We start from the raw sequence: 69,782 nt of genomic DNA, 5'->3' as shown, positions 1-69,782 counted from the left end.
ACTTGATTAATGATATTAATTAAGTTTTATGCTGTCTTTCATAGACTGTTTTCAATTGAGTATTAATGAATAAAAATGACGAGTTTTATTAAGATGAGTAAGTTTTACGGCTATAAATGACGCCCCTTTTCTTCCCCTTCTTCTTTAACCCCATCCCTAGTTGTAGATCACTCGGCTTAACTATCCTTAGTTAGGGCGGGCTGTGACAGAGTGGTATCAGAGCGAGGTTAAGCTCTGAATTAGAAGTCTTGAGTTTAGTCTAGAATGAGTCACTAGACTAATAGTTATTAACAACCGTGAGCTCAGCGCACCATCACACCAGGCTCAACGAGGTATGTAAAATTTCAAAGTTTATTTGACGTTAAATTTTGAAGAGCATGATGTTGAGGTTATATGATGAGTTATGATGTTACACTTTGAAGGTGCATAGTTTGAGTTTGAGGATGACAACATGATTAATAATGAGTTATTATGTTGTAAGAGCATATGTTGACGTTACATGATGAATCATGAGAGCGTTTATATCATATGATGTTATATGATTGAGGATGCATAATTATAAGTTATGATGTGATGTATTTGAGATGTTTTGTGATGAGAATTGTTTGAACAGTTGTGATAAGTCACAATGATTTAGATGAAGGAATCTAATGTCATTGTTAAGAGAGATTTTCTACTAAGTAGAAGGATGAAATGAGAACTTAGAGCTAAAGCTTGAGAGAATTAGCAATTGCTTTAAGTACTTGTTGGTTTGAGTTATGAGTTTGAGTTATGAGCTTGAGTATAATAGCATGATTAATGATGAGTTATTAGCATGCTGCAATGAGATATTGTACAATATGTTGAGTTGTTTTGTGACGCGAGTTTTGCTCACGCAACCTTAATGGTACTTGAGGAGGTATCATGAGCCATAGTCTTTGGAGATGGCTTTGAGAGAGAATTGTTGAGTTGTCTTACTGAGTCACGATGATTTAGATTAAGGGATCTAATATTATTGTTTAGAGAGATTCCCTACTAAGTAAAGATGGGACGAGATGAGAATTTAGATGTTTTGAGCTTGAGTTTTAAGATAACAATACTACTTAGTAGGAGTTTTGCTAAGTTATGTTTTGTTTATTTCTGTTGCTGGAGCCAAGTAGAGTTAGTTCCTATAGTCACCTTTAAGTTCTCCTTATAGGTTGGCCAGGACTGTTGGCACTGTACGAAAGTGGACTGTTGTGAGATCGAACTCAGGGAAGATCGGATACGAGGACGAGGCGTACAGTATGTGGTACAGAGATACCCTAGCAGATTTTCAAACACATGTTCATAGACTATGAAAGGATGAGAAAGAGCCAAGGAAGGCTAGGGTTGAAAGGATGAGAAGTAGCCGAGGAGGGCTAGAGTTGATGAGGATGAGAAGAGAAGCCGATATAGGCTAGAGCTAAGGATGATCTTGAGAGTATGAGCGGTACACCCTTGTTTTTGATTAGTTTCAATTACATTGCGATGTATATAACTTACTTAGGAGATACTGATACTTGAGCTTTTGACATGCTGATAGATAAGCATGCGAATATAGTACCCTACTGATGTTAAATAGATGGATGTTCCTAATGTGCTAAAGTAGCAACTAGATGAGTTAACTGGTAGCAATTACCGTAGGAGGTCCAGACCGAGACATAGTACTATTAATGGTGTCGGTTTAGAAGGGACATTACGATAGATACTATGGTTTTTGTAGGGTTTATATAACCCCTTTATGTAAGTCCTCTAAAAAGAGGCATTCTACTGATGGATATATTAGGTTGATCAGAGTGGTCTTTTTGTTAGCATTTCGTGAGTGCTTATTGCCTTACAGATGAATGTTAAGGTGACCGTGAGGGTTTCCTTAAAGTTGAGTTAGTAAATTGAACTTGAGTTTCGAGGATGCTTAGAGCGTTGGTCGAGTTGAGTTTTCCTTTTGTGATTTCAAAAATGCCTCAAAGATATCATCAAGAGTGTGATGTAAAGGATAGGCGGGATAATAATCCGCCACCACCACCGCAACATGAGAGGAGAGTCGAAAAATATTGAACTTTCGAAACAAGAGTCTAGAACATAGGACCCTGAGTTTAAGCTTTTAGCTTGCTGGTGTGAACTTAAGTTTTGTTATGTATAGTATGTTGAGGATTTAGAAGACACAGAATTTCCAAGTTCGGGATAGTATATCCCGTGTGACTGGGGAGTGATTATGTTGGACCTGGCCAGTCCGCATGATCCAAATCTCAGTAGACGTGTTTTGGGTTTATAAACCCATGTGTTTCAACTTTCGGTTGAAAAGCCAGATGGGTTCTTACTCTAGGTCATTTTTGTTCGACCTGGTAGTTACTTCATTCTACCCTCTGGTCATTCATTTGAGTCTCTTGAACAATTTGTTTTGATGTCCTTCTAGGGTTGAACTCTTACAACTTTTGAGTTATCCTAGTAGATTCTTTTGATGTATAAGACTAGTGAGAGGCACGTCAGAGGACTTTAACACCCGAGCAACTGGTAAACTACACCTGAGAACAATTCAAGGCTACTCTTGAGAAATATGTACCGAGGAGTACAATAAGCAGCGAGAGACTTATTATCGAAGTTTGATTCAAGGAAAGAAATCGATTGTAGAGTATAATTGAGAACTCTGTGAGCTATCACGTTCGCTCATCAGAAGATGGATACTGATGAAGAGATGTTTGAGTTTTAAGTGCTGGTTTAAGGCAGGACTTTAAGGTAGTATGGGCAAGATATTGGATGCACCAGTTAGAATCCTGTTTAATACAGGAGCCTTGCATTCTTTAAGTGTTTGAAGCATGTTACCTTCAAACTCGAACCAAAACGAGCTAGTCCCAAGTTGAGAGTAATCACTCCTGTATGAAGAGCTACTACAGTTTCTCACATGATTTCTAAATTAGAGTTTGAGTTAAGACCACTAAAGATGAAAACAAGAACCTTGCACTTAATGCCTATGTGGAACGTAGACATTATTCTAAGGATGGACTGGTTAGCAGAGAACTTTGCCCCGACTGATTGCAAGAAGAGACGGATAACTTTCCAACCACCTGGGAAGGAACAAACATGTTTTCACGACATTGATAGAAAGAAGAGAATTCCAATCATTTCGGCACTTCAGGCGTCGAAATTGGTAAAGAAGAAAGGAGCACAAGCTTACCTAGTTTACTTGAATGATGAAGGAGAATCAAGTAAAAACTTTGAGGATGTAGTAGTGGTAAGGGAATATAGAGATGTATTTCCCGAGGTCTTACCAGGATTGCCACCAACAAGACAGTTGGAGTTCACTATCGACCTAGAACCTGGATCAGCACTAGTGTCGAAGGCACCCTATGGAATGGCGCCTAAGGAGCTACAAGAGCTGAAGATTCAGCTACAAGAATTGCTCGAGTTAGGTTTTATTAGACCTAGTGTATCCCCGTGGGGAGCACCAGTCCTTTTTGTCAAAAAGAAGGATGGCACGTTGAGAATGTGCATAGATTATCGAGAGCTGAATAAATTGACACTCAAGAACAAATATCCTTTACCAAGGATAGATGACTTGTTTGATCAATTACGAGGAGCGAGTTTTTCTTGAAAGTTGACTTGGGATCATATTACCACCAGTTCAAATTTTGACAGAAGGATACACCTAAGACAACTTTTCAAATGAGGTATGAGCACTATGAGTTCATAGTTATGCCATTCGGTTTGACGAAGGCACCAGTAGTTTTCATGGATCACATGAATCGAGTGTTCCATCAATAACTGGATAAATTTATCCTAGTTTTCATAGATGATATTCTCATCTATTCAAAGAATGAGCAGGAGCGCCAAAACATTTGAGAACGATGTTGGAAACGCTAAGAGTTGAGAAGCTTTTTGACAAATTCACCAAGTGCGAGTTTTGGTTGAACGAAGTAACTTTTCTAGGACATATTGTATCATCCGAAGGAATTAAAGTTAACCCCGTCAAGGTACAAGTTGTACATGAGTGGAGATCACCAACTACGCCTAACGAGATTCGCAACTTTTTAGGCTTAGCAGGATACTAGAAGAGGTTTATTGAAGGATTTTCGACGATAGCAAGACCGAGAAAAGAAGCTAAGTACAATTGGAAAGAGGAGTGTAAAGAGAGTTTTTAAGAGCTTAAAGGAAATTGACTACAGCACCAGTGCTGCCAGTCCCGAAAATGGATAAAGAGTATACCATCTACACAGATGCGTCAAAGAATGGGCTAGGATGTGTTTTGATGCAAGAAGGAAGAGTTATAGTCTATGCATCATGACAACTTAGACCCCACGAGATAAATTATCCAACGCATGATTTAGAGCTTGCAGCCGTTGTGCATGCCCTGAAAATTTGGAGACATCACTCTACGGAGTTAGATGTGAGATTTTCACGGATCACAAAACTTTGAAATACTTTTTTCAAGCATAAGGATATTAACATGAGGCAAAGGAGATGGCTCGAATTAGTAAAGGATGTTAAATGCGACATTAACTATCACCCTGGTAAGGCCAATGTAGTAGCCGATGCATTGAGCCGAAAGGTTTCGTCAAAGTTAGGATGTCTTCTCACGAGAGAGGATGAGCTTATAAAGGACTTTGACAAGATGAGGATAGAGATGATAAAACCACCAGGGACGATAGCGAGTATTGTTGCGACGATGTCTAGTTTGAGGAAAATGGTGATTGAAGCACAAGGAAAGATGAGACAATGAACAAGTTACGAGAAAGGATAAAAGCATGAGATCTCAAGAGTTACCAAAAAAGCATCAGACAATGCTATCTTATTTTAGGAGAGAATATGCATTCCCCGCGATGATGAACTTAAGAATACGATCATGAGTGAGACTCATGACACGCCTTACACCGCCCACCCAGGAGGCACAAAGATGTATCAGGTTGTGAAAAATAGATTTTTGTGGGACGGGATGAAATGAGACATAGCTTCGTTTGTAGAGCGATGCTTAGCTTGTCAGCAAGTGAAAACATTACACCAACGACCCTATGGGAAGTTAAAACCGTTGGAAATTCCCGAGTGGAAATGGGATCACATAGCGATGGATTTTGTGATAGCTTTACCGAAAAGTCAAAGAAGAAATACAGCAATTTGGGTGATTGTAGATCGACTAACAAAATCTGCACATTTCATACCGATCCTAATCGCGTATAGACCAGATAAGTTAGCACAATTGTATGTTCGTGACATTATAAGATTGCATTGAGTACCGGTGTAGATCACCTCAAAATATATATATATATATATATATATATATATATATATATATATATATATATATATTACATCACGTTTTTGGATGAGTTACAGAAAGAGTTGGGTACAAGGATGAATTTTAGCATAGCAGACGATAGAAGATATGATAGAAACTACTATCCTTGATAGAGGAGTAAATCGGGAGAATGTGTTGCCACTAATTGAGTTTGCCTATAAGATGTGAGACAAAGTTTCGAGATAGGAGACAAAGTTTTCTTGAAGGTTTCACCCTCAAAAGGGGATGAATAGATTTGGAGTTAAAGGACAGCTTAGACCCAGAGTTATAAGTCCTTACGAGATATTGCAAAAGATAGGTCCAATAGCGTATAGGTTGGCTTTGTCACCTAGCTTTGGAAATGTGCATAACGTGTTTCACGTGTCACAATTGAGAGGATATATATTTTCGACCCAAACCATGTGGTTTACTAAGAAGAAATGATCTTAGAAACAGACTTGAGTTATGAAGAGAGACCTCAGATGATGCTAGATCATAAAATTCGGCAATTGAGTAATAAGTCGATTGCATTGGATAAGGTCCAATGGAGATATGATAGTTAGAAAGAAGTGGAAAGAGAGCTTGAAAACAAGATGAAAGAAAAATACCCCGAGTTGTTTTAGCAGAGATATGCAAATTTCGGGACGAAATTTTTGTTAAGAGGGGTAGTATGTAGTGACCCGCTCTTTTATATATATTAAATCCAGTATTTTGTGTTTATTATTTTTCATCAGTGAATGGAACCGATTATTATCCGGATATGAATTCAGCTTATGATCCTGAATTTATATTATTGAAGCAGTCAGTGATGTTTTTCAAAAGTTATAACTGGCTTAGCGAAGTCATGTTATTTATTGAGCGAGATGAGACTATCGATTATATTATTTATAATTACTTAAGTTGTGGATTATTTCCGACTCATGAGTTAATTAAATCTGCGGATTTAATTTAGACATCAGAACAGCGAATGAATTAAATCTACGGATTTAATTTAGATTCATTTTACAACCTGTCAATTCTAGCAAGGCGGGAAATCATAGGTCGAAACACAGGATTTATTTAAAAAGTTAGACAGTATCAAAGCAGATACGAGCACGTGATTCATATTACAATTACAAAAGCACCGAGATATACGAATATATCTCATTTATTCACCACAATCAACCTCCATTTCTATCTTCTAAATTACACCAACACTAAGTACCAAAAGGAAATAACAGAATAAGAAAATGGGAAAAGGAAAAGTGGGCTGCAAAGGCAGTCACCACTGCACTCTTTCCTCCTGCTCCACCGCCTATTTTGCACCTTTTGACTAAGCACACTCAAGCGTGCATACCACATCCAACCACCTCAGCCGCAACCTATGACTATACCTCCTCTAAAGGCAGATACATTTTGACTTCCTTGTAGTATCAGCCAACAACTCCATCTTTTAAATCATCAGCCAAGCAATTTCCATCCACTTCTTCACACGCCAACAACAAGAGAATGAGAAAGAGAGTTGATTTGCTGCTGCTTGCACTTCTTCAAGAGGTAAGCCTTGTCTTAATTCCTCCACTACCATTCTTGTTCACCTGCACTTATTAAGGGAACAACACATGATTCGTTTCAGTAAATATCCACTGGATTAAATCCAACAACAACAACGAGCAACGCTAAACCCTCACAAGGTATATACTATCTCAGTTTATCCAGTCCACATTCATACCAACAAGCATGCTCAGTTTTATGGAATGCAGAGTGCATAAATGAGTAATATACGTACATATGGTCATAAGCAAACCACGAGTTGCTGTAATAAGATTAATCCATAGTATATTTTTTTACACAAATTGAATCCCAATCTATGATGCTTCCCCTTGCTCTAGTAACATGAAAGACATAGATTATAGAATGAGAAATTCCTTTCGATTTAGTGAAACTGAATCTAGTATTTTAGGGAAAGATAAAAGTAGTATTTTGTTGTACCTAATTTCATTAAATCGGGGACGAGTACAAGATGACGTCGACGCTGACCGATGAAGAGGAGACGGAGGTCGTCCAGCTGAGCAGGGGCGACTTCGCCTGAACCGAGAGAGAGAGAGAGGCTAGAGCTCGATTCTTGAGCAGAGAACAGATTTCAGCGGCGCGGCGATTTCCGGCCAAGGAGGGACGCGGCCCTGTTCGATGACGAACTGTCGAGACCTTCGCTACGACGAACGGTGACTCCGGAAGTCGGCTTTGGGCGAGGCAGCGGCAGCCGACGGCGGCGGCGGCACCAAACGGCGACTGGAGTCAGCGGCAGCAGCCCCGGCGAGCTGGCCTCTGTCGGCAGCAGCTGTTCTGCCGTCTCTCGCCAACTCCAGAGCAGCAGCAACGGCAGCAATTCCAGGAGAGGCAGCGGCTGCCGAGGCTCCAGCTGGCGACGGTGGCGGCAACTCCAGACGGCGGCGACTTCAGTGGACGATTACAGGCGCAACAGCGGCGACGGATGTTGGACTTCGCCGGAGTCAGAGATGGGGGGGAGAAAACCGAGCCGTGAGAGAGCGAGAGGCGGGTCTGGGTGGTGACTGATGAGAGAAGGGAGGAGGACGAACGGCTACTCGCCGGATTTGCAGAACGCGGCGGCAACTGAATGGCCGGAGAAGAAGGCCGATCGGCGCCGGATGCCGACTGTTTCGAGAGTATAGAGAGAGAGATTGATTTTTGAAGAATGAATTGAATGATTGCTGAGAAAGAAAGAGATGCAGTCTCGATAATTGACAGAGAGAGAGAGTGTTCTGCTTTAATGAAAAAAAAAGGGAGAGAACCGATAATTATTGAGAGAGAAAGGCATTCTGTGGTGAAAGAAAATAGAGAGAGAACCGAGATTGAGGGAGAGGGACCGAGATGTTTGAGTTTTGTCGGGCCAATTCTTTGGGCTTTATTTATTTTAGTATTTGGGCTGTGATTTGGGCCTTTTATTAATTCATTTGGGTCTTGTATTTTCTTTGGGCCAATTCTTTAAATTATGTGGGCTGCAGATTTAATTAATTAAGCCCAGTTAGTAATTCAGCCACTTGGGCTGAAATATTTTCTTTGGGCCGATTTCATTCACTGACTGGGCCTTGCATATTATTTCAATTGGGCTGCTATTATATTATTTGGGCCCAGATTTATTAATTATTCAAGCCCACTTATACTTAATTAATTATTAGGCGGCCTTATGTCGAGCCTTTTAATTACTTAAACTTACAACAGTACTTTCTCCCATTTATTAAGCCCGATTGAGTTTTACGAGGATAAAAGCGAGTAAGTCGAAGTATTTATTTATTCTTTCCTATCGACTACGAGGAGCGGGGTTTATTTAATCGGCGGATTAGAACACCCTGTAGAAAACAGATTAATTTTAGATAATTATCCAGCTTCATGAGATGAGACTTAGCTTTTGTTTAAATCCGATAGCCTGGATTAATAGTAAAATTTCCCGACTATTATTTCAGAATAATAATTCATGCATATTTGAGGATTTTGCTCGAGCAGTATCTTATTTATATTCTCGTAATAAAGGTCAAGCACGAGATTAATAATCAGTCAAGGAGCTACTGTACCACAGAAAGTTTCTATCAGGTGGGCATTACTTTTACTATACGTATATAGAGATCCCCTGCGTGTCGTAGGCCTCTTATACGAATGAATGCATGAGATGAATTAACTGTTAATTTCAGTTTCATATATCTATCAAACGAGTTTAATGCTACCTTTGAACAAGGTATTTCGTGACAAATCTTTGAACTGGAAAATATTACAACTGTTGTCTTGCCATAAAATGTTTAAATTTTAGTATGATATCTATTTGCTTTGGCTTTGCCAATGATGCAATCGAATTCGGGTCCTGAGCAGTTGATAGCTATCCTGCCAGGACTAGTGTACACCAATGACCGTGAGTCATCTAGCGGGTTGGCCGGTCAAGTGACCGTGAGAGGTGGCCACCTCTCCGGCACACAGTTTCAGATATGATAGATTACAAGAGAACTTAGACTGCAGTCGAACTTTAAGAATCACAAATGAACTTAGTAAGCTTGGGCCTTTTAGCGAAAAACTCCCTTGCTGTACTGTTTATGATGGCATGACAATTTACAGTTTTGAAGCATGTATTTTTATACCTAGGCATACGTGCCCACTGAGTGCTTTTGTACTCAGCCCTGCATATGTTTTCTAAATGTGCAGGTTGAGCTGATGTGATGATGGTGCTGCAATGAGCGGAGTCACCAGGGTTGTTAATAAATAGTTAACCTGTCTAGAATATGTCTTCATACATATGTCTAGCTACTTTCCGCTGCAAAATGTTGTTGATGTTATAGTATGTTATGTCATACTTTGAGTCTTAAGAGAATGGTTTCATATGATGTATAACTTGATTAATGATATTAATTAAGTTTTATGCTGTCTTTCATAGACTGTTTTCAATTGAGTATTAATGAATAAAAATGACGAGTTTTATTAAGATGAGTAAGTTTTACGGCTATAAATGACGCCCCTTTTCTTCCCCTTCTTCTTTAACCCCATCCCTAGTCATAGATCACTCGGCTTAACTATCCTTAGTTAGGGCGGGCTGTGACAGGTGTTCAACCAAGTATAACATGCATCACCCAACAACCTCTTCAATCATCCTTAACTCACAATGCACATATTATCCCCCTACATCATGCTCGCTCCTCAAGTGAAACATATTCTCAAGTGTTCCATCAATGCCAACAATAATTCATCCAATAATCATCAACTAAGCACAATAAAAGTATATAGCAAAGGTAGACACCAATTGAGAACTAGCAATTCTAATCCTAGCATGCATTCGGGTTTACTCAAATCCAACACCTCAAGAGTAATTATAGCCATAAATCCAAACATAAACACCAAGCATAACAAGGTAGTTTCTTTCAACAAAGTAAGCACAAAATCATCTCACTAGTATAAACCCTAGCTATTCTACTTCATCAAAATCAACCACAATATGCAAAATAAGTAGCAATAACATAAGAATATAAAAAGAATGAGAGTTAGAAGCTACATACCTCAAGAATTTAGGCAAGAATACGAAAATCTCACAAAATCCTCCAAAAATCCCAAAATGTGGGTCTCCCAAATATGTGGACGAAAACCTGAAATAATCACACGGAATGGAAGCTAATATGATGGGTATGAAGTGTGTGGAAGGGATTTGGGAGATTCAAAGTGGTTTGGAAGGAATTAGAAGAAGAAATCTGAAGGTTTTCGTGTGTTTTTCGCCTAGTGTGTGTAATTGGGGAAGTGTGTGTGAAATATGAGTGAAAACGTGCTTAAAGAAACTGACGTGGGCCGATCGGCGACCACTTCGGTGATGACCGTTGTGGTCGCCGATTTTGTACAAACAAAATCGACGATCGTCGATTTGAATATTTTATTGTGTTAAGTAAATAACAACACGTGGTAAGTAAATAACAACACAACAAGTATTTCATTGTATTTTATTATGTTTTTTATACTTAAATTCAGAATAAATTCATAGTGTTTGCTGTGAATTCAAAGTTTTACTCTTGATTCACAACTATAATTATTACTCCCTCCGTCCGCTAAAAGTGGGGCACTTTAGGTGGGCACGAGATTTAATAAAATTGGTGATGATTTTGATGTAGTGGAGAAATGATCCCACCACTTTATGAGATATGTGGTGAGATTGAATTTAGAGTGAGTTTTTTTTGTAAATAAAGAATGCTTGTAAGGTTAAAAGATTAAAGTGGATGGTGAGATCATTTCCTTAAAAGGAAAGTGGTACACTCTTTGCGGGCGCCTGATATAGTAATTGTGCCCCACTTTTGACGGACGGAGGGAGTAAGAGCATTGAATTAAAGTATAAAAACTAGAGTTCAGATCAAACACTATCAGTTGGTTGTGAATTAGTGTTTCTTTTAATATTGTATTCTATTTCATAGTTAAATTAATGAAAATATCTTATTTTTACAGGCCACTGTCTTCCGGATGTGGGTAAAATACAACAAGGAAAAAAGAGACCCCCGAGTCAAACACACAAAACGAGCTTCAGATTGCAACAAAGGACTTATTCGAACTGTCACACTTCGTAATTGGGAAGCAACCATCCTAGGGCCATATTAAACCATGACAAGATTACGACAAGGTAAAAATTTCATAAAGAAATTAGGTTTTTTTTTTTCCCCCAGAAGAACTTAGAAATTAAATTTCAGAGCCAACATTTCTGAGCTTGAATTCACAACCAACATTTTCCAACATAAATGTTGGTTGTGAACTTAAATTTCAGAGCCAACATTTCTGCTCGAATTCACAACCAACAATAGACAAACAGTGTTTTTTGTAAATAAAGAATCTAATTGAGCAACGAACATTTCTATTGGTTGTGAATTCAATATTTAAAGCTTGAATTCATATAACTTTATTGGTTGTGAATTTGAGCTTAAAAGTTCGAAGCTCGAATTCACAACCAACAATAGACAACAGTGTTTTTTGTAAATAAAGAATCTAAGTGAGCAACAAACATTTCTGTTGGTTGTGAATTCAATATTTAAAGCTTGAATTCACAACCAACATAAATGTTGGTATTGAAATTTAACTTTACAGTTGATATTAAAAATTAGTAATATTATTGGTTGTGAATTCGAGCTTACATAAATGTTGGTTGTGAATATAACTTTATAGTTGATATTAAAATTAGTAATATTAACAATAGACAAACAATGTTTTTTCTAAATAAAGAATATAATTGAACAACTGTTTCATTTCAAGTTATTGCAATGGTGCACATTGTGCCACATTGGATCACAATATGCATAAACCGAAAGAAAGCCTGCATCACCATCAATGATTCACAGCAGCACACATGGGCAGAGAATGACTATGCAGTAAGCATACAAAATATGGTGCCCCTGGCTCGTTTGCTTCCCATGTCCTGAAATATGCAGGTTTCTACGACGTAAGACCAGATATTGAAGAATCGATAAGATAGTGGAAGATAGAACATCCAAAAGACGTCACCCTGTATGAGCAAAGTGACGATGTCAACTGTGGACCATTCGCACTCAAGTTCGTTGAGGCGATACTGAAGGGCCGGTGGGAAAATGGATTCAATGCGAAAAGCTTGAAGAAGTACATGAATGACATAGCGATGACAATCTATGGATTCAGCACTGCATTTGACGAGTGAAGAAAAAAACTTGAATTTTTATCTGATACTTTTGAATTTGATGGATGAACGTTTTTAAATACTTTGAATATTTTGGCTTTTTCTGGTTTGTAGGGCAGCTTAGAACTAAAAACTACGAATTGTTGGCTATGATTTGGTTGGATTATGTCTATGTTAGATAAGTATATTTTGGCTAAGTTTGTTTAGGAATTTGAATGGTTAGGTATCTGAAGGATTATGTATTTGAATGGTTAAGTAGGTAGGATATGTTGCATGCTATTATGATGTTACTGTTACTAATTAAATATTTTTAAATAAATTCACAACTAACAACTTCAGTTGGTTGTGCATTATGGCTTTGAAGCTCGAATTCACAACCATCAGTAGCCGTTGGTTGTGAATTCCACTCATAAAGTTTGAATTCACAACCCAAGGCTAGTGTTGGTTGTGAATTCGAGCTTGAAAGCCACAATGCACAACCAACTGAAGTTGTTAGTTGTGAATTTATTTAAACAAGTTATCGTTCTCCTCCTTATCACCAAGCCCCACAGCTAATGGAAAAATCTGTTCATTTCCATCCTTAGTCACAACAATAAATATCACACCCTTATACTTTCCTTTTAAATGGGTAGCATCACTAACAATAACAGGATGTCCAGATGATAAAAAAAAAACCACGAATAGATGCATCAAGAGCCATAAAATAATACTTAAAAACATCATCTCCATCAGTCTCCAGAACAATCATCGAGTCCGTGTTGCAATGCTGCACCATATGAAGATAAGAGGGGATCATCTGAGAAGACTTATCTGGATCGCCATAAATAAGCTTGATGGCGTGATTCGTCCCTGCATATGCAGTTGAATAGTCTACATGAAAACCATACTCTCCCTGCAATTGAGCTGCCATTCCCTTAGGCTTCAAAATTGCACCATTGTGCATCAACATTGGCGCAAAAAAAAGCACCAATAATATTCGAAGAAAGAGTACATAGACCGTGGTGGCCAAAATCCATCTGAAAAGTATGGGGTGCAATCCACTTAATCACTCTCCACACTGTACCTGAAGCCCTGGCACGCATCATAAACTGGCATTGATGATGATATTTTCAACTAGCCCCAAATCTAGCAGTAAATGACCGATCAACAACATATTCAACTCAATTCTTCAAGTGATACAAACCCACAACAGTAAGCAAACTATCTTTTTCCATATAATCCAACAGACAAAGAATCCCTACAATATAACTCAACATCAACAGCTCCATCAACAGCCAATGAAGCTTGATATAATACACCTGGGATAATCCACTGGCGTCGAGTGGTAGTATCAACACTCAAATTCTAATCATCCACACTATCATTAGCAGAAGAAAAAGACGGCAAATGCGGAAATATATGTCGACTTCTAACTCTAGAGGGAACATCATCCTCTAATTCTTCATCAAGACTATCCTGATCATCAGAAACCCCATCACCATCATCAAAGTAAAAATAAATATCGTCAACATTTTCATTCAGATTCTAATCAACAAATCCATCTCCAACAATAGGTCCAGACAACAAATAAGGTGAAACAGTCACAAACACTTTGGGACCCTCAGAAGTGTCAATAACATACTTCAAATCCAAATCATTCATAACATTCATTTCAATTTTTTCTCCATCAGGTGCTACAACAATAGAACTCAATAGATAACACAGAACTCGTATCAGCTGCAACTATCAAATATATGACTAATCAAGCTCGAATACTTCAATCCATCAGGAGGAATTAAATTGAATCTTCTTTGTCCTCCAACATAGTTGTCATTAACCCATTCACCACCATAATGTATAATAATCCCAGGTCGACTCATCTGTATAATAAAATATAATTAATAAAAAAATTGTAAATTAAAACATAAAATTTAGAAATGAGGAACTAAAACAGGGAATTCACAACCAAAGAAACTAATTCACAACAGAATACCTCAAAATGGTTGTGAATTTCAGTTTTCAAGACTGAATTCACAACCACCATTAGTATGATTGTGAATTAAACATGTAAACCTATAATTCACAACTGAGACATGCAATTCACTAGTGAATAAAGATCTGGTTATAAACTTGAGTTTTTTCAGTTTGAATTCACAACCAAAATTATAATGGTTGTGAATTGAAGATCTAAACCTATAATTCACAACTAGCCCTAATTGCGAATTCATGTAAACAAAGATAAAAGAGAAAAACATTGTAGTTTAAAAAAAGAGAAAGCAGTTGTAAATATATATAACTAGTCATGAATTTAACGAATTACTTGTGAATTGAAGAACATTGACAAAAAATATAGAAAAAAGGACTAACCTGTGCCCTAGAAAATCGGCGGCGATTGTCGACGGCAAAGAAGCTTACTACGAAAGTTTTAACAGTCGGCGAACAGAAATAATCTATAAATTAAAACGAAAAACCAACAAAATCAAAGATTGAAGATTGTGGAAAAAGAAAATTCGAAACTAAAAATCGAAGAAGACAACTTGCACAAGCTCATCGTCAACGAATTGAAGCAGCACGCAACATCTAAAACGACGACTGACCGGACGACGATGAAGATGCCGACTTGAAGATTTGAAGACAACGGATGAAGATTTGAAGTTTACGGATGTAGATTTGAAGATGAACGAAAAATCTTACAAAAGCTTCTAAGACCAAAAATTACCAAATTTGCAGCATGGGCATAATAGACCTTTCACGAAAAATTTGGATATATTTTTAACTTTTTATTTGAGTTGGTAAATTTTGAAGTTTAGTAAAAGAAAGTGGCTACTTTCATATATTAACACTTGATTTTTTTATAAGATTTCACCAAAATAAAACCTATACAAGAAGAAGCTCTATCTCTCCAAATTAAAAACCTACATTTAATTGGTGGAATGATTGAGATTAATACAATTTGAATAGCTTTGTCAATTCAATTTTACTAAATTTATTTAATTAAATACATAATTTAATTAATTTACTTTTAAAAAATAAATTAGTGTGATTAAGTAAATTATTTATCAATTTAATTTGGTTATAAAAAAATATATTTTGTATATATAGTTTTTTTTTTTTAAAGTTGGATTCAACAATGACTTTTGTTTTTATGAAAATTTATCAATTAAATTACTAAATAAATTAATACAATTTGAATCTCGCATAAACTTTCTTAAACTTCACACGAGATGATTTTCAAAACTTAATTATGGTCTTTCAAACTTCAAATGAGATAATGTTCACGAGCCAATTTTGTTCTTTCAAATATCAAACAGGATGATGCTCGAAACCCAATTATGATATTTCAAGCTCCACATGAAATAATGCACAAAAATTTGTCAAGATTTTTCGAGCTGCATACAAAATGATGTTTATAATTTAGTTATGATTTTACAAGCTCAAGATGATAATGATCTTTAAAGCTACATACAAGATAATTCTTGTAACTTAGTTGTGGTTATTAAAAGTTCAAATGAGATGATACTAAAAGTTAAATTTATTCTTTCAAACTCCAAACGAGATGATTCTCGGAGCCCAATTATAATATTTGAAGCTAATAATGCATAAAAGTTTGTCAAGATTTTTTCAAGTTTCATACAAAATGATGTTTACAAGTTAGTTATGATGTTAGAAGCTCCAAATCATACAATGCTCAAAAGTCTGGTGTTCAAACGTTAGATGTCGTCTTTTGGGCTTTAGATGGTGATATGATCCTATAGGGTTCAGATGATGCTAAGATGAAATAAAATCTTCAATCTTATATTGACTTTTTTCAAAATATTATTATTAAATAAAAATTTATATAAAAATAATATTTATTATTCTAACATTTAATTGAGAAATATGGTTTAGATTAATAAAATTTTAACTATATTACTTCAAATTAATAAATTTTAAAAATAATTTATATATAAATAATTGTTTACATAAAAATAATATTTTAATTTAAATAAGAATTTAAAATAATTTTCTGTCAAATTTCGACGGGTTATACACTAGTACTATTATTTAATACAAAAACCACATCTTTCAATTTTTTTTATTAAAATCCATGCCCTCCACTCCACTACACACTCTTTGTGGATGGAGGGAGTAATAGTTTAAGTAAATATATTTCAGGTTGAAGTGAATCATTGATAAAATATAAAAAATATTAAATGATAGATTGTATACGTGGAAGAGAGAGAAATGAATTTTTTATTAAAAAATTAGATTGATATAAGTTATTGATAAAGATATAGTCTAGTGTCTACCTGTTATCTACAATTTACACATATTTTTGAAATCAATCTATTTAACAACAATAATAATTTAAATCAAACTAAAGTCTAATGATAACACACATCCAAGTCAATCCTAATAAGTTTTCAAACATTCAAATGCAATCTAATAAGTTTTCACATACTACAATCCTAATAAGTTTTCACACACATCCAAGTCTAACATACTACATATCCAAAATAGTAATACACATCAAAGTCAAAGAGGCGGAGGTGGTGGTGGTGGTGGTGGGGGGGGGGGGGCAATCCTGACTGTGCACAAAAGCGTGTCAAGTACTCGTGCTGTGCTAGTAGGTGTGCCCTGAAGCTCTCACTCTCTTGTCGGCGCTCATCTCGCTCCTTCTGCAACTCATTCTGGAGACCAACTATTGTATCGTCATAAGCTGAGGACCGAGCGTGAGATGATCCACTCGAACCATCACTCCTGAGGGTAGATGCCAGACTACCAACACCAAACAACCTCTTCTTCTTATCCAATCCACCTACAGCCTCAAGGTATATTTTGGCCATGTCCACCTCCTGTGGCTCAGTAGATCCATCCACCGGCTGACTTTGTTGTTCCCTTAGCTCTTCAATTTTTCTCTACAATTAACAAACAAATTTGCAATTTCATAAGTAACATAAAATGTACTAAACAATCATAAAAGTTATATCACATACCCCAACTGTCTCAGATCTAGGGTCAGTATATGATCCATCTTTGTTCACGTGGAGGACCTCATAAGCGTCATATAAGCACTGACTGGGATCAACGCCCTTCTTTTTGGCCTTTATATTAAAAATGATTGAAATTTATATTAAGTATAAATATGTGCAAACTATTACAAACATTCAAATGAAAAATTAAAAAGTTACTTACAATCTCATCGGCAATCTGGAGAGTAGATTTGGAGCCTCATTTATGCTTCACTTGTCCTGTTCCTGGACCTTCAGGCTCAGACATTCTGCACTTTTTGGCCGTTTCTGATTTCTTAACCACAGCCTCACTCCTCCAGTAACTCAACCAATCAGGCCACTCACGCTCATGAATAAATGGTGGCCTTCCCTTCTTCGGATCATCCTTTGCCATCTTGATTTCATATACAAAATCTTTATACCTACGAGCCACAATCTTCATAAAATCCAACTTCACTGCCTGTTCGATACTATCATCCCACATGAAGTGCTTCTGCATTATTTGAAATAAAAAATGAGTAATATAAACATACTCCACTAATTAACTAGTATCAATCTAAAGAATTCAGCAAATTCAAAGCTAAATTAGACTTCACTAAATAAGAAGGGACGTGAATAATATACCTTGAATTCCATAAAATATAAATTCTTCACATCATCATGTGTCGCCTTCCAGTTAAAGCCATTAGGGTTCCTAACTTGCCTGAAAATACGAGTACATGCTTTGGGCATGTACTCGTATGGGTAGATCTTACTGTTATTAAATAAATAAAATGGTCAGTGCAAAAGAAAGAAATAAAGAATATTATCAAATAACACAAACTTACCCCTGAGGTGTAATGGTCAACATAATCCGACCCGTGCTCGAGTGGCTGCTGGGCACGGTATCTTCTGATGATGTCGGAGCGGATCCACTACCTCCAGCCAATTGTATCTGGGCAACTGAATCACGAATGCCCCCATCAGACGCCTGTGATGATGCCCCTGAGGAGGATGATCGCCCTCTACCATCACCGCGCCCTCGTCTACCATTGTGCCCGTCACTGCTTCCTCTAGCCATCGGTATAAAATTAATAATGAAAGGATTAACAAAAAAAAAAGATATTTAAAAAGATATAATGAAATCACATATAAGACTTGATTAAAACAAAACTTCTACATAAAACCTGACACTAAAAACTATCATCCAAGTTTCTATCTTCTTCATCAGTCAAATATGTGTCTTCTTCGTCTTCCTCATCGGCATCATCAATATCTATCAAACCACCACGATGATGCACTATTGTGGTGTCATCATCTATGTCAGGGTTTGTTGGAGTCATTAAGTCATCTTCTTGAAAAGGTTAGTTCACTACAGTCTCTTCCACTGCATTTGGAACTTCAACTTTCGACCTAGCTTTAATCTTACAAACTTCCCACCAATCCTTCCTATCACTTCTCAAACTTGGGTATGTACAATAATATACTTGAATAGCTTGGTCAGCTAGCACAAATGGTTCATAACCACCATATCTACGTGTATGATTTATTGAAACCAATTTGAATTGAGGATGCACTGATGTCCCACGTGGTGATGGATCAAACCATTCACACTTAAAGAGTGTGGTCGTCTTCAGTGGTAGACCCATATACTCAAGCTCGCATACCTCCAGCAAACGCCCATAATAGTCGAGTTCACCATTCTCATCTGAACCATAACATTCACCTTTTATCCACACACCACTGTTCATACTAGCCCGATTAGTCCCATGCATCATCGTGTGAAATTTATATCCATTTACATAAAATTCTGGGTAAGTCTTCACCATGACTAGGGGGCCCTTTGCGAGAGCAATTAGAAACTCATTAACCACGTGATTTGCAGGATTTGACACCTATATTATGAGATAAATTAGAATCTAATTATATGATTATGTGTAAATACTAGATGAATAATTTAAATCTCATATTCCATATGATCGGAACCAATCTGAAAATTGGATTTCCACCTGATGGTTAATATCAGCTTCTGAGATGTGTAATGCACGCAATTCAGCCACGAATAACCTAAATTAAACACACCATAAGTTACATAATATTTTATGATTATGAAATGAAAGACAATTTTATTAACTTAACTTACTCGAGATATGTTTGTGTCACTTCTTTGCAATTTAGTAGAACATAAGTATGAGCAGCGTGATACTCTTTTTCATCTAAGTATCTCGTCGTCATTTTTCCAAAGTATTGCCCAGGTTGCTTGAAAACTGAAATTCGATCTGGATGTCCATCAAATCTCACATCATCTCTTGTATTCAAATTACGAGGCACATTCCTATACCTCGTCCTCACATGCTCCTCGAAGTAATATGAGCAAAAAGTAGAAGTTTTTTCCACTATGTAAGCATTGCAAATTGATCCCTCCATTCTAGCTTTATTTCTTACATTGTTTTTCAACTTGCGCAAATATCTTTCAAATGGATACATCCATCGATATTGAACTGGCCCTGCAAGTTGAGCTTCAAAAGCTAAATGAACTGGAAGATGCTCCATAGAATCAAAGAAGCTGGGTGGAAAGATACGCTCAAGCTTGCATAAAGTGATAACAATGTTGTCACTAAGGCGGCACACGTCTTCACATCTCAAGTTTCTAGAACTCAAATCCTTGAAGAACAAACTTAGTTCAGTGATTGCCTTCCACACATGTGACGGAAGCAATTCACGAAAGGCAATTGGCAAAATACGTTGCATAAACACATGGAAATCGTGGCTCTTCATCCCAAACATCTTAAGTTTGCTCATGTCGACACATCTTCCCATATTTGACACATAACCATCGGGGAATCGTAAAGTTTTGACCCATTCAAACAATACTTTCTTCTCTTTAGTGTCAAGCATGTAACAAGCTTTTGGATACTTGTTTGTCTCAACATTCTTTTCAAGTGCTGGTCTTGAGCAATATGTGTTTAGTTCTTCTCTAGATTTGCTTGTATCATTTGTCCTTCCCGGTACATTCAAAACTGTATTGAACACATTATCAAAGACATTCTTCTCCACGTGCATGACATCAAGGTTATGACGAATCAATAGGAATTTCCAATAAGGCAAATCCCAAAATATACTGCGCTTCTTCCATCCTGTGCCAACACCACGAGCAGCTGCTTTATTGATTGTTTCACTATTCACCTCTGTTACTTTGACGAATCCCATCATATCTATATCAAACAATATTTCTTCCCCCGATCTCACTTGAGGTGCTACTGCAGTAATAATTTTATTTTTCAAAAAGTTTTTTCGATCTCTTCGAAAGGAATGGTTCATAGGCAAAAACTATCGATGATTGTCGAACCATGATTGTTTAGCACTATGAGATAAGGTGAAGGAGTCAGTTTCTGTCATACAATGTGGACAAGCAAGTCTGCCAGCAGTACTCCATCCTGACAACATGGAGTAGGTCGAAAAATCACTAACTGTCCATAAAAAGCTGCTCGCATCTGAAAGTTCTGCTTCATTGACACGTCGTATGTAGGGCGCCCACATTCCACAACTGTATCAACTCAGATATAAGAGGCTGCAAAAAAACATCTAATTTTTCCTTAGGATTGCGCGGCCCGGGAACTAACACTGTGAGGAACATATATTGTTCCTTCATACACATCCATGGAGGCTAGTTGTATGGTGTAACAATCACGGGCCATGAAGAATATTGTTGCCCTAATTGACCAAAAGGTTGGAAACCATCAGTCGATAATCCTAATCTGACATTTCGACTCTCTTCGGCAAAAGATGGAAACTTTTGACTCAAATGCTTCCAAGTAGGCGAGTCTGCAGGATGACGCATTATTCCATCATCCACTGAAGATGCGTGCCAACGCATATCTGCAGCTGTAGCTTTGGATGCATACAATCTCTGCAATCGAGGAGTTAAAGGAAAATAGAACATTTTCTTTACTGCTACCAGAGTCCTTGAACTACACGCAGAAGATGTATCACTTTGTTGGTAACGTGGCTCGTTGCAATGCTTACACTCAATATCCTCGCTATCCTCTCCCCAGAAAAGCATGCAATTATTACGGCAACAGTCAATCTTCTCAACTGGCAACCCCATTTCACTTAATAACTTCTTTGTGCTATAGAAGTTATTGGGAGCTAAATTGTGTTCGGGAAGGATTTCTTTTATCAACTCAAGCCATTGGTCAAAACATCTCTCGGACATGTTTCCCTCTGCCTTCAAACACATTAGACGAGCCACAAGAGATAATTGTGAATGAGTTTTGCAACCAGGCCATAACTCCCTATCTGCATCACTCAACATATCATATAATTGTTGTGCTTCAGGATTAGGCGGCTGTTCAATATTGAATTGTGAAGCAGCAACGTCTATCGCCATATTGTGGTATGTGCTTTGATCATCTTCATTGTCATCATCAGCATCAAATTGATTATATTCGGTTGCCATCATTTCTAATTCACCATGAAACCTCCAAATGTGATAATTCAACACAAACCCATTCTTTGAAATATGGTATTGGACATTCCTCGATGTATGAAATTTTATATTATCACACCTTCTGCACGGACATCTAATTTTATGTCCATCCATTAAATCTTCTCTACTGTTAGCAAAATCAATGAATTCTTGAAGACCTCTAACGAATGCGGGGTTGAAAGCTCCGTCGGGTAAAAACCGTCTATACATCCACTCACGATTTTCACTCATTTCAACAAATACCTAAAGAATATAAAGTCATAATTTATATAATCTACTAGGGGTCGATAAAAAAAACATTCCCTATTTTTTATTTTCTACCAAGTTATCGAACAAATGCCTAAAGGACACAAATTCAAACAAATAACATATACGCGGCTCCAAGCCATCACCACAGCAACAAAATGAGATGGAACACAGCCATCTCCCAACCAAATCTCCATTTACTACCTAGATACATGCTTATCTAATCATGCTCTTCGCCTCTCCCCCACCGGCGATAATACAAACACATAATCATGCTTATACAAATTCAATCAACATATATAATCCTAAATAAAATTGCGAAAGACTAACCTTTCAGCAAAATCAAGTGATTATGGCAACAAAGTCTGACGGCTGCACAACTATAAGTTGATCTGTAATGAAAATACAAGTATCATTTATTTGAACATGTTCTAAAAAAAATATTTATATTATTCCATTTATTATGAATTTGACTGAACCAAGCATTAAAGTTAACACAATTGACATAGTCACTTAAGCAAATAATGTCACCAAAAACTTGTTCTTGCAACACACGCAAGTGAAAATCTAAATGTGATTACCACAGTCACTGCAGCAGGAAATTAACCACAGTAATAGTATAGCATAATTCACATTAAGTGCATCAGCTAGCAGCTTTTCGACTAAGCACCTAATGCAGTAAACATCTTTTCCTACATAATCGTTACTGTCACATGCTTAGACATTCGGCATTTATCACAGCACAATGGTGAACTCCTTGATAATTTATTAATAGCTTCTTGTTATCTACATTGCATTACTGGAGAATAACATTTATCTACAAAATACATCCAATTCCATTTTTTAATTTCTACTTTCAAAAACCTTGAACTTTTGCAAGTATGATCAGACTATAAAAGCAATTACATAGCAATAACTTGGTCCATAATAAGATTGCAGAGAAATTATACAGGTGAAAGATGCTTTGTTATGTTAGGAAGGGACTTCTAAAAGAGATATTTACTTCACAAGCAATGTATAAACGCTTGGAACTCAGAAGTCATACAAGTTTTCTTGTTTCACCAAAACAAATAAAAAAGGCATTTTCTACGTACTTTAACTAGATTAGTACATACACGCTAAATCTGCTCAACTGCCATGCTATTTCTGATTATCGAACATAAGAAGAAAGTAAATGCATGGGATTACAATAAAGTGTCATACTGAATCATATCAAAAGGCAATTCCAAATGTCATCACAGGATAGCATTGGTACCATAAGGGAAATATGTAAGTGAAACAAACCAAGCCTTATTGGGAAGACACTGCCAAATGTCATATCTCAGTTTTTAATCACTGATTAAAGACTTAATAATTAGGGTTCGGCATCCATTAATAATAAAACTGATTTGATTTATCTGATGTGATTTAATTGTTATATATGTGTTTTGATGTGCTAAATTCTTATTATTATTTGAATCCGTTTGAGATTTAAAGGATTATTGAGTAGTCAATAATTATTATTTCGGATTATAACTGACTTAGCAAAGTCATGTTATTTAATTTATATACGATAGAAATAGTATTTCTATTATTTACTTGAAGTCGTAATTAATTTTCGACTTATAAAACGAGTTATAAAATATGTAATTTATAGAGAGTTATAACGAAGCTTCGTTATATGGGAACCCGAAATTAGTATTACAAATACAGAATAAGGATTTTATTCATCACATTCATCTAGCACCTACACATACTTTTCATTTCCACATCCATCTTACTCTTACTCTTAAATTAATTGATGGTGTTGGAAACACTCATCATATGCCAACCATTCCACTAAATAAAGAGATTCTTTACCAGATCAGCCCATTCCTTTTGCCAGCCATCTTCTACACCTTTAACATCTCAACATACAACTTAATTTTATTTAACCAAAATCAGCAGCCAACATTCCTCCCATTCCTCCTTAGTTCTTCAATAGCCAAAGAAGAGATTGACTTCATTCAAAGCTCTTACACTAAACCTCAAGAGGTAAAACTTGCTTTAATACTCCATTAATTTTCAGTTTCTAACATTCTGATCCAAACTATACGTTCTTATGCTTGAATTAAAATTCACAGATTCCAGCTAGACACCAAATACCAGCTACATCGAGGTTACTCCAAATTTCTCTTTATATTTTTTTTTTCTAGTTAATATCGAATCAAGCATAAAAGAAGAACAGAATAATACACACGCACACATTTTACTATATTCTCTAATCTATTACAAGTACAGATCAGTGTTTGTAAGTAGAAATGATGAAAGAACAGATTTTTAAAACCCTAACTTTGCTACTTGTAAATTCTGGACTGAAATTTGGAGAGTTTCTTGTACTTTGTTTTGTGTGTGTGCTGTCGGAGTCGTGAGAGGGGAAGGAGAGAGCAGCAGGCGGCTGCTCAGCGCCGGCAACGGCGGCAGGGCCGCCCAGTCCCTGTTCTGCGAAAACAAGAGAGGAGATGAGAGAGTTAGAGTTTCAGTTTTAAAAAAAAAAATAGAGAGAAAGAGATAGGGGAAAAAAGAGAAAGAGAAGAAGGGAGGGAGGACTTATCTTCTCCGGTGACGACGACGCGGCGGCATCGGCAGCGGCGACACGGCGGCGGAAGCACCGAGCTGTTCCTGGTCGGCCGGAAAAGAGGAAAAGAGGGGGAGCTCAGATCTGGAGCCTACCTTCCCGGCGAGGCAAGGCTCGGCCTCCACCGCGATTCCAGCCAGACGAACGACGGAGGAGGCGACGGACGGCGGCCGAGCTCCTTCACGGCGAGGCGCATGCATCGATTCCGGCTGAGGGGGGAGAGAACAGAGAGAGAGGGAGGCGGACGGAGGAGGTCAGAGAGATGAGAGGGGGAAGGGAGGTGCTCGGCGAGGTGGCGCGCCGGAGGCGGCGCCGCACTCGACCGAGCAGAGAGAGAGTCGGGAGAGGAGAGAGGCGTGAGAATGAGAGAGAGCGGCTGATGTGCTGTGTGTGTGCGTGTGTTATGTGTTTGTGTGTGTGATATATGTGTGTTATGTTAGGGTTAGTGTTTAGGATGGGCTCAAGGTTTTGGGCTTGTATGTGGGCCGAAAATTTTTATAAAAAAAAAAAAGAGAGTGGGCCGATTTTTATTTCTATGTGGGCCGATTTTATTTTAATTCTGCTGGGCCCTTTTTGTTCTTAATTGATGGGTTTTTATTTTAGTTGGGTGGACTAATTTTATTTAAATGCTTGGGCTATTGTTTTAAATATAGGCCTACGAATCTTGGCCTTATTTTTTTAAAAAAAAATGTTTGAATTTACACTAAATTATTTAGTGAATTTAAATCTCTTGATTTAAATTTTAATATTTAAAGTTGGGATTATTTATTCTAAATGAAGTCCATTCTATTATTTAAATTATTAATGGACTTTAAAGCAAATATTTTGGGATTAAGCCCCATTTATTATATGATAAAATTATTTTCAAAGCTTACGAGTATGGATTTTTTTTTTGGTTAAAATGTTTTATTTCATCTCAATGGATTTTAAAATGTTTTATTATTTATAAATGAATAATGGAATTTCTTATTTATTTACATAAAAAAAAATGTATAGAATATTATAAATATGGTTTCTTTTAAAAGAAAAAGGATTAAATTATTTTATGAGTAATTCCATTAAAATGGAATTAAAATGTCCTATTAGAATGGCTTCATGTTTTAAAAAAAATATATTGAGACTATTTATGTGGAATTGTGTTATAGAATGATTAAGTATATGATTTACTTTATCAAATGAGCTTGGGATTTAATTGAGATATTAAATTGCTAAGCATATGTTTATAAATGATTTATTTATTTAAGTGATGAAAATGTGCGAAGTATGAGAAAGCATGATTTATAATGATTAAATTTTTAGGGTAATAATATATAGCTTGTTCTTAATTGATGGAATACTTGACTAAATGACGGGTGTAGAAGGAAGTTATGGATTATGTACATGTTGATGTTCGAACAATTGGGTTCGAACCTATATGATAGTTACATAATAAGTGATTACATTTTATTGATTGAATGAAACGAGATTAATATGGATGCTGCTAGAACCCTAAAACTTTAAAAGATACCCTAGGCACGTAGAAATAGACTTTGTCTTATGACAATTTCTTCACGAACTTATCGACTCTTCATCAATGAAGGTCCGGGCGATAGAAAGTGAAGCAGAAGAAGAAACGACTCCACGCCAGCTTTAAGAACAATTGAGGTGGGCATTATTTTATTATTACGTATATAGAGATCCCCTGCGTGACGTAGGCCTCATATGCGAATATATATGCATGATATGTTTTGACTATTTATTCAGTTCTTATGAAATGTTTATATGTTTAATGCCCTTTATGAAAATGAAAATGTTATGAAAATGAAATGTTTATGAAATGATTGACTGCCAAAATGTTTATGTTTTTATATGTATCCTATCTGTGTTGGTTCGCCAACTTTAAAGGAAATCCAATTGGGATCCTATGCTAGACAAAGGTCGCTAGCTAGGGTTAACGTGTACACTCATGGAGATCGCGAGTCGCTTGCGACCGGTCTTGGCGTCCGTGGTAAGGAGGCCTCCTTCCCGGCGCGTGATAGAAAGGGCAGATATGGATCATATAGACTGAAAATGGGATGCATCCACCTTTATGAAAATGAATGAAATGTTTTAGTAAGCGCAGGTCATTCAAGAAAACCCATGTGTGTTACTGTTGGCAGTTCAATTTATATATGTATGCATGTTGCATTTCGGCTTATGTCACTGAGTATTTTTATACTCAGCCCTGCATGTATTTCTAAATGTGCAGGTTGAGCAGGCGATGGAATGGATCGGTGTTGAGCGTATTTCCCTTTTGATGTTTATGTAATGAAACCTTGAGTATGCATCTCCATATGCATAACTCACACGTTTTTCCGCTGCAAACACTCTGAATTTGTTATCGTATTGTGGAACTTATTACTCCTTCATTTTGTTTAACTTTCATTTGGGGTTTAGTCGTTATGGCTGGCTCATTTGTTAATTACCTAAGTGGTTATATATATATATACCACTAGTTTGTTGTTATTAATGTTGGTTATTTGGTAAATCCCTTTTAAATTTTCATTTCTTATTGTTCACCCAAGTCATAACCCCGGTTAACCCGTCATTGGGATAGTGGGCTGTGACAGAGTGGTATCAGAGCAGTTCGTTTGCTCTGGCCCTAGAAACCATTTTCTAAAAAGTCATGTCTAGTTTGATTCACTAGACATACGTGGGTTCATACGACACCGCTCAACACTCCATTGCATCGTGCTCAATCAAGGAAAAAGGTAACTGCAGTTACAATGTTTTAAAGATGTTATTATTCTAAACTGTTTCATGAAAATGTTTATGTAAAGAGCATGCTATGATGAAATGTTGAATGTTTTGCCTTTCATTGAAATGTTGAATGTTTTGCCTTTCATGGCATATCATTGCAGTTATGATGTTATGATAAGAGAAGAATGATAGAGAATTGACACATGCTTTCCCCAGAAAACATAGATTGCTATAAGTTGCATGATCACTATTCTAAAAGAACATAGACTGCTGGATTAGTAGGATATCTCTACAATCTAGATTCTTAAAGTGATGATGTAGAAGAATGAAAGAGAACTTAGAGCATTTCAACTCCCACAAGAAAACAATGGTTCTTTTGAACTACAAAGAGGAATGAAAAGACATGTACGCATTGAAGGAAAAATACGGGATGATGATACAAGACGAATTCAAGGCAAACGCTGCATCAAGGGTTTGAGCATAGTCTCTACGTTCAAATGTTCACACGCGATGGAACACCGAATCGACTTTTAGTACACGATAGATTTTAAGAACAGTATGCTTTGCCTATATATATATGTATATATTTGTGTACATGTTATACGTGGGGGTTTGGGTTCAATAGGACATAGAACTTTAAGTTAAGCTTTTGGTTGTCAGTACGAACTTGAGTTTTATTATGAATAGTTATCCACGGCTTTTTAAGTTTGGGATGATGTTTTCCGTGTGATTGGGAGGTGATGATGATTGGACCTAGCCAGTCCACATGATCCAAATATCAGTCGACGTCTTTTGGGTTGAAAACCCATGTGTTTCAACTTTCGGTTGAAAAGCCAGATGAGTTTTTACTCTAGATCATTTTGTTCGACCTATTAGTTACTCCTTTCTACCATCTGGTTATTCGTTTGAGTTTCTCAACAAATTTTTCTGCACCACTTTGTTTTGATATCGTTCAAGAATTGAGCCTTACAATTGTTTAGTTGTCCTAGCACCCTCTTGTGATCAATAAGGATTTAGATGTTTTGTTATGATGCTTTCATGATTAAATCAAGAGGAATATGTTATGAATTGAGGTAAGGAATATACTGAGGATCTTTTATTTTTGAAGCACAGAATGCCTCCCAGAAGAGCCCCAAGAAACAATGTGGGAACCGCAAACGAACCCCCACGAAGGGTTGAGGAACTTTTTCTTAAACAGAGCCCGCCAACATTCAACGGGACCGGCAACCCGACTGATGCCGAAATCTGGATTAGAGCAATGGAAAGGATTTTCGACTTTCTTTACTGTTCTGACCAAGTGAGACTCTCTTGTGTTGCATTCCAACTAACTGGGTCGGCAGATTTTTGGTGGGAAACCAAGAAGAGGGCAATGACCCTCGAACAATTGGAAAACCTGACTTGGGAAGACTTCAAGACGGAGATCTACGATAAATACATTCCCAAGAGCTACAGAAAGAAGAAAGAGACGGAGTTTTTCAATCTGAAACAAAACAAGATGTCCGTGACGGAATACGATCGCGCTTTCTGCGACATGTCTCGCTATGCCCCTCATCTGATCGACACTGATGAAAAGATGGCCGAGAAGTTTCGTTCAGGCCTTAGGCATGAGATCAAGATGGCGCTTGCTGGTCATGGTAATCTCACCCACTCTGAGGCACTTAGCAGAGCCCTGGATGTTGAAGCAGCCATGCCTGAAGACCGCCCAACCCAGACTCAAGCTTCGGGAAACAACGATCGTGGGAAGAGAAAATGGGATGGCAACAACAACAATAATAGGGGTTACTACAACAACCAAGATAACAAGAGGCCATGGCAAGGAAACATGATGCCACAAGGGCAATGGCAAGGACGACCAGTCAATCCAGGATCAGCTGGAAACAATCAGGGCCAGCTCAGGGCACCTTTGTGTCCCAAATGCTCCAAGTCACATCACGGCATATGCTTGGCTGGCAGCAATACCTGCTTTAAGTGTGGCCAGAAGGGCCATTTTGCCAGAGACTGCCAAGGAAAACCTCAAGGAGGAATGAGAGGGCCGAATCAGCCGGGCCAAGTACAACCACTCAGGGCTATCCAAGGCCAACAGTTACTCTACCCACCACCACAGCAGCAGTATCGACCTGCGGCACGTCCACCGCAAATTCCACAGGCAAGAGCCTATGCCTTGCACAAGAATAAGCAAGGAAACAACCAAGGGAATTTGGCAGGTATGGGCACATTACTCGACACACCTGTTATACTTCTGTTTGACACGGGTGCCTCGCATTCTTTTATTGCAAGTGCATGCATAAAAACTTTAAAGCTCCAACCTGAAAAGACTAATCAGGACTTGAGAATTTCTTCACCAATAGGAGGGACGACAGTAGTAACACATGCTTGCTTGAACCTAGAACTGACCATAGGATCGTTTAAGGTCATAGCGAACAACTTGCATGTCATATCGATGGAGGACGTTGATATAATCCTGGGGATGGACTGGCTAGCGGAGAACTATGCCACGATATTGTGCCAAGAACGGAGAATCGCTTTCAACTTTCCAGGAAGGGACGCTTTGAGTTTCCACGGAATATGCAGGAGGAACAGAGTGCCGACTATTTCAGCTTTACAGGCAAGGAAGATGATGAACAAGAAAGACTGCCAAGCCTTCCTCGTATACCTGAACGGGGGAATTGAGACCGAAAAGACAATGGAAGATGTAGAGATCGTGCGGGATTTTCAAGATGTTTTCCCAGAAAATTTGCCAGGATTACCACCTGACAGACAAGTAGAATTCACCATCGATCTAGAGCCAGGAGCGGCGCCGGTATCAAAAGCACCGTACAGAATGGGCCCGAAGGAATTGGAAGAGTTGAAAATCCAGTTACAAGAGTTACTGGACCTAGGCTTCATCAGGCCTAGTGTGTCCCCATGGGGAGCGCCGGTGCTGTTTGTCAAGAAGAAAGATGGAACCTTGAGATTGTGCATCGATTATCGAGAGCTGAACAAGCTAACGCTTAAGAACAAGTATCCATTGCCCAGAATTGATGATTTATTCGACCAACTCAAAGGCGCGAGTGTTTTCTCCAAAATCGATTTGAAGTCTGGGTATCATCAGTTAAAGGTTAGACATGAAGATATACCCAAAACGGCTTTCCGAACAAGATATGGTCACTACGAGTTCGTAGTTGTACCGTTCGGACTAACAAATGCACCAGCTGTGTTCATGGACCTCATGAACAGAGTATTTCATCCTTATTTGGATAAATTCGTCTTGGTGTTTATTGATGATATCCTCATTTACTCCAAGAATGAAGAAGAACACAGGGAACATCTGAGAACTGTTTTGCAAACTCTTAGGGATGAACGCCTTTATGCCAAATTCAACAAATGTGAGTTTTGGCTCAAAGAAGTTACATTTCTGGGACATATTGTATCTTCAGAAGGTATTAAGGTGGACCCCGCCAAAAGTGGAAGCAGTACAAGGATGGAAGTCGCCAACTACCCCAAACGAGATCAGAAGTTTCTTGGGATTGGCTGGCTACTATCGAAGATTCATTGAGGGATTTTCCAAGATAGCAAGGCCGATGACGCAATTGCTCCGAAAGGGAATTAAATACACATGGACTAACGAGTGTGAAGAAAGTTTTCAGCTGCTCAAGGAAAAGCTAACTACAGCGCCAGTGCTAACAATTCCGGAACCAGACAAGGAGTATGTGGTCTACACGGATGCATCAAAGAACGGACTAGGATGCGTTTTGATGCAGGAAGGCAAAGTGATTGCATATGCATCGCGGCAACTTAGGCCACACGAATTGAATTATCCGACCCATGATCTTGAACTAGCGGCGGTAGTGCACGCACTAAAAATTTGGAGACATCATCTATATGGTGTCAGGTGTGAGATTTACACCGATCACAAAAGTCTGAAGTACTTCTTCGAGCAAAAAGATCTCAACATGAGACAGCGAAGGTGGCTCGAATTAGTAAAAGATTATGACTGCGGTATAAATTATCACCCAGGGAAGGCCAATGTAGTAGCCGACGCATTGAGCCGCAAGGTCCCATTGAAACTGGGATACATCCTTACAAAGGAAGAAGAGCTCATACGAGATTTTGATAGGATGAAATTAGAGGTGATAAACCCACCTGCTACAATAGCGGGGGTGGTCGCGATTATACCGAATTTGAGGAAATTGGTGGTAGAAGCTCAAAGGAAGGATGATAAATTGGAGAAATTACGAGCTAAGATAAGAGAAGGAAATCTTAAGAACTACCACGAAGAAGCCGATAATGCTATTTTCTTTGAGAGGAGAATATGCATCCCTCATGACGAGGAACTCAAGAACAAGATCATGAGCGAAGCCCATGACACTCCTTATGTCGCCCACCCGGGAAGCACTAAGATGTATCAAGATCTAAAAGAGAATTTCTGGTGGGAAAGAATGAAACGAGACGTGGCTTTATTCGTCGAAAAGTGTCTAGTTTGCCAGCAAGTAAAGGCTTTACACCAACGACCTTACGGCGAGCTACAACCTTTGGAAATTCCAGAATGGAAATGGGACGATATTGCAATGGACTTTGTTACAGGATTGCCAAAAACAAGACGAGGTAACACGGTAATATGGGTCATTGTAGACAGACTCACAAAGAGTGCACACTTTCTGCCTATTCCTATCACGTATAGATCAGATAAGTTAGCCCAACTCTACATCAAGGAGATCGTGCGTTTACATGGGGTGCCGAAGACAATCACGTCCGACAGAGACTCTAAGTTTACCTCCAGATTCTGGATAAGCTTGCAGAAGGAATTGGGAACAAAGTTGAATTTCAGCACAGCTTTCCACCCGCAGACCGACGGTCAGTCCGAAAGGACAATTCAAACGCTAGAAGATATGTTAAGGACTGTTGTGCTAGATAGAGGAGAAGATTGGGAGCGTGTGTTGCCACTAATCGAATTTGCTTACAACAACAGCTATCAAGCAACTATCGCCATGGCACCTTATGAGGCGTTATACGGGAATAAATGTAGATCGCCGCTTTACTGGGATGAAGTCGGCGAAAGAAGAATCTTGGGGCCAGATACAGTAGGCGAGATGATTGAGATCGTCCGTCAGATTCGACAGCGTATTAAAGAGGCCCAAGATAGACAGAAGTCTTATGCCGACAAACGTCGAACCGACTTGCAGTTTGAGTGTGGGGATAAAGTCTTTTTGAAGATTTCTCCCTCTAAAGGGATTACAAGATTTGGCGTAAAGGGTAAGCTTAAACCCCGTTTTATAGGACCCTATGAGATCCTAGAAAGGGTGGGCCCGGTAGCTTACAGGCTGGCGTTGCCACCAAGCCTTGGGAATGTGCATAATGTGTTCCATGTGTCGCAGTTGAGAAAATATGTTTATGATCCAAAACACGTGATCCAAAGGGACGACGTTATCCTAAGCCCAGATATGAGCTATGAAGAGAGACCCGAATCTATTCTAGATCGGAAGGTTCAAGTACTAAGGAATAAGTCGATACCCTTAGTAAAAGTCCTTTGGAAGCACCATGATCAAGAAGAGGCGACATGGGAACTCGAGTCTAGCATGAAGGAGAAATACCCAGAATTATTTCCTGAGATACAAATTTCGGGACGAAATTTCTTTTAAGGGGGATAGTATGTCATATCTCAGTTTTTAATCACTGATTAAAGACTTAATAATTAGGGTTCGGCATCCATTAATAATAAAACTGATTTGATTTATCTGATGTGATTTAATTGTTATATATGTGTTTTGATGTGCTAAATTCTTATTATTATTTGAATCCGTTTGAGATTTAAAGGATTATTGAGTAGTCAATAATTATTATTTCGGATTATAACTGACTTAGCAAAGTCATGTTATTTAATTTATATACGATAGAAATAGTATTTCTATTATTTACTTGAAGTCGTAATTAATTTTCGACTTATAAAACGAGTTATAAAATATGTAATTTATAGAGAGTTATAACGAAGCTTCGTTATATGGGAACCCGAAATTAGTATTACAAATACAGAATAAGGATTTTATTCATCACATTCATCTAGCACCTACACATACTTTTCATTTCCACATCCATCTTACTCTTACTCTTAAATTAATTGATGGTGTTGGAAACACTCATCATATGCCAACCATTCCACTAAATAAAGAGATTCTTTACCAGATCAGCCCATTCCTTTTGCCAGCCATCTTCTACACCTTTAACATCTCAACATACAACTTAATTTTATTTAACCAAAATCAGCAGCCAACATTCCTCCCATTCCTCCTTAGTTCTTCAATAGCCAAAGAAGAGATTGACTTCATTCAAAGCTCTTACACTAAACCTCAAGAGGTAAAACTTGCGTTAATACTCCATTAATTTTCAGTTTCTAACATTCTGATCCAAACTATACGTTCTTATGCTTGAATTAAAATTCACAGATTCCAGCTAGACACCAAATACCAGCTACATCGAGGTTACTCCAAATTTCTCTTTATATTTTTTTTTTCTAGTTAATATCGAATCAAGCATAAAAGAAGAACAGAATAATACACACGCACACATTTTACTATATTCTCTAATCTATTACAAGTACAGATCAGTGTTTGTAAGTAGAAATGATGAAAGAACAGATTTTTAAAACCCTAACTTTGCTACTTGTAAATTCTGGACTGAAATTTGGAGAGTTTCTTGTACTTTGTTTTGTGTGTGTGCTGTCGGAGTCGTGAGAGGGGAAGGAGAGAGCAGCAGGCGGCTGCTCGGCGCCGGCAACGGCGGCAGGGCCGCCCAGTCCCTGTTCTGCGAAAACAAGAGAGGAGATGAGAGAGTTAGAGTTTCAGTTTTAAAAAAAAAATAGAGAGAAAGAGATAGGGGAAAAAAGAGAAAGAGAAGAAGGGAGGGAGGACTTATCTTCTCCGGTGACGACGACGCGGCGGCATCGGCAGCGGCGACACGGCGGCGGAAGCACCGAGCTGTTCCTGGTCGGCCGGAAAAGAGGAAAAGAGGGGGAGCTCAGATCTGGAGCCTACCTTCCCGGCGAGGCAAGGCTCGGCCTCCACCGCGATTCCAGCCAGACGAACGACGGAGGAGGTGACGGACGGCGGCCGAGCTCCTTCACGGCGAGGCGCATGCATCGATTCCGGCGAGGGGGGAGAGAACAGAGAGTGAGGGAGGCGGACGGAGGAGGTCAGAGAGATGAGAGGGGAAAGGGAGGTGCTCGGCGAGGTGGCGCGCCGGAGGCGGCGCCGCACTCGACCGAGCAGAGAGAGAGTCGGGAGAGGAGAGAGGCGTGAGAATGAGAGAGAGCGGCTGATGTGCTGTGTGTGTGCGTGTGTTATGTGTTTGTGTGTGTGATATATGTGTGTTATGTTAGGGTTAGTGTTTAGGATGGGCTCAAGGTTTTGGGCTTGTATGTGGGCCGAAAATTTTTATAAAAAAAAAAAGAGAGTGGGCCGATTTTTATTTCTATGTGGGCCGATTTTATTTTAATTCTGCTGGGCCCTTTTTGTTCTTAATTGATGGGTTTTTATTTTAGTTGGGTGGACTAATTTTATTTAAATGCTTGGGCTATTGTTTTAAATATAGGCCTACGAATCTTGGCCTTATTTTTAAAAAAAAAATGTTTGAATTTACACTAAATTATTTAGTGAATTTAAATCTCTTGATTTAAATTTTAATATTTAAAGTTGGGATTATTTATTCTAAATGAAGTCCATTCTATTATTTAAATTATTAATGGACTTTAAAGCAAATATTTTGGGATTAAGCCCCATTTATTATATGATAAAATTATTTTCAAAGCTTACGAGTATGGATTTTTTTTTTTGGTTAAAATGTTTTATTTCATCTCAATGGATTTTAAAATGTTTTATTATTTATAAATGAATAATGGAATTTCTTATTTATTTACATAAAAAAAAATGTATAGAATATTATAAATATGGTTTCTTTTAAAAGAAAAAGGATTAAATTATTTTATGAGTAATTCCATTAAAATGGAATTAAAATGTCCTATTAGAATGGCTTCATGTTTTAAAAAAAATATATTGAGACTATTTATGTGGAATTGTGTTATAGAATGATTAAGTATATGATTTACTTTATCAAATGAGCTTGGGATTTAATTGAGATATTAAATTGCTAAGCATATGTTTATAAATGATTTATTTATTTAAGTGATGAAAATGTGCGAAGTATGAGAAAGCATGATTTATAATGATTAAATTTTTAGGGTAATAATATATAGCTTGTTCTTAATTGATGGAATACTTGACTAAATGACGGGTGTAGAAGGAAGTTATGGATTATGTACATGTTGATGTTCGAACAATTGGGTTCGAACCTATATGATAGTTACATGATAAGTGATTACATTTTATTGATTGAATGAAACGAGATTAATATGGATGCTGCTAGAACCCTAAAACTTTAAAAGATACCCTAGGCACGTAGAAATAGACTTTGTCTTATGACAATTTCTTCACGAACTTATCGACTCTTCATCAATGAAGGTCCGGGCGACAGAAAGTGAAGCAGAAGAAGAAACGACTCCACGCCATCTTTAAGAACAATTGAGGTGGGCATTATTTTATTATTACGTATATAGAGATCCCCTGCGTGACGTAGGCCTCATATGCGAATATATATGCATGATATGTTTTGACTATTTATTCAGTTCTTATGAAATGTTTATATGTTTAATGCCCTTTATGAAAATGAAAATGTTATGAAAATGAAATGTTTATGAAATGATTGACTGCCAAAATGTTTATGTTTTTATATGTATCCTATCTGTGTTGGTTCGCCAACTTTAAAGGAAATCCAATTGGGATCCTATGCTAGACAAAGGTCGCTAGCTAGGGTTAACGTGTACACTCATGGAGATCGCGAGTCGCTTGCGACCGGTCTTGGCGTCCGTGGTAAGGAGGCCTCCTTCCCGGCGCGTGATAGAAAGGGCAGATATGGATCATATAGACTGAAAATGGGATGCATCCACCTTTATGAAAATGAATGAAATGTTTTAGTAAGCGCAGGTCATTCAAGAAAACCCCTGTGTGTTACTGTTGGCAGTTCAATTTATATATGTATGCATGTTGTATTTCGGCTTATGTCACTGAGTATTTTTATACTCAGCCCTGCATGTATTTCTAAATGTGCAGGTTGAGCAGGCGATGGAATGGATCGGTGTTGAGCGGATTTCCCTTTTGATGTTTATGTAATGAAACCTTGAGTATGCATCTCCATATGCATAACTCACACGTTTTTCCGCTGCAAACACTCTGAATTTGTTATCGTATTGTGGAACTTATTACTCCTTCATTTTGTTTAACTTTCATTTGGGGTTTAGTCGTTATGGCTGGCTCATTTGTTAATTACCTAAGTGGTTATATATATATATACCACTAGTTTGTTGTTATTAATGTTGGTTATTTGGTAAATCCCTTTTAAATTTTCATTTCTTATTGTTCACCCAAGTCATAACCCCGGTTAACCCAAGTAATATTATAGCATAATTCACATTAAGTGCATCAGCTAGCAGCTTTTCGACTAAGCACCTAATGCAGTAAACATCTTTTCCTACATAATCGTTACTGTCACATGCTTAGACATTCGGCATTTATCACAGCACAATGGTGAACTCCTTGATAATTTATTAATAGCTTCTTGTTATCTACAATGCATTACTGGAGAATAACATTTATCTACAAAATACATCCAATTCCATTTTTTAATTTCTACTTTCAAAAACCTTGAACTTTTGCAAGTATGATCAGACTATAAAAGCAATTACATAGCAATAACTTGGTCCATAATAAGATTGCAGAGAAATTATACAGGTGAAAGATGCTTTGTTATGTTAGGAAGGGACTTCTAAAAGAGATATTTACTTCACAAGCAATGTATAAACGCTTGGAACTCAGAAGTCATACAAGTTTTCTTGTTTCACCAAAACAAATAAAAAAGGCATTTTCTACGTACTTTAACTAGATTAGTACATACACGCTAAATCTGCTCAACTGCCATGCTATTTCTGATTATCGAACATAAGAAGAAAGTAAATGCATGGGATTACAATAAAGTGTCATACTGAATCATATCAAAAGGCAATTCCAAATGTCATCACAGGATAGCATTGGTACCATAAGGGAAATATGTAAGTGAAACAAACCAAGCCTTATTGGGAAGACACTGCCAAATCCATCAATGCTATCTCAGTTTGAGTTTTTCTTATTTTATTTCATGGAAGCATGACATTAAGTTTGTTCCAAGAAGCATGACAATTTTGCTATCTCAAAAAAAGAAAAAGAAAATTGAAGATTAGGCAGCGGAAACACCTGAATAAGGATAACAAGATCGAAGCAGGCAGCAGGGAGCGAGAAATCAACGAGAAGAAATGGCGTCCTGCTTTTCAGTGGGTTCAAGACTTGTGTTACATTTAACTCTTCTATGAAAATCCCTACAGATCTAAAATTGCCTTACATTTATATCTCGAATTACGAGATTTAAATAAGGAAAAGAGTAACTTGTGAAACGGACCTGATTTCTACGACGGAGGAAGCAACCGGAGCCGGCGTAGGTGCAACTGGTGGGAGCGGGGAAAGCACAGGCGGAGGCGGAGAAGATGGACGAAGTTCGGCCGGCGGAGGGGTTGCCGGTTGCAGGCGGCGGCGGAGAAGCTGGAGGAGGTTCGGCCGGCAGAGGGGTTGCAGGCGTCGGCGGAGAAGCTGCAGGAGGAACGGCCGGCCGAGGGGTTGCAGGTGGCGGCGTGCTCACTGGCGGAGGAGCGGTGACGGGCAACGGTGTTCAAACCGGAGGCGGCGTTGCTGCAGGAGGCGATTTGGGGATTTTGGAGGAATTTGCGAATTAGGGCTGAGATGAGAACTAAAGCAAAGGAGGCGACGCGAATGGGGTTATTTAAAACAAATACCGACGGATAGTATCCGTCGGTATTTCGTCGTGTAAATTAAAATTAAATAATAATCTAAAAAATAAAACAATACCGATGGAAACTGTCCGTCGGCAATCCATCGGTATATCCGTCGGAAAAGGGTACCGAAAAATACGCCGCCATTCCGTCGGTGGTCCGTCGGTGGTCCGTCGGTGACTACCGATGGAATAGTAGTCTGTCGGCTTATCCGTCGGTGTTCGGCAGTTTTTTTTTGTAGTGTTAGGGGGGGTGTTTACTTTGGTGGATAAGCCTTGATTGATAAAAATAGTAAGGCTTACCTTTGTTTACTTTGATAGATTGCAATTTTGAGATATTTCAAAACTCTTGATTATTTTTATCGTCCAAACTAGTTTTGCTTAATTCTTATCCCATTAAAAGGATGGGATTCGAGTAATCTTACTCTTAAAAATAAAAATACTCAACCATCCGTTTTATCAATCATGCAAAATAAACACCCCATTACAGGAGTATTATGTTATGGTTTAATAAAGGGTAATTGGTGTATAAATACATGAACTTTACTCACTTTTTAGTTTTTAACATGAACTTCAAAATCTAGGTGTAAATACATGAACTTTGGATTGTAGCAATTGTTAACATACCAATTCTTGAATAATTGTAAATCAACCCCTCAATAAACACAAGTGTTCACAAATACCCAAAATAAAAATTTTAAGCCAGAAATGCCCTGTTGAATTTCTTATTATTATAAATAATCAGATAATGGCCCAACATGCTTATGTAACAATTCAAAATTATTCTAAAACATAAACCAACATTATACCTTTAGTCGAATGGTCTTCTTCAGGAGTCAGTTCTTATTGCATTTTACGGGTCGTCTGCCCCTAAGGCTCCGTCCAACCACGCGCTCGCAAGTGATGGTTGCAACCTTCCTCCTTCACTAAGTTTCTGATGAGGAGTGATATATGCAGAGTAGGGAAATGATGCAAATCAGAGGAATCGGCCCCACCAGCGGAACAAGTATGGCAGGAGAAACATACCCGTCAGAGGAATCATCCTCACCAGAGGATTCATACTTGCCAGAGGAATCTCATTCACCAGAGACATCTCATCCACCAGAAGAATGGCTCTTGCCAGAAGAATCATGTTCGCCAGAGGAATCACCCTCGTCAGAGAAGTCATCTCCACCAGAGGAACTACATCCGTCAGAGAAGCTGTTCTCACCAGAGGAATGCTCTTCAACAGCGGAGTCACTAAAAACGCGGGGAAGTCTCCCGCGTGAAGGCAAAGTTACCATTCTACCCTCAAACACACAAGGCGCATGCACCACAGACGAATTTACCGTTTTACCCTCCATTTTGTAATCTATAAATAGGACATGCGTGCTTCCCTGTACTCTACGTTATCTTTCACTTTCGAATACAGCAGCAAATTCTCTCTTGTGTTCTAGCTTTCCGATTGTTTTTCTTCGTCTTCTTCAGCTAATCAAACTAGGTATAATTTATGATTGTCGTTTCAGCTTAGGTGTTGGTCCTTGATTCACCAATTGGCGCCGTCTGTGGGAAGGCTACTGAGTTAGGATGTGAGTTTATGGACGCCGGCGCATGCAGATCTGAAATTCCAATCGGGTTTGCGTGCGTCGGTACCGTTTGAGCCGATAATTCGGACACCCAGATGATTTCGAGCTGCTAATTACGTTTTTCGGGCTGATGTGTTTTTAATCCTTTACGATCTGTGTTTAATTGCGTTTTTGGTGCATGAGAAAAGGTGGTGAAAGTCGTAAATCATGAATTGGGGGGATATGTGTTTATTTACCGATTGATCGGTTTAATTATGGGTGAATACAAGGTTTCTTCGTAGAATCAGGATTTTACTTATAGATCTGATGTTTATACCGGTGAATTGGGGAGTATCGATCTGTTTCTGCTTGAATTGGGTTTTGGTTGACGATTTACGAGGTTTCGCTTCGGTAGAATGATGGTTAACACTCCATTTTTGCTGTGATTGAGCTTGTGTTGTTGATTTATGGATGTTTTTCGTTTAAGGGTAATAATTATCGATGTTTTTCGTGTTTTGGTGGCTAATCTTCGTTTTCTATCGGTAGATCATGGGGTAATGCTCTGTTTCTGTTATGATTGGGTTTGCACTGTTAGTTTGCGGTTGTGTTTCGTCTGAGGATGATAATTATCGGTATGCTCCATGCTTTCTTCGACTAATCCTCGTTCTATGCCCTGTTTAGCGCGTTATACTACTAATCCGGCTGATTGCCATGATAACTCTGTTGTTTTTGGGTTTTTGCGGTTAAAATAGCACACGATCGTGCTAATTTCGGGTTATGATGTTCGTTTTCTTGCAAATTCCTTATTATATATCATGCTTAACGTTTCGTGCTAACAAGCTTCTTGGTGGTTGTTTTGTTTATGTCTATCTCCGGATCTTATACTTTGGTTCTCTGGACACTCTGTTTCTTTTGCCGGATCTTGATAAGAGTCCATAGGGGAAATTTCTGTTGTTCGGGTTCTGTTATTTTAATTTATGCACTGGGTTTATTTCCCAGTGTATAGAGTTACCTTGAGGGAATTTTTTAACGGCCTCTGCGCCGGTGCTTGGAATTTCTCATATCGGGTTTTCAATCAGTAAGGGAGGATCTATTCATTGGTCGTATGGATTCTTTCTCACTTTGTCTATGTGCAGGTACTATGGGATCCTCTGATGCTCACCGCAACTTGGAGAAGGAGTTCGATTCCGCTGCTATCGCTACCGAGGTGCCTACCTCACTGTTCAATGGCCTTCAGGGTAACCCCACTTTCACTGTGCCACCGGGTTTTCAGGCTATCTCAGCCACTCCGACAACAGGGTTGAACGTCAACACCCAGAGGTTTGCTCTGGTAACACCGGGCTCTGATCTGCCAAACTTGGCCCCCACGTCTGGAGGGGGGTCGCTTAACTTCGGGCTGGCGGAGCAAATGATGGCTTTACTCAACTATGCTAATATGCGTCAGGCACTGGGAACTCCGATGCTGTCTGTCATCCCCACTGTAGCTCCCTCGGTTGGAGCGGCCAACCCGCAGGGCACTGAGGCCCCACCTCCCGCTGCTCAGGAGGCAAACATTTTGGCAATCAACAAACAGGCTGTGATGCCTGGGGAAATGCAAGGGAACCCTGCTGACAGAGAACTAGCCAGACCAGAAGGGAGTCGTGTTAGGCTTAACAGTGTTGTCAGGAAGGAGAGGGTTGACGAGTCTGATAGTCAATCCGTCTCCCTTGTGTTTGAGGAAGAGAGACCGAAGGAGAAGGCACGGTTGAAAAACCAAGTGTCGCAGCTGAAACATCAACTCGAAAATCTGGAAGAATCGTTGAGGGAGAAATCCCGGAGGGACGACAGGGGACAGAGGTCAGAGCGGTCGTACAGAGCAGAGAAGTCCCATCGTCCAGAGAAATCACGGTACACCGAAAGATCAGAAGAAAGGGAGCTGGAGTATTCCTCTGGCAGGCCAGAGCACAGGGCTCACAAACGTCACGGCCATGACGCGCCAAGGGACAGAAGGGAGCAGGGAAGATACAAGGAGGACAAAAGGGCCAAGACTTCAAGGTTTCATCCTATCAGCAAACGTAGTCCTTTCTCTGATGATATTTTGGCAGACACTTTACCCAGGAGCTATAAACCCATTTCTCTGGATTATGATGGCACCACTGATCCAGAGGTCCACCTAAACCGGTTCGAGGGGTTGGTCACACTACATATGTATACTGAGGGCATCAAGTGCCGCATCTTCTCCACTACTCTCACTGGACCAGCCCAACTATGGTTCGGAACGCTTGCCCCCAATTCTATTCACTCCTTTGAGGATTTACAGACCTGCTTCTTACGTCAGTTCGCAAGCTCGCGAAGGGTGGGAAAGTAAGCTCTGTCGCTGATAGACATCAAACAAGACCAAAATGAAACATTGAGAGAATACACTGCCAGATTTAACTTAGCCGCTCTGGAGGTGCCAGAGGCAGAATCTCAGATTAAGAATTGTGCCTACGTCAGAGGGCTCAAGCCGGGGCTCTTCTTTGACGAGCTACAGATCCGACCAGCAAGGGATTTCGACGATATTATGGCAAGGTTGCCAGGCTATCTACAGTTGGAAGACGCCAAGATGGTGAGAAAAGCGGAAAATGATAAACATAAAGCTAAAAGGGCTGAGGAAGCACCAGAGAGACAGAGACACCAGGATAGAGCACCATTCAGAGGGTTACCGCCGAGGGTACTGCCACCCCAAGGAGAAATGCCGCCCCGGCAGCAACGTACCGTGAATGAAGTCACGCGGTTTACTGAATACACGCCTTTAAATAAACCACAGGAGGAAATCTTTCATTTGGTAAAGGATCAACCATTCTTTCGGGCACCAGGGAACCTACCGGGATGGGCCGCCACAGGAGGGGCCTAATAATAAGCTGTGTGAGTATCACAATTCTTTTGGACACTACACAAAATATTGCGGACATCTCAAGCATCAGTTAGAGCTACTGGTTCGCCAGGGAAACCTCGACCAGTTCATTGACAGAGGAACCGAAGGCCAGAGGCGGAATGATCAGAGGGATCATAGGGACCAGCGAGATCATAGAGATCAGAGGGATCAGAGAAATAACCGGGATCAGCGACAAGAACAAGGGAATAATAGGGATCAAAGAAATGATAATCGGGATAATCGTAGGGAAGGGCCAGAAAGACAAGCACCTCCTCCCCCGTATCGGAGGGAAGTTCATATGATTTGTGGAGAGAATGGAACGCCCACATCAAATAGGGCTAAGAAACAAGTGGTCAGAGCAGTAAAGTCAGGATACTACCACAAGCAGGTTATGGAGATTACAAGTGCGGCAGAAGAGCCGACGAACACCTTTGGGGCAGAGGATCTACGTACACTAATGTACCCGCACGATGATGCACTGGTTATTATGGCAGACATTACCAGCTGTATCGTTCACCGTGTCTTCGTAGACTCGGGCAGCGCGGTGAATATCTTATATTGGGAGTGCCTTCAAAACATGGGAATCGACGTTCATATTGAGCCAACGAATGCCCCTTTGTTTGGGTTCGGAGGAGAAATGGTCATGCCTCTGGGTTATGTGGAGTTACCGTTAACTCTCGGCACTACAGCTGCTAATAGCAAAACTAGGATGGTGCGGTTCTTGGTGGTTGACATGCCAAAGCCCTCCTATAATGTGATACTTGGCCGGCCTGCATTGATGGCATTTAGGGCGGTGATCTCTATGTTTCACTTGAAAATGAAATTCCCCATCGAGGGGGGAAGAGTGGGAGAAGTTTGTGGTGATCAAACAGCATCGAAAGCTTGCCATGTACAAATGCTTACACATTCAGCGGGGCAAAAAAGGGAAAGAGTGACAGAGGGATTGGATACACGGAAGAAGGGGAAGGTGGGCGAAGTGAATGCCTCGGCAGAGGAGCGCCAGGAATTGGCAGACGTATTGAAAGACAGGGACAGTACAGAAAAAACCGCGCTGGTGTCTACTAGTGATGTTTGCAACATGATCGAATTGTTCCCAGGGAAAGAGGGTTTTCAGACCAAAATTGGGTCTTCCATGAGTGATCAAGTCAGAGACGAGCTCATTATTTGCTTGCGCAGAAATGCGGATGTGTTCGCATTCAGCACCGCTGATCTAAAGGGAATTGACAGAGGGTTGGCAGAGCACTGCCTTAATGTGGATCCTAAAATAAAGCCAGTAAAGCAACGAACAAGAAATTTTAGGGCCGAGAAGGACGCTGCAATAAGGGAGCAGGTCTATGGGTTGTTGGAAGTAGGGCACATTGTGGAAGTGCAATATCCAGAGTGGATTTCAAACGCGGTGATGGTACCAAAGAAAACAAATACTTGGAGGATGTGTGTCGATTTCAGAGATCTGAACGCCGCTTGCCCAAAGGACCACTATCCTCTGCCGAGGATTGACCAGCTGGTGGATGCCACTTCGGGATGCGCTTTACTATCTATGATGGACGCGTATCAGGGATACCATCAGGTTAAAATGAACAGAGGAGACATTGCCAAAACGGCCTTTGCCGTCTGTTGCGGGGTTTATGGCTGGAGGAGTATGCCGTTTGGCTTGAAAAATGCGGGAGCCACGTATCAGCGGATGATGGAAAAAGTCTTCAAGGAACAGCTTTCCAAAAATATCTCAGTGTATGTGGATGACATGCTCGTGCGGAGTATCAGGGCAGAGGACCATGTCTCTGATCTCGAGGAGATCTTCACGGTGGTTAGAAAGTATCGGCTCATGTTGAATCCAGCAAAATGCACTTTTGGGGTCACAACAGGTAAATTCTTGGGCTACAAGGTTACCCCTGCAGGGATCGAGGTTAACGCAGAGAAGGTCAAGGCCATCATGGAAATGACACCACCCAGAGGGATCAAGGAAGTGCAGACTCTGAATGGGCGCATCACTGCTCTAAGCAGGTTTATATCACGGTCAGCAGAGCGCAGCATGCCGTTTTTCAAAATCTTAAGGAAGGGCCCTAAATTTCTATGGACAGAGGAATGCCGAGCGGCATTTGAGGATCTTAAGGTATATCTAGCAAAGCTCCCGACTCTGACCAAGCCGGTCCCGGGAGAAACGTTGTATCTGTACATAGCAGTGGGGAAAGATGCAATCAGCTCTGTGATTATCAGAGAGGAGGGAAGTCACCAGAAACCCATCTACTTCGTCAGCCGAATCATCCAGGGTCCTGAATTGAACTACACAGAGATAGAGAAGGCTGCTCTGGCGGTCATGGTCACGGCGAGAAAGTTGAGGCCGTATTTTTTATCGCATCGGGTAGTGGTGCGCACTGCCCTGCCTTTTAAACAAGTGCTGGGGCGCCCGGATTTGTCGGGAAGAATGGTGAAGTGGGCTGTGGAGTTGGGGGAGTATGATGTGGAGTACGAGCCAAGAACAGCGATCAAAGCACAAGCGTTGGCAGATTTCATCCAAGAAACAACTCGTCGTCCCGTACCGGAGTTTTGGGTTGCCTTTGTGGACGGATCAGTTACAAAAGAGGGATGCGGAATTGGGGTATACATCACATCACCGGGGTATGGTACATATCAGTTTGCAATCAAATTCACTTGCCGACTGTCCAACAATGAAGCGGAGTATGAAGCTATGGTCAGAGGGGCACACATTTTGTCAGAACTCAAGGCCGAGTGTGTCATCATCAAGACAGACTCCCAGTTAGTGGCCCAACAATATTCAGGGGGTTATAGTGTCAAAGAGGAACGCATGAGGGCGTACCACCGCAAGCTCAGCGAGATGAAGGACAAGTTTATGGAATTCAAAATCGAGCAGATTTCCCGGGAAGAGAATACGAAAGCAGACCTACTAGCACGAATGGCTAGTGCAGTGGAACAAACCTGGAGTGATGAAATTATCTTACTCTGTGATACCAGAGAGATTGGGACTTCACAGGTCTTCTCCGTAGAGATCAGAGACGACTGGCGGGCTCCTATTATACATTTTCTCAAGACAGGGGAGCGGTTGAACAAGGAATCTAATCAGAGGGCCCGATACGAAAATTATTGCTTGCTTAATGACCAACTCTACAAACGATCCTTTACGCAGCCTTTACTAAAATGCTTATCTCCAGAGGAAGCTAACTTTTCTTTAAACGAAGTTCATGCAGGTTGTTGTGGTGGTCACACGGGATTCCGGGACCTTGTACGCAAAATCATTCGGGCAGGGTTCTACTGACCTAACATCAACAAAGACGCCAGAGAGTTCGTCCGCAAGTGTGAGGCTTGCCAAAGACACGCCGGGAGAATCAACATTCCAGGGGAACCTATGGGAGTTATGTACGCTGCATGTCTGTTCGACAAGTGGGGTATCAACATAGTCGGGAAGCTGCCCACGGCACCAGGGGGCAAATGCTTTTTGCTTGTAGCGGTGGACTACTTCTCTAAGTGGGTCGAAGCTGAGGCTGTGGGGAAAATCGATGAGGTGACTGTGGAGCGCTTCATTTGGCGGAATATATGCTGCAGATTTGGCGTGCCCAGGATCATCGTTTCTGACAACGGAACCCAGTTCACTGGGCAGAGGATCGCGGATTTCTGTGATCGGATGGATATCACTCAAAGATTCGTCTCGGTAGCTCATCTGCAAGCAAATGGCCAAGTGGAGTTGGCCAACAGGACAATATGTGAAGGGATCAAGAAAAGGCTGACTCAGAGCAGAGGCAAATGGGTTGAGGAGCTGGATACTGTACTTTGGGCCTACCGCACTAGCCCAAAGACAGCCACGGGTGAAGCACCATTTACTCTGGCGTATGGATCTAATGCGGTAATACCAGCGGAGGCAAGATTGGAATCATATCGGATAACAACCTACGACACTGAACACAATGCTGAACTTCGCCGAGCAGAGCTAGATTTGGTGGAAGCATAGAGGGATGAAGCCCGGGTCAGAGCAGCAAAATACAAAGGCATTATCAAGGCAGGGTATGACAAGAGGGTCAGAGCGCGGAAATTGTCAAAGGGAGATCTGGTTCTCAAGCGGGCTGATGCATTGAAGGTAGTGGGAAAGTTCGAAGCTAATTGGGAAGGCCCATTTATCATCACAGAGGTCCTAGGGGGTGGAGCTTATACATTGTCGTATCCAGACGGCAGAGCTCTTCCTAGACCATGGAATATTAACAATCTCAAAAAGTTCTATGTATAACTGCTACTTAGCAGGACTAATGCCAATGTAGACCGGATACTCTTTTTCCCCACAGGGTTTTTAACGAGGTCCGGGGCCATAATATCAATAAAACAGATATGTGGTTCTAGGGAATTCCCTGGTGTTATTTTATTTACTTTAAATTATCGCTTTTTTACATCACATATGCTACTTAACATGTTCATGCAGAGCATTGCACATGTCACCAGAGGGGGGAGTAGGGTGTATACCCTTAGCCCACAATTTACAAATTCAAAATACAAACTGCTTCTTAGCAGGACAAGGGAGAAACAAATACAAAAACTGCTTCTTAGCAGGTCAAAGGGAAAACAAACATCAGGGATTGACGACTTCTTTTCCATGCGCTAACACTTCAAGCATCTACTCCAGATCTACCCCACGCCTGCAGAACACCAAGAAAAAACAAACAAGTCAAAGTGCCAAAAAGAAAGAGTACAGAAGAGGAACAGACCAACCAACATCCAGATCTCAGGAAGCCGATGATAATGCTCCTGATTGCAGGAAGCCTGCTCCCTGCAACCACAATACCGGAGATCTACCCCGGAAACACAAAGGGAAGGGCGGAGCCTTCAAAGATGTGGGTGCCCTGAATAGGACTTCCCGCAATTGGGTGCTTTATAACCAAACTAGGGATGACGAGGAAGTTTTCTTCAGGAACCCTGGAGATAAAACTCTCAGGCGGGGGAGAGTCTTCAACATTGTGCACTTTCTTAACAGGACTCACTCCCCCGACTGAGTGTTGTACAACCAAGATAGGAAGGGGTACATGATACGAGAGATAAAGGGTCGGGAGATCTAGGGTTTGAGAGGAGATCAGATTGGGGCGGCGGAAAGAAGATAAGGGATTCTAAGCTAGGTCATGAAGAGTGGAGGGGTATATATAGAGATGGTTTTGGGCTTAAGAAAAGGGCTAAGAGGTAACGGGCTCACGCGAGTTTATGGGCCGGAGATGGAATAAGGAGTAATTGGGCCAACATGTTCATAATAGAGTATTGCACATGTCACCAGGGGGAGTAGGGTCTACACCCGTAGTCCCCAATTTTCAAATTCAAAAATCCAAAAATTGCTCCTCAGTAAGCCAAGGGGAAAAGCAGAGGAATCACGCTGCCATCAGAGTGAGGGAAGCTATCGTAAGCCGCAAAAGTTGGTTGTGCCATCCGGGCCCTCCATGCTCCGCGCAGAGGGAAGCTATCGTAAGCCGCGAAAGTTGGTTGTGCCATCCGGGCCCTCCATGCTCCGCGCAGAGGGAAGCTATTTAATCGTAAGCCGCGAAAGTTGGTTACGCCCCCCCGGGTCCTCCATGCTCCGCGCAGAGGGTTACTATTTAATCGTAAGCCGCTAAGTTGGTTGCACCCCCCGGGTCCTCCATGCTCCGCGCAGAGGGTTACTATTTAATCGTAAGCCGCGAAAGTTGGTTGCACCCCCCGGGTCCTCCATGCTCCGCGCAGAGGGTTACTATTTAATCGTAAGCCGCGAAAGTTGGTTGCACCCCCCGGGTCCTCCATGCTCCGCGCAGAGGGTTACTATTTAATCGTAAGCCGCGAAAGTTGGTTGCACCCCCCGGGTCCTCCATGCTCCGCGCAGAGGGTTACTATTTAATCGTAAGCCGCAAAAGTTGGTTGCACCCCCCGGGTCCTCCATGCTCCGCGCAGAGTGTTCAAGCTTGGATGGTAAGCAGCAAAGGAGTGCTTGGATGGGAAGCAGCAAAGGAATGCATTGGATGGGAAGCAACAAAGGAAGGCTTGAACGGGAAGCAGCAGCAAAATCCTCGCCAGAGGAGTCATCAAAATCCTCGCCAGAGGAGTCATCAAAATCCTCGCGAGAGGAGTCATCAAAATCCTCGCCAGAGGAGTCATCAAAATCCTCACCAGAGGAGTAATCAAAATCCTCGCCAGAGGAGCCAGCCAAAATCCTCGCCAGAGGAGTCAGTCAAAATCAGCAGAGGGGTCATTCAGATTTCAACAAAGTCAGAAATCAACATCAACACCAAAAATATACACCGCAGTTGGAGATCCGGGAATGCAAATTTAACATCAACAAGTAACAAAAATAATACGAAGTACGAAGGAAAGAAAGAAGCACAAGCAGTGAAGAAATTTCATTTAAACATGCGCAGGAGGCAGAGTTGTACACCAAAAATCAAAAGTAAGTATTGAGTTCTTTACAAACTAAGGGGTTACAAAATTTGTTGATAAGTCAGGGAGAAGATTGGGGACATCAAGAGGGAGGAGTAGATGAATCTTCAGCAGGAGTAGAGGAGACGGGAGCAGAGGTGGCAATTGCGGGGACCTGGCTAGCAGAGGCTCCCTCTGTAAACACCGGCAGCATGCCAGTTTCCTTCATCTTCGGGAGACGGGAATCCACGTCCAGCAGTTTCACAGCTTCTTGTACATATGTTTTTTCGTCTCTATACAGGGTAAAAAGCTGATCCACTGCGGAGTAAGAGGAAGCCGAGTCTTCAAAAGCTGAGGCCACCAAGTCAGAGGGCAGGGGAGGCACCATGCTGTATTGAGAAAATTTCCGGGTGCTGGTGCCAATAGGACCCCGTAGCCGGTTCACGAAGCCCACCAGGGAGGCAGAGAAGGCAGACATATACATTGGAGCAGAGGGCAATGAGTCAGGCCCGACCCCAAAGGCAAAATAGGGAAGAGCCTTCTCCAACACAGGATACCACCACACCGGTTTCCCCGGGGAATTCTCAGGGATCCTCATCAGCTTGTTTATGTCCTCATCTTTGAGGTTCTCCATCAAGGCTCGCAGATCCAGGGTAGCAAGCTGCTCCGAAGATGCCCCCGCCATCTCTAACGCCTTCGTGGCGGATTGCTTTATCACGTAAGCAAAGAGGGGCCCGAAGTCTTCCAGATACTCGGGAGTCCGCTTGAAGGCCTCCAAGGTGCCTTCCAACATCACCCCTAAGAAGTGCTGGCCTTGGGGAGATAAAAAATACTCCAGACGTTGATCTCGCGCCCCCAGGACATAAGCACGGTCCTGAGCCTCCACAAGTGTTTTCCTCCAGCCACGCCTGGCCTCCCGGTAGTCTTTTTCATACCCCGCCTTGAATCTGATAAGGCTCTCATGACTCTCCCTCGTCACCCTTGTCAGTTCGGAGACTAGGGACGACTTTTCCACCTCTACTTGGGCCAGCTTGGCCTTCAACTCAGCAATTTCCGCCTCAGCTCCGCTCAGACGTTCCACTACCCCGGCGACGTCGTCATCGCGCTTGGCTACTGCAGCCTGCTCTTTCTCTCTCTCTTTCTCCAGCACATCATAATCATGGATGCGCTGGATAGCTCCCCAGAGCCGAGATTCCACCTACAAGGAAACAGAATGGATCATGTCAGAACAAAGAAGTAATCTTCACCAAAGGAATGATTTTCTTCAGAGAAATGGGTTCCACCAGAACAGTCAAGAGGTTAATAACTTAAATTTTTAGATAAGAATACAAGCTGCAAGGTACCTGAAGAGCCAACTGGCCAAGCCGACTGGCCAGAGCCCCTCGTGTCAAGTTCTCTACTTTCTCTTTGTCCTTTGAATGAACACGGACGGACAAAGCATCAATAAATGCCTGCCCCGACAAACTTGAAATCGGGCCAGGAATAGTATCCTCTGATTCATCAGCAGGGGGGACCACAACCTTGCTCTTGCCCTTTTCCCCAGCAGAAGGGAGGACTTTCGAACCACCAGCAGACTTCTTTGCTGGATCCGCGGACTTGCCGGCCTTCTTCAGGCTTTCTTGTCTCTCCTTCTCACCCACGGAGATCAGAGAGCCCCTCTTCCGCTTCTTCGAGAGCTCGGGAGTGGCGATGTCCTGGGCTGAATTGGGAGAAGGAACTTCATCAGTAATGTCCACAATCTGAACATTTCCTTCACCAGCACCGGATGCATCGCCAGTACTGGGGCGTCTGCGCCTATGAATAAGGCGACCTGCATCAACCTCCTCTGCATCAAATGTGCGTGAGGCTTCCACGTTTCTCTCTGAGACCTCTGCCACAGGGAGAGTGATGACCATCCCGGACCCAGTGGGTTGTTCTGAAGGGCCCGTTCGGGAAGCAGAGCCTTCCGAGCCATGTTCCCCGCTGCGAACAGGAGAAGCAACGTCATCCAAATTGACCCCGCACTGTTTCCTCCAAGACATGTCTGCAAATAAAAATTCTACACCGTTAGAATCAGGGTAACAAAAATTAATATATTTTCTAACCCATATTTTTTACCTATTGATTTCTTTAGATATAGGGGAAATAAGCCATTGTATGCCAAGGCCGAATTGTGCTCAGCGAGATATCTACAGGGTAGGGGCTCAGCCTTATTCATGGCATTAAGTTGTGCTATGACACCCAGGTCAAAAGCGGAGGGAGCAGCCTGAGAGGCTGGTTTATAGGTAGTCCGAGGACTATGCCACTCCAGCTCCAAGGCGCCGTAATCGCGCCAGGAACCAACAAGGGTGCGCACGTAACAGTAATTTAACAAAAAATCCTTGTCAAAAGAATTTAAGGAGGAAAGGAAGGAGGTGGGATATTTCTGAAGACCGGCAAAGCTATACAAGGGACTGCCCTGCATGCGGAGAGATTGGGTCTGACAGAATAGTTTGGCGGTGTCCCCAACACCATGGGCTCGGCAGAGAATATGGAAGACATATAACCTCCGGATGGCAGAAGGGGCAACTTGATAAAAAGGGATGCGAAAATGATTGCAGACGTCAACCAGGAGAGGAGAAGGAGGAAGCCTTAGGCCAGCGTCTATCTGGGCTTGCCAGATGGCTATTGTTTTGTGGTCACGAAGTTGTTCCAGAGGTTTCGAGGCTTTAGAGAAGGCCTCGAATCTTAAGCCGTCAGGGCAACGACACTTGCTTCTCATCTTTTCCATCGCCGTGAAGCTAAGGCGAGAATCGGGGACAAGTTTAGGGGGTTGGGGAGCCTTTTTAGTTTTCTTTTTGGGTTGAGAGGGACTGGGAGTAGCCTGAGAATCACGTGAGACGGAGGGGGAAGGAAGGTTTTCAAGACCCTGAGGCTGGGGGGAGGAAGATGAAGAATCTCGGGGAGAGGGCGAACGCGAGGGCTGGGGAGCGGAAGTGGAAGCCATTATCAGAAATTTTTATCCTAGGGTTTCTAGCACGCTCAATCAGAGCACCAACAAGTACACCACTACACTACAACTAATCACAAATATTGGAAGAGGAGGGTACGCGAATTACCTAGGTCAGGGAAAGATTGACTGTAAATACCGGAATGGAAGGATCGCTGGAAGTACGCCGGAACAGGAGGGAGGATCGTCGGAACTTGCAGATGAAAGAGTTCGAAAAAATTGGAGAAGATGAATAGTGGAAAGTAAAAGTTCAAAACTGAATATGTAATGTACGCGGGCAACCATCAGTATACGGGATGAACGACACGTGGCCCTAAAAAGTAATCTACGGTCGAGGATTTCTACGGGGAGGCGAAAAGACGCGAAGGCTGAAAAGTAACCTCGGGATACGGAAAAAGCACTGTAGAAGGGACGGGCATTTAATGCTGGTGACGTCATCCACGCGGGCGAATCCTCTGACTAGTTGCACCGTTCCAGAGCGAACTAGTCAGACTAGAGGGAGGAGTAGCAAAAATGCTAGAGAACAATTTACGGGGGCTTACCTTTACCTTCTTACAATATTAGAATTCTCATGTCTTCATGATTTGCAGGGACCAAGGAAAACAGCACAGCGCTGGCCTTAACAATACTTCACTGGTTGAACACGAAGAATACCCGGTTCAACCAGACTAGACGGGGGAGTGGTTGATGAGGAGTGATATATGCAGAGAAGGGAAATGATGCAAATCAGAGGAATCGGCCCCACCAGCGGAACAAGTATGGCAGGAGAAACATACCCGTCAGAGGAATCATCCTCATCAGAGGAATCATCCTCACCAGAGGAGTCATACTTGCCAGAGGAATCTCATTCACCAGAGACATCTCATCCACCAGAAGAATGGCTCTTGCCAGAAGAATCATGTTCGCCAGAGGAATCACCCTCGTCAGAGAAGTCATCTCCACCAGAGGAACTACATCCGTCAGAGAAGCTGTTCTCACCAGAGGAATGCTTTTCAACAGCGGAGTCACTAGAAAACGCGGGGAAGTCTCCCGCGTGAAGGCAAAGTTACCATTCTACCCTCAAACACACAAGGCGCATGCACCACAGACGAATTTACCGTTTTACCCTCCATTTTGTAATCTATAAATAAGCCATGCGTGCTCCCCTGTACTCTACGTTATCTTTCACTTTCGAATACAGCAGCAAATTCTCTCTTGTGTTCTAGCTTTCCGATTGTTTTTCTTCGTCTTCTTCAGCTAATCAAACTAGGTATAATTTAAGATTGTCGTTTTAGCTTAGGTGTTGGTCCTTGATTCACCAGTTTCGACGTAAAGTATTTTGTTGGAAAATGAAAGAAAACTTTTACTAAACCGAAAAGCTGAGCAAAGCAAAGTGTTTAAAGAGGAATTATAAAATATTTAATTTATTTCATAATATCTCCCTAAGGGAGGAGACAAACTTGTTTAGCTACTCATTTGTAGCTAATAATCGTATATATAAAATAAAAGGAAACTTAAAGCTAGAACTAAAAAATTTTGAAAATAGAAATTTAAAATTACAAAGATAAATTCTAGAGAGAGAGTGTGTTGTGTGAAAGTGTTGTGAATTTTCGGATGCCTTCTTCTCTCCAGAGCTTGGGGTTTTATAGAGGTCTGATGCCCTCTATAATTGCTTGGTAGTTGGCCTCGGATTCTCTCTATTGAGGCCAACTCATGATTTGTGGCTGCCACCTTCTTTTGTTGGCCATAATTGCCGACACTAATTAGTGCCTTCACATGGAGCTGAACCCTCCTTTTATTATTTTGTGATAATTGTTTAGTAGGCGCCAGCTACTTTTTCCTCCACTCAGCCTTGTTTTCTGCCTTTTGGTGAGTGGAGCTTCTGTAGGATTACCCATTTTTGCCTTCAGTGGGTAATTAGTCTACATCCACCAACTTTTGTCATTTTTCTTTTTGTGGGTGGTTCTCCTATTTCGAGTCAAATGACTCTCTTTTCTTTGTCGAGTATCTTACTTTTTTGGTGCCCTAGGTGCTCGTCTTCGTGGAGTCATGTACTCCTCATACTCGTCGGACCGGAACTTCTTTTTGTTGGGTTTCGGGAGAAAACCCTTTCCGAATTCCGGTTCCTTCTGCGTAGGACACTCCGCGCAGATGTGATCAACCCAATGGCCTAGATGAGCCATATTGCAAAACTTGCGATGGGTCTCTTTGCTTCCCGCAATCTTGTTGCGCCAGAGTGTTTGCCTTTTCTCCTCAAAGGCCTTCTCGGCGAAGCTTGTGGTTGTTCCTGTCATGGTGTTCAACAAGAACGATCAAAGTCCTGAATTATGAGAGAACTTGAACCTATACTTTACTTTGTCCATCTCCGTGAGACAGACCCATAATCCCCATGCACGGCTTGTGGAGATTTGATCCTCCGAGAAAGTGGCGATAATAGAGACTTGATGATCTGGTACCTTAATCCGATTTAAGGCCTCTGTATCGGGTCTCTGAAGCTTAATGAAATGAAAAGCTTCGTGGTTACCCTTTCCTGCTGGTTCTGGTGCTGTGCTGAGAAAATACAGTTCCAAAACATCTCCCCTATTAAGGGACGGGTTGTTCGACCAAGCGTCATAAACGGTCTCTTGTACCCACCTTGGTAGACCCTTGATTTTGCTGAAAGCTGGCGATATAGTATAAACTGAGGCTAGCGCTCCAAATTCATACCATTCTTTGACCTCCTGAGGATTGGCTCCGGTGGTCATCCAAACACGAGGATATTTTCCTCCAACATCAACCCGGCTATATCCTGGATTAATGCCATTTCTGGTATTGAGTTTCTCCCATCTAGACTGGTACAACTGCCAAACAGGAGATATTTCAATAGTGTTAGTATCAATCTTAGATTTGCCCGTCAGTGGCCTAAGATCAATCTCTCCCTCTTTTACCCCAGAGGTTGAGGGTTGACATGTTGGTTCGGGCGGTGAAGCCTTAGCAACATCTTTTTCTTAAGGATCCGGTCTTGACACCTTGGCATCAGAACTTATGCTAGGGGTACTTGAATCCCCTGCTACCGGTAATCCGGCCGGTACGGTAATGCCTGCTTCGATCAGGGGAGCCCTGATCCCGCGCAAGAGCGGCTTGTGGATTGCCTCATGAAGATTTATCATCTTCTTAAGACACTCTTGTATGCGGTCAGACACTTTGGCTTTATCAACCGATTGTATCCTCCCAGCTTGTTTGGCATGGAGTACACACTCTTGCCATTCTTGTTGTAGCATCTCCATGTTATCCTGGAGTTGCCTCTGGTTTAAAATGATGGCGTCAACCTCAGTTGACTCCATCTCTTGTTAGGAAATCTGCAAGAACATTATCATCAGATTTCAGAATGACAATATCAAAATCATAATATTGACAGTCAGCTTGCCATCTAAGTAAGCTAGCATTTTCAGGTTTAGATTCAGTTTTCTTAGTTAAGAAAGCCTTAATGTTAGTGTTATCGACTTTCAGATGGAATTTCTAAGCAAGTAAAAATAGCGGCCATTTTTTGAACGCCTTTCTGACTGCATAGAACTCCTTCTCGTTGATGTGCCATCGCACAGCCTCGCTGTCAGAAAAGAGACCACTACAGTATCTGCATGGTTCTTCTCCATAAGGGGTAATTTTTGTGAGCACTGCTTCCCACCAAAAATCACTTGCGTCTGTGTATAGGACTAGTTCGTCCTCGTCTTGTGGTATTGAAAGCTTTGGGAGATTTTTGCAAATCTCTTTTAGCTTTTTCATACCCTCACGATGCTCCTCCTTCCATATGAATGGAACATTTTTCTTCAGTAGTGGGCTGAAGATTTTCCTATGCTCTGCAAAGTTTTTGATGAACATCCCTGCAAAGTTAACAACTCTAAGAAAGCTTTGGAGCTACTTCTTTTCCTTGAGATCCTCTGGAAATTTCTGGACCTTTTCCACAATATGATCTTGTAGAATTATCCCAGACTCGTCGATCTTGATTCCCAGAAACTCCATTTTTTGGGTTGCCACGACTGCCTTCTTTTCAGACAGCATCAATCCTTCTTATTGACAAATATTCGCAAAGATCTCCAGATGCCTAACATGTTCATGAGTGTTCTTTGATGCAATTAGAATGTCATCAATATAAACAAACATGAATAAAGAATAATATTTAAAAAGATTATCCATCTTTCTTTGGAATATCTGAGGCGCATTGGCTAACCCCATTGGCATGACATTCCAGACATAGTGTCCCTGTGGAGTTGAGAAGGCTGTGAACTTCTTGCTTCCCCCATCCATACGAATCTGGTAAAACCCAGATTTGCAGTCAAACTTTGAGAATACCTTTGCACTTCTGATGCAGTTGATAAGGTGTTCTCTACTCGGGATGAAGTATCCATCAAACTCAAGAATATCATTAATTCATTTGTAATTAATGACCAATCTCGGTTTTCCTCTCTTGATTTCCCCATGATTTCTCACCAGGAATCCAGGGCTGTTGTAAGGCAAATTCCCTAGTTCGATCAACTTTAAATCAAGGTGTTCCTTGATTATGCTCCTCATATCCTGCTGATCTTGAGTATTCACCAGGATAGGTCTGAACCTTACAAACTCATGCTCCTTTCCAGTTTTAACTTTTAAGGTAGCTTTGAGCTGATTCTTGTCCCACCATGCCAAAGGATCCTCGTCATAACACTTCTGGATTCTTCTCTTGACGTCAGCTATGGACACCTGTTCTTCTTCCTTAATATCTTTATGTGATATCAAGGAGACTTTGAGGATTTGAGTTTCTTTCTCGGAGAGATCTGGAAATCCCTCGGTTCTGCATTTAAGCAAAACATCTATGAATCTCCATTGATCCTTCATTTGTGGTCTTCGGAGTCTACCATCATCACCACGCTTGCAGCGAAAGTTGACTGGCATCGATCGATTAAAAGCTCATTCGAGCCTTTGCACAATGATTTTGTGGTCACAATTGGTTGTGAACATCAGTCTCCTGGCCTCATTGTCCTGTGTGTACCTTTTAAAAGTTTACAGAAAATTATTCCCGAATAATATATCTGCTCCAGTATCATTGAAATAGATGGGTGGAGTTTTGACCTTGTACCAAGGTGTTTGGCCTGCTCCGCCGATCAAAATCTCCGTCTGTTTTACTCCCTTGGATAAGAGTAAAATTTTCTTGGAGAAGTCCCGTCCTGCAATTCGAGGCAGTTCCTCTTCAACTTCTGTTGGAAAGACTCCTCTTTTTGTTGTGCAGATTCCTCCTCCTGAATCAATATAAGCAGCAAAATATTCTTCCTTGTATTTCCTATATAACATCCCTACGGAGATGTAGATCGAGAATGGACTCGTCATTTCATCAACAACCTCTTCTCACCAATTGTGATCTCCATTCCACTTGCTTTCCTTGGTCATGGTTGATAATTGTCAAGGAAATTTCGTCCTAAGATTAGGACGTCAGCTTCTTGTCCGGCTTTTCCTTCGATCTGGATCTCAAAGCCCTCAATCTCCAGAATTCCAATATATCGATTGCTTTCTGGATTTGCCAAATAATACAACGTGTTGCAAGAAAATTGATTTTTCCTTTCAGTTGTATCAAACTTTGTGGAAACACTTCTCCATCCTTCGGGGCATTTGAATTTTACTCTTATGCCTTGAACTGGTGCTTCCTAGATTGCTTTTCTCTCGTAGGAATGAGAAAAGCTTCTTTCGAAAGGCCTTGATTTCTCCTTGGAATGATAACCTTGACGCTTTCAATTTGAGACTTTGATCGTATTTCAACACCTGCTTGTCTCCGATTTGGATGTCAATTTCCCTTATTTGTGGGATTTCGACTTGGTTAAGGCTAATTGCCTTGGCCACTTCCTTGCATATTTATGGGATTTCAATAAAATCTTTTCCAAAAAATAGATTCGTGTGATGGGAATTTGATAAGGCATATGAAACTTGATACGTAATCGAATATGGCCTATTTCATCCCGTTAAAAGATCCTTCGTCTTGTAGTCCTGATATAATGTCAGGGCTCAGCTGAAAGTTGCATCTTGAAGATTATAAGCGATCTGTGGGTACAACTCGGCTATAATCTGCTTAGCATAAAGATTGCCTGAGAAGGCTCCCAGTACTGAATCTCTTGAGTTTGTGACTCTCTTATCACAAATCGCAATGTCGATTGGTGTATCTGTTCCTGGATAAAGAGCAGACTTGACCACCAGCTGAATTGCTCCGATATGAATCCATTTAATCGTATTAGCGACTTCTGGCTTCATTTTTGAGAGATCCCTCCGCACGTCTTCGGCTGGAATTAACTGGATCTCTACTTGGTTGTTTGTCAATTCTATTGGAAGTGACAGCTCCCGGCTGGTTGTGCCGAAGAAAACATGATGCTTTCTATTGAATGGACTCAAGCTTTGTAGAACTTGCTCCAATCTTCCTCTTGAAAATCCTTGGAATGTTTGTATATCCACAGTTTTATTCTTGATTTTTCCACGAGTTTATCCACCACCTTTTTCTGCGGGATCAGAGAATGGCTGGTGTATCCATTCTGATCGTCCTTCTGCAGGTGGGTAACAACCTCATCTTCTTTAGTCTGACTCGTCTCCGGATGATCCATCCGTTATGTCTGAATCTTCAGAACTAAAAACTTATTCCTGCTCGTATATACTCTCATCAGAGGATATGTCCTCGAATTGATACACGGGTATCAGTTGGTTGTAGAGGGCGTCTTCAATATCCGGTGTGGATTCAAATTTTCGTATTCCTCTTTTCTCATTGTCAGGGCAATTAGTAGAAATATGCCCTTTTGCACCGCACGTCCAGCAGTTACAATCTTTAAAACTTTCATTTATTTTGGCTTGGGTACGCCTGAAAGTTTTCCTCACCGGGATTCTCTTTTGAGATGAAAATCGGCTTCTCAATGGTCCTCTCCGTTGCCCTGATTAGTAGGAACGGGCCTTCTGCCTGGTCCACATTGTTCTGGGCCTCCAAGATCTTTGCCTTGTTCTTGGTTTTCTTTCATAGGGTTGATACCTATGTTTCTTCCTACTCCTCCGTTGCAGCAACTCGGCTCCAATCTCTGTTGGGAGATCTAGGTTGTTGCACATCAATGGAGATCTTTTGTTGATCCTTCTCAATTTCTTGAGATTTCTCTGGTCCGCTGCCTTCTGGCACCATTCGGACAACTTCTTGTGGACATATGACATCCTTCTTGATGCACTATCAAGTGGATAATCTCCCGGTGACACGTATTCGTTGATGAGAATTTTCCTCCATGGACTTGGAAACTTTGTAAAAAAGCGGTCCCTGGCTGTCTGATCATCAACTAACCCCATATGGATATATAGGGCATAAAGGTGCAAAAATTCGTCAAGAGATTTTGGCTCCAGCACTACCAATCTTAGATTGTAAAGTGCTTGTCGATATTTTTGACGCTTTTCTTCTCCCGATCCTTCGAAAAAACCCATTTCAAGAAAATGAATTTTAATCTTATGGGCAGCATACTCAAGGATTTCTAGAGTTGATTCTTTCGTGAACAACTCATTCTTCTCCTTTGTTGATTCTTTATCCCAGAATTGTTTTGCCATTCCAGCAAAACTTGCCTCGAAGATTTTGATAAATTCATTTTTATCATATTCTATCGTGGCAATCACGACCTTCATTGCTGAAGCCCATTCATCTATGAGACCTTCCCAATCTTTGAAGCTAGCTTCATCGAGGTTGAGAATCAATCTGTATGGATGGATTGGTTCAAGTGTGGCCTTCCCTACAGGAGTATCCTGCATCTGGGACCGGCGTCGTCTGGTTCGTTGATAATGACTCGATTCTTCACGAGCCCCATCTCTCCTAGACGATTCTGCTTGTGGATGCTCAGCTTTGGGCACCTCTCCTCCTTGGTTCATCTTTAGATCAACCATATTTAGGTTAGCAAATGATTCTGCTAACTCTTGTAAATCTTCTAATCCGATTCGATCAGGGTTATTCATGATTTTTCCCTTTCACGATTCGAATTATGTCCTCCGGCTGCAGTTTCTTAGGCGCTGCATCAAGTGGTAGTGGATACGTCGTGTCTTTGGACCATGTATTCTGAATTCTTCTGGAACACGGTTTCTGCCTTTCGATGTCCTCCACCTTTTGCTGGATATCACGCAAGAGTTTTAAGATTTTCTCTTGTTTGAGTGATATTTAGCTCATCTCCATTGGTAGATCATATAGCTTGTAGCCATAATATTCCACCGTTCTTTAAATCTCCCGTAAGTTGATGTTGTCGGAAGAGTCTGGCTTGATCTTCTGATAAGCTGGATAGGCGGTTCCAGCTTTGTCCCTCTGCTCCATTAGTCGTGTGACTGATGAGCGCTATCTCTTGTTCGTTCAATCGCCGATCTGGTCTCGACGATCCCTATAAGGTGTTCATGGTAGGATTGAATACCCGTGATGATATCACGAATAATCTCTCCGTCTTCTCCTCGACGAATGTTCGTTACGAGGGCTCGATTGTTCCAGTTGAGGTCGTCTATTAGACGAGTAGTTTCTCTCTCCAAATTTTGAAGAGAATTCATGTATACAATACATCTCGGACACTTGTCCGGATCCATAATTTCTTAATGGAGTCTCCTCCCACATGGGTTAATTATAAAATAAATTAAATATAATATAATTCATCTATAAAAGCCCGCTCTGATACCATTTCTGGTGAGCGTGGGTGTTAATAATAATGAATGATTCAAAACAAGGCATTTAGCAATTTGAAGAACAAAGTGGGGTATTTGTATAATACTCGCTCCGTCCGCCAAAAGTGTTCCACTTTGGCCGGGCACGGAGTTTAATAAAATGTGTGATGATGATGATGTAGTGGAGAAAGGGCTCCACCACTTTATGAGATGTGTGGTTGAGATTGAATTTGGGGTGAGTTTTTTGTAAATAAAGAGTGTTTGTAAGGATTAAATATAAAGATGGATGGTGGGACCATGGCTTAAAAAGGAAAGTGGAATACTTTTTGCGGACGCCAAATATAGTAATTGTGGAATACTTTTGGCGGACAGAAGGAGTATATTTTAAAATGGGGTCATCTTTTGAATTTTCAATACTTGGATGATGTCAAATTTTGACAAACTTTAAAGTTCATGTATTTATACCTAAATTTTAAAATTCATGTTAAAAATCAAATTTGGTCCAAAGTTGGTGTATTGAAGCACCAATAACCCTTTAATAAAGGGCTAAGGTGCAGATTGGTCCCTGAACTCGACCCCCCTAGAGCGTTGAGCCCCCCATACTCGGTCAAGGCGCGTTGACCTTCCTGAACTCCTGAAAGAAGGGTGCATTTAAGTCCACTGGTTTAACGGCTGTTAAACGCCATTTAACTTAATTTTTTTTTTATATTTTCGATGGGTCCCACTCCTCTCTCTCTCTCTCTCCAATGGATTCCCTCACTCTTTTCTCCACCGCCGCCATCGTCCTCGCCGGTGGCCTCTACTGGTTCATCTGCGTGCTCGATCCAAATGCGCGAGGTTCTTGGAGGGGAGGATTCCGACGAGGTTGTTGAATTGGAGTGAGAGATGCTGCAGGGAGGGGAATTCGGCGCCGGAGATGTAACAACCCGCTCTTTTATTATATTTAAATCCAGTAATATGATATTATTATTTCATCTTTCAGTAAATCAAGCCCAGTAATTATTTATGATTTAAATTCAGCTTATGACCTTGGATTATATTCAATTAAGCAGGATTATTATTTTATTACCAAGTCAGTAGCTTCGCGTAAATAAAACCGCGATGAGAATTATTGAGTAAGCCAATAATTATTTCAGATTCATAACTGACTTAGCGAAGTCATGTTATTTATTAATCACAATAGAATTATTTTTCTATTTTTATTATTATTTCTTGAGTCGTGAATTTATTCCGGTTTATGAAGAATTAAATCTACGGATTTAATTTAGAATTTATTCTAGCTAAGAAAGGAAGCAGATATCGAGTAGTTTCATAAACACGCGATATTAACAAAACCCGGTAGTTGGATTTTATTAAAAAAAAAAAAAAAAAAAAAAAAAAGATGCAATACAATATTACAGATATAGAAATTCCAAGACAAGAATTATTGCTTCTGTTTATACTTCACTTTACAAACCCCTATTTTTCTATCTATCTACCAACATTAAAAAAAAAAAATGGAATAGTGTATGTGTGTGAAGAAAATCTGCAGATATCCTTTAAGCATGCTCAAGCATGCTCAGCCATCTATTGACATTTTTTCTTTGACTCCAGCTCCACGCCTATTGAAATATTCTTCTTTGACTCCAGCTCCAGCAGCATTTTTGCAAAATTTTCACACCCGAACACCTTCATTTGGTTTCAGATTTCAGCAGCTATTAATCCTCATCTCATACCCATTCCATACTTAAACGTTTTCATCATTCTCTGCCAAAGAAATTTTCAAGTATCAGTTAATTCCTGCTTCATTCAACACAGCAGCAAATAGACACCACAACCATATCCTCAAGGTATTTTCAGTTCACTATCCTCATATATGCATTTCACTTCCCTCATTTCATATAAAAGAAATTCGAAACAAAGGATGAGAGTAAAACAGAGGGACATAGCAAATCACATATGCGTACATGATTAGCATTAAACAGAAATAGATTTATTCATACATTGATATCTTTATACTGCCTTTGTACTTAGAACCAAGTCATGAGAATTTCCATCGGCAACAACATGAATTGAAATACAATTGTAGAGGGATAGAACAAGAACTTAGCTTTTAGGAACATAGGACCGACTGCCCTTTTTAGCCAAGCCCCGGAGAGACCGCGGCGCTTTTCGACAGCACGGCGTCGAACCTCGCTGTTCCTGAGCCCAACTTTGACGGCGTTGCGCTAATCGACGATTCACAGACGACTCCAACAAGACGACGAACAGCAGCGACTCGGTGCTTGGTGGCGGTTTCAGGCGAGAAGCTCGCCTTGTTGCTCCACGACCTCTTCAGTCGGGCCGAGAGACGAACGAGACGACGCAATGATAGAGCTCTCACCGGCTTTGGAACTCGGAGAAGAACTGGAAACGGCGAACACCCGGCTGATCGTCGGCCTCCCTACAACAGCAGCGGTCGGCGCGACTCCGTGAACAGCAGCAGTCGGCGGTTTCAGGCGAGAAGCTCGCCTTGGTGCTCCACGAACAGCAGCAGCCGCGACCTCAGGCGAACAGCAGCAGCCACTGACCGCTCGTAGCTAAAACAGGCGGAGGCCCAAGGCGGACGGCTGTTGGCTGGTAGGAGGCGAGGCGGCGTGACCCGAAGCGATGCGAGACGCCGTCGCACGGGGTGGAGCTGCCGAAGGCCAAGCGCCGCTAGCCACTGCGAGAACGGAGCAGCAGCAGCAAGCGCTCGTCCGCTGCCGGAAACGTGATGGAAAGAGAGGGCAGATGGGAGGCGGCGAGCGTGTGAGGATGAGAGAGAGAGATAAAGGAGAAGAGGGAGCAGGCGGCGTGGTCGCACCTGCCTCACGCCGGCCTCGCTGGCGACCGGAACCGTTGGCGGTGGAACTCGTGAGGGGGCGGCTGGATCGAGCGAGCGAGCGAGAGAGAGAGATGATGAATAGTGTGTGAGTGTGTTGTGAGAAAGAGAAAGAGATGTGCAGCGTTTGTTTTTCTTATTTTTGAAGAGAGAATCAGTTTGAGAATGAATAATGAGATAGACAAAAGTTTGAAATAGATATGGCCGACAACTTTAAAAAAAAAGGGGCTTTTGTTGATTAAAAAAAAAAAAAAAAGTGTGTTAGTGATTGATTTTGACAGAAAAGGGAGCCGGGTTTGAGCCGGGTTTGGGCCGGGTTTGAGCCGGGTTTGGGCCGAAAATTTTGGGCTTTCTTATTGGGTCTGGTTCAGTTTAATTGTTGGGCCGGATATTAATTCATTTGGGCTTTGCTTATTTTATTGGGCTAATATATATATTGTTTGGACTCAATTATTTATATAAATGGGCTCCTATTATTTATTTTGATTGGGCTTCTATTGTTTGTTAATAATGGGTTTCGAATTTTTATTAATTGGGCTCTTACTATTTAGTTGATTAAGTCCAATGAGATTCATTTAGTTAAGCCCAATTAGAATTATTATTTTAGGCCCTCATTATTAATCCTAATTATATTTAATTAGTGATTAATTTTAAGATTTACTAATTATTAATTAGTAAGTGAATTAGATTATTTTAAGATGAGTAGATTATTAAAGATTAATAATCCGACCTCATAAGACGAGCTTTAATTCCTTAAATAGGATTAGCATCTCATAATTTAATTAAATATGAGTCATGCATAATCATTTCACGCATCCTCATTTATTGAGATTTTTCGAGAATTAGAATCTTATTTTATTTTCTCGGATTAAAGGTCAAGCACCAGAGTTAGAGCTAAACCGTGAGTCTGCTATTCAGGTAGGCTTTCTACGTATAAACTAAAAATTATATATTAGAATTGTTAAGACTTTATGCTTATGAATTTAAATGATATTGTCAATGCCTAAATGCTTTATGTTTTATTATTAATTGCCTATCTGATGTTAATCGAATTCGGATTCTGGATGGGACCGCAAATCCCTTCGGAATTAGTGTACACCTTGTGATCGTGAGTCATCTAGCGGGTTGGCCGATCATAGTGTCCGTAGAGGGAGGCCTCCCTCTCGGCACGATTTACTGATATGGTGATTAATGATATAAAACACCTGCGCGGGTTATTGATGAAAGAAATGATATTATGTTTGGTAAATACGAGTCTTTAAAGGAAAACCCTCGTATATTACTACTGTTGAAAGGCTTGACAATAAAATATTATGCATGTATGTAAATTTCGGCAAGTGTCCACTAAGTACTTTTGTACTTAGCCCTGCATGTATTTTTAAATGTGCAGGTTGAGCTGTGATCGAGGATGTAGTGTGCAAGCGGAGCTTCTGTCAATCTAGGATGAGTACCTCAGAGTAGAGTATATGTCTTCATACATATATTCAAATTATTATTCCGCTGCAAACACTGATTTTACTAAGACATTATGTTATCTGTCAAAACAATATGTACTATTTAATAATGTACTCAAACTCGTTGAGTACCCCTTTGAATAATATTATGTACGGTCCCCTTGTGGCCTTCATTGATATCTAGATATTTCGATTGATTTCTTTATACAAGTCGAGTCATCAAGAAAACGAATATGCCCTTTCTAAATCCCGCTCCTAAATTCCCTCCCTTAGTCGCGATTTTCCCGAATTTGCTATCCTTAGCAAGTGCGGTCGTGACAGGAGAGGAGCCATGCGGCGGAGGTGTCGCAAGAGATGTTGTTGTGGGAGATGTTTTTAGGGAGGGTATTGCGGCGGCGCGTGGTGGTGAGTGGGGGAGTGGGTCGATGGAGTTTGAGGCGAGGTTGAGGAAGGTGAGGGCGGGGCAGGCGGCGAGGGCGGGAAGGTCGGAGAGGAAGTTTTGGGACATATCTAGTGAGGTGCGGGCGGCGGCACAGAGAAGTTTGGCGGCGGCGGAGATGGAGCCGGAGATGTTTGAGTTTTGGAGAGTGAGGGTTTTGGAGGCGAAGTTCCAGATCGAGCCTTAACCCTCCCTGTTCTCTTCGATTCCGGCCGCCGTCGCTGCTATCATCGAGATCCGACGAGGCCACGTCTTCTGAAGGCCAACGAGGCCCGCGGCTCCCACCTCGTTTTTCCCCTGTTCCCAAAACAGAAGGGCGACTGAGCCCTAGCCTCCTCTAGGTTCGACTGAAATCGACGTCCTGGTTCGACTTCCGGCGGGCCGTCTCTACCTTACAGCCATCGTCGAGTCACCGAAATTCGTTGGTGGTGGGCCCATTTAATATTAAAACAAAAAAAATTCGAAGGAAACGGCGTGAGTAGGCCGTTAGTTATGTGGGGTTAGTTGCACCCTTCTTCCGAGACTTTGGGGAGGTCAACGCGCCTTGACCGAGAATGAGGGGCTAAACGCTCTAGGGGGGTCTACTTCAGGGACTAATCTGCACCTTAACCCTTTAATAAATTTGTAATTTGGGAGCTGCAAGCCTGCGGTAAGTTGCAATGAATTTTATTGTAATTATCCCAATCAAATTAATTTCAAGTCGAAGAATTTGAACCCCAATACCCAACAAAAGCTGGATTTTCCATTGCAAATAGATAAGGCTGCTGAAGTTTCAGTTGTTCAACCAATTCGTATCGAATTCAAGAAGCCACTGCTCGTAATTCCCTGCGAGTTATAATCCACAGCTCTGCAATGGTTAGCTATCCGCATATTCAAATCCGCTTCAGGAATCCAGTATTTCTGGTTTCATCCTTGTTCAACGATTGCAGCTTCAGAGAAAATTCATGGAGCTCCACCCTCACTTTGAAGAAGCAATTCCAACTCAAATACTGGGCTCAAACTGTAAACATAAGATCTCGAAGAAGCGGAAAAGCCATGGTGTGCGGTGGGATTATGTTTCCAATCGATTCATGGGCGGCGGACGTTGATTCTCCGGCGATTGCTTCGCAGCTCTCTGCTTTCTCTCTCTTACCTTATTTCGGTTTCTTGTATTTTATCACCAAATCAAAATCTGCCCCAGCCCTCACGCTTTTTGGATTCTACTTCTTGCTCGCCTTTGTGGCTGCCGCCAGTAAGTCATATCTTCTTCTCTCATTTTTCATGCCTTTGTTGTTTTTTCTTTTTCTATTTCATTCTTGGAAGCACTGTTTAGTATCTTTATGTGTGAATCAATAGAGTGTTGTGGACTCGAAGCCCTTTTAAGACGGCGATAAGCTCAATTCTACGCATTTGGTGTTGTTCTACTTTGATCCTTGATAAGGTTTATAGTTCATCCAGATTATATGCCAACGTTGTCCTGCATTTCATCTCAACTGCTGTTGCAAATGTTACTAAAGTTTGTGTATATGCTCTTGTTAGTGTTCTTTCGTTTTCTGTTTTTCAACTTCTAAAAGGTACTAACTACTTCTGCATCTGTATCTGCTACATTATCACCTCCACTCTGCAGTTCCAGCAGGAATCTATGGTAAGTTTCTCCAACTTTAGAAGTTAAATGAATCAAATTTTTTATATTCTGACACCATCTTAAAAAAAAATTGTTCTCTTCCCACAGCAAAGGTACACTATGTGAAATCCTTGGCCAATGTCGACTGGTTGCACGGTGGAGCCGAGTCACTGCTTATGTTCACCAACCTATTCATAGTGTTGGGCCTCAGGAAGGCTCTTAGGGAAGCTCAACACCAAAGTGTCACTTCTCAAGTCAAAGACGAGGAGCAGTCACCTGTATAGGTGATGGATTTACAGTTTCGTTATGATCCAAGAAAGAATTAGGGTGTAACAGATTAAAATTCAACTAGAATTTTTGTAACTAGTAGTGATGTGCAGATTGTCTCACCTTCACATGCTACCTTGAGCTTCTTTTGCATTTCTTTGTATTTATTTCCTTATGCCATTCATGAATGCACGTAGGTAGGCATTTTCACATAGGGCTGTGTATCTAAATGTTCATTTTCCAGTTTATATCATCTGCTGAAATTTTGTTATCAATTTTGATCTATTATTATTAATATTAAGTCCATTTTCTTAGTGATGTTATAGCAAGCAACACTTACATTTTAATATTATATCTGTTTCCATGAAATCTTCCTTGTAAAATCTGATCTATAAGAGATTGTGGGGGCCGGGCCTTATCTTGTTTCGTATTGCTATGCATTTCTTAGGAATATCTATGTTTCCACGCTTTGAGAAGAATGTGCACTCGTCATGACTGACAAGATTCTTCATAGATTTTCAACATCTGTTGCTATTGTTTTTGTACAACAATGTGAATATATATAAAAAAACATGCTACTCTTGATGTTTCAACATCTGTTGCTATTGTTTTTGCTTTTCATATTATTCTCTAACTCTAGCTTTGATATATCTAGATATGTTAGAGTAGCTAGAGTAATGGTTTGCAATATCTATTCCTCTTATTTGCCTACTTTTTCAAAATCTGATCATCTGAAAAATCCGGAGGTGTTAAATGGGAAATTCGGATCCAGTTCTAACGGATCAATCGGGAAGTCCATGCTCCCGATTGGGGAGTTGGTTGTTGATGCATGGGCTGAAACAATGTCCGCAATATCAGATTCCGTGTGTTGATAACCTTGAGACCCTCCGAAGCTCACCATATGGTGAGGGGCGGGGGAGAAGTAGTTTGTTTCTGAGGTGGCCGGAGATAGAAACAGTGGAGAATATGCTCCCAAATTACCATCACCAACGAGATCAGAGAATGAAATGTAGTGATTATCTGTGTCACATAACTCATATGTGGATGGAAAGGAGAAGTGAGCTGGCATCGTCTCCGAGTTGCCGGTGTCCGTGTTCACTCTTAGGCTTGCTTTCAATTTCAAAAGTGCTTGACTCTGTTGCTGCAATTCTTGCTTCTCCTGTGACACTGGTGGGGGGACTACTGGTGCATTGGTCGACTGGTTGCACGTGTGCGTCCCTTTGTAAGTGATCTCAAATACAGTTGGGTCGTCGTCGGATCTTTGCACTTGCTTCGTGGCCCAGCAGTTTTGGACAAGACGGTAAGTGCAACGGTAATAGCTCCTGTTGATAAATTAATGGACACACTTGTATTAGATTTGGATTTCTCGTGCTATATATGTGCACATAATGAGTCTATATGTCTCTCTCTCTCTCTCTCATTAGGAAAAGGGAGAGAGAATAGACCTGGGATATCTAGCTCCTAGAATGTCTTTCTGCCCATATTTTCTCCAACTATATCCATCATCAGCAGGTCCTTCGAGTCCGTTTTCAGGGTTAACTTTCACTTGTTCCATCCACGTTGGCTGCATCTTTCTGTGACATCCATCAATAGCATTCACTTGAGTTAATTGTTGAAAATTATTAGGCAAAATGGGCATAAGTTGATAATTTATTTTACAGTACCTCTTTTTGGATGCATTGTAGTCTTGATTGTCCCTGAAACTATTGTTCAAGTCCTCACTTCTGCAGATTCCGTCAACGACAGATATTGGTGAGTCGACAGCGGCTGCCGAGGGTGGTGGAGTGTGTTCCTTGGGGTTGAGGATGAGCAAGGCCTTCTCGTACGAGGATAGGATCCTCTGCATGAGCAGGTCCTGAGCTCGAGACGGGGACGTGGAGCAGAGATGGGAATGGAGCTGCTTGGCTTTCTCCATGCCCTGCACGAGCTCGTTGATCACCGTCTTGTATTCCAAGCTACACGCGCTCTCCATATTCGATCAAATGCTGATTTGCTTCAACACTGATAGATCTATGCAATGCAAGCGGAATGCTTTCATATATGTGTTAGAGATAAGTTGGATTCAGTTAAATCTGTTATGAGGAATGGAATGTGAGCAGGCTAGGGTTTGTTGAGGATGAATGTGAGGTCATTTGATTATAAATAGAGGTTTATATTGATTGGTGATGAGGAAAAAGAAAAGAAGAGAAAAGAGTGGTGGAGTGGAAGTTTGACTGGAGAAAACGAGTTATTCTGCGCTGACTAGTCATTGGTCGCCTTGGAAGTTTACTACTATGATGTTGACAAGTAAGAAAGTCAAGTGCTGACCATTTCAAACACACACACACATGCCACACATGTATATATATGATATGCTTAACAACTTCACTGTCACAAAGGATATCTCACGCTAAAACTGGATTTTGATTTTTATTGGGTTGAATAATGTAGCATAGATCAATTTTTTGAAAAGT

At 40.9% G+C, this 69,782-nt stretch overlaps 6 protein-coding genes and 1 long non-coding RNA gene across 8 annotated transcripts; 4 read left to right on the top strand and 3 right to left on the bottom strand.

Annotated features, from left to right (window-relative positions):
* The first annotated feature begins 10,996 nt into the window (after positions 1-10,996).
* Positions 10,997-12,697, top strand: LOC131024488 (uncharacterized). The gene is made up of 2 exons (XR_009101872.1): positions 10,997-11,399; positions 12,109-12,697. It is a non-coding gene; the product is annotated as an uncharacterized LOC131024488 (long non-coding RNA).
* Positions 12,698-16,727: 4,030 nt separating this feature from the next.
* Positions 16,728-18,449, bottom strand: LOC131025989 (uncharacterized). The gene is made up of 5 exons (XM_057955770.1): positions 18,217-18,449; positions 18,014-18,143; positions 17,574-17,882; positions 17,375-17,482; positions 16,728-17,296 (listed from the first exon to the last, which is right to left on the bottom strand). Exons 1-3 carry the CDS (start codon positions 18,447-18,449, stop codon positions 17,610-17,612), a joined length of 636 nt encoding a protein of 211 aa, XP_057811753.1. The 3' UTR covers positions 16,728-17,296; positions 17,375-17,482; positions 17,574-17,609.
* Positions 18,450-21,035: 2,586 nt separating this feature from the next.
* Positions 21,036-37,815, bottom strand: LOC131025988 (uncharacterized). The gene is made up of 3 exons (XM_057955769.1): positions 37,731-37,815; positions 22,434-22,495; positions 21,036-22,100 (listed from the first exon to the last, which is right to left on the bottom strand). The coding sequence occupies exon 3, from the start codon at positions 22,086-22,088 to the stop codon at positions 21,036-21,038; it is 1,053 nt and encodes a 350-aa protein (XP_057811752.1). The 5' UTR covers positions 22,089-22,100; positions 22,434-22,495; positions 37,731-37,815.
* A 3,189-nt stretch (positions 37,816-41,004) lies between these two features.
* On the top strand, positions 41,005-43,824 carry LOC131025987 (uncharacterized). Its single transcript, XM_057955768.1, has 6 exons — positions 41,005-41,343; positions 41,437-41,538; positions 41,629-42,206; positions 42,273-42,555; positions 42,701-43,563; positions 43,671-43,824. The coding sequence occupies exons 1-6, from the start codon at positions 41,005-41,007 to the stop codon at positions 43,822-43,824; spliced, it is 2,319 nt and encodes a 772-aa protein (XP_057811751.1).
* Positions 43,825-44,188: 364 nt separating this feature from the next.
* On the top strand, positions 44,189-46,030 carry LOC131025986 (uncharacterized). The gene is made up of 2 exons (XM_057955767.1): positions 44,189-44,621; positions 44,838-46,030. Exons 1-2 carry the CDS (start codon positions 44,189-44,191, stop codon positions 46,028-46,030), a joined length of 1,626 nt encoding a protein of 541 aa, XP_057811750.1.
* A 20,066-nt stretch (positions 46,031-66,096) lies between these two features.
* Positions 66,097-67,604, top strand: LOC131024487 (uncharacterized). Of its 2 annotated transcripts, XM_057953996.1 has the most exons (4): positions 66,098-66,314; positions 66,389-66,690; positions 67,066-67,083; positions 67,171-67,604. In XM_057953996.1, exons 2-4 carry the CDS (start codon positions 66,495-66,497, stop codon positions 67,344-67,346), a joined length of 390 nt encoding a protein of 129 aa, XP_057809979.1. In that variant the 5' UTR covers positions 66,098-66,314; positions 66,389-66,494; the 3' UTR covers positions 67,347-67,604. The 2 variants fall into 2 exon arrangements, with proteins under 2 accessions (XP_057809978.1, XP_057809979.1); XM_057953995.1 differs by having other exon boundaries at positions 66,097-66,690.
* Positions 67,605-67,797: 193 nt separating this feature from the next.
* On the bottom strand, positions 67,798-69,485 carry LOC131024486 (probable WRKY transcription factor 41). Its single transcript, XM_057953994.1, has 3 exons — positions 68,994-69,485; positions 68,775-68,903; positions 67,798-68,651 (listed from the first exon to the last, which is right to left on the bottom strand). Exons 1-3 carry the CDS (start codon positions 69,299-69,301, stop codon positions 68,057-68,059), a joined length of 1,032 nt encoding a protein of 343 aa, XP_057809977.1. The 5' UTR covers positions 69,302-69,485; the 3' UTR covers positions 67,798-68,056.
* Positions 69,486-69,782: the final 297 nt, after the last annotated feature.

This window comes from Salvia miltiorrhiza, chromosome 5 (genome assembly GCF_028751815.1).
Source record: "Salvia miltiorrhiza cultivar Shanhuang (shh) chromosome 5, IMPLAD_Smil_shh, whole genome shotgun sequence".
NCBI lineage: Eukaryota > Viridiplantae > Streptophyta > Magnoliopsida > Lamiales > Lamiaceae > Salvia > Salvia miltiorrhiza.
This window is presented reverse-complemented; position numbering and strand designations above follow the sequence as displayed.

Coding starts and splice junctions, on each gene's coding strand:
- LOC131024487 (XM_057953995.1), top strand. CDS start 66,312: ATGGTTAGCTATCCGCATATTCAAATCCGCTTCAGGAATCCAGTATTT.
- LOC131024486 (XM_057953994.1), bottom strand. CDS start 69,301: ATGGAGAGCGCGTGTAGCTTGGAATACAAGACGGTGATCAACGAGCTC. Junction 68,904..68,993: donor TACAATGCATCCAAAAAGAG/GTACTGTAAAAT, acceptor TGGATGTCACAG/AAAGATGCAGCCAACGTGGA. Junction 68,652..68,774: donor CTAGGAGCTAGATATCCCAG/GTCTATTCTCTC, acceptor ATTTATCAACAG/GAGCTATTACCGTTGCACTT.
- LOC131025987 (XM_057955768.1), top strand. CDS start 41,005: ATGGGATCCTCTGATGCTCACCGCAACTTGGAGAAGGAGTTCGATTCC. Junction 41,539..41,628: donor GTGTTGTCAGGAAGGAGAGG/GTTGACGAGTCT, acceptor CAAGTGTCGCAG/CTGAAACATCAACTCGAAAA. Junction 43,564..43,670: donor TTTAGGGCGGTGATCTCTAT/GTTTCACTTGAA, acceptor TTACACATTCAG/CGGGGCAAAAAAGGGAAAGA.
- LOC131025986 (XM_057955767.1), top strand. CDS start 44,189: ATGTGTGTCGATTTCAGAGATCTGAACGCCGCTTGCCCAAAGGACCAC. Junction 44,622..44,837: donor CACTTTTGGGGTCACAACAG/GTAAATTCTTGG, acceptor TTCTATGGACAG/AGGAATGCCGAGCGGCATTT.
- LOC131025989 (XM_057955770.1), bottom strand. CDS start 18,449: ATGGCTAGAGGAAGCAGTGACGGGCACAATGGTAGACGAGGGCGCGGT. Junction 18,144..18,216: donor TTGACCATTACACCTCAGGG/GTAAGTTTGTGT, acceptor ATTTAATAACAG/TAAGATCTACCCATACGAGT. Junction 17,883..18,013: donor TATATTTTATGGAATTCAAG/GTATATTATTCA, acceptor CAAATAATGCAG/AAGCACTTCATGTGGGATGA.
- LOC131025988 (XM_057955769.1), bottom strand. CDS start 22,088: ATGAGTGAAAATCGTGAGTGGATGTATAGACGGTTTTTACCCGACGGA.